Below are 72,089 nucleotides of genomic sequence, written 5' to 3' on the forward strand. Positions count from 1 at the left end.
CCTCTCCGCAGCAAAGCACTTTTTCCCCTTGATTGATCTGTATTATGTATCGTGGCCTTGAGTGGGATCCTGACTTAGTAGCCTGTGTGTGTGTGTGTGTGTGTGTGTGTATGAGTGAGAGAGTGGGATTCTGGCTCAACACTAGTATAAACGGTAAAGGGATCCATGAGCGGCTGTCTCCTCTTTCTTCTCCTCACAGACCTGTCGGCGAAACACGACTCCAGCTGGATTTGGGAATGAGACGAGACGGAGGGAGGGCAGCTTATCTGATACTTTCCAACTCCCCCCCCCCCCCACACAAACACACACACATACATACACGTGCAAACTCACACAAAAGACATTAACGTACACAAACACAGTTCAAACACACATGTGCACACACACATACACGTGCACTTTAATTTCTCCATGTGGAGTGTGTGAAGCAGCACATCTGGCTGCACTATAGGGGCTCTCTGTCTTCTCTGGACTCTGGGTAGAGGAGTCAAGTTCCTCACTGTTTCCTCAAATATCTGGTTACTCAGAGGGCAGAGAGAAAATGAGAGAAGGAAAGAGTGAGAAAAACAAAGTTTGAGAGAGAAAGTTTGGGGAATGGAGAGGAGTAACATAATATTGAATATGAGGAATAGCTGAGTGTCTAGAAGAAAGGCCTCCGCTAATCTAGTTCCCTAGAGATTCTGCCTGTGGTCTTATGATTCAACTGGCCGGCCTTTCGAGAAAGGAGGAAAAAGAATGACGAAGGGTGAAAAAGAGATGGAGAATTTAGGCTAAGGCGATAGATGCAAGGAATAGGAAAGCATGTGATTGAATGAAAGAAGGAGCTGTCAGTGACTCAGTCCTACTGACTGTTGTGGAGTACATGTAACGGTGTAGCGCTCCCCTCAGGAGCACTATAGTTACTACATGATCCAGAGGGCTTTAAAGAAAAAATTCACCAAACAAATTCAGTGGAACACAAAAGAAGTCATTTTGAAGAAATGAACTGAATAGAACTGTCTCTTTTTAATTATAATGTTTTTGGAATGATTTTAAGCTTTTACATATGGAAAAACACTATCAAACTATTTCATATAACTTTTGAATTCGTACAACTTAAATTTAAGTTGTTCACTAATAATCTTATTCAGCTGTTAATCTGGACTAGACTCAATAAGGCTTGTGCAGATGTCAGAGTCCTCGTTAAGGTCTGTATACTCTGGACATTGCACTGTTTTGACTGGCCATCTGTTTAATAACTGAAGGGCTGGTTACTCTATCTGTGCGTCCCTCTGATGCTCTTTTAGACTGGACTGGAAAAACGTCTTCATTCCCAAACAGCTCATGTCCTAAGAAATACTAACTTCAGTACAGATGGGGCTGATCTGTTATTAACACTCTTATTCAGAGAGGCCTGATTTATGTGGAAAATATTTTGCTAGTCTGAGTGTTATAATGTTTGTTATAGGTGGTGGAGCTGATCTCCAGTGCAATCGGAGATGTGGTGCAAGGAATCTATTACAAGAGCTCCAGTTCTGCAGAGGTATGACGATCACCAAATCAGCATATTAGAATGATTTCTCAAAGATCACGTGACACTGAAGACTGGTGAAAATTCAGCTTTGCCATCACAGGAATAAATACAATTTAAAAAATTTACTCAAACAGACAAAAGTTATATTTCATACATTTGTAATTAATTTAATGAATTAAATATTTTATCATATTTAATATTTTACTGTATTTTAATCAAATAAATGCAACATTGGTTTGTATAAGAGTCTTCTTTCAAAAACATAAAAAAGTAAACTTTTGAACAAAATTGTGTCTGTTTATGAAATATTGTCTTTTGTTATATTCCTGTTGTGTCACCTGTTTTATAGAAGCAACCACTCAAAGCCAAATGTAAATTACCGTAGGCAAAGACCTCTCTGGTTTAATGCTTTAATAAACCTGAGCCATCTATGAAATGTGCAATATTATAATAAATAAGATTAAGCTTGATTTTCCTCATAAATTAATTAAAATCGAGTACCAGAGGAATCTTTTTAGCATTTAATGTTTCATATTCAAAGCTTTCAAAACAGAGCTAAGACTGGACAAGTGAAACATCTCCAAACAGAGCGAAACACAGACTGACTAAAACATCTGCAAACTGCTCACAGTAAATAATGAATGACAAAGTTCCCTGTTCGAGGCGAGCAGAAGGGAAAAATGTGATGAAGCAGGCCATGTTTATGTGAGCGAAATGCGACAAGGAGGGAGAGAGATTTTTTTTTTTAACCCTTTTTAGAGGAGATGTTTCCAAGCAGACGTTTGCATCACCTTCCCTCCTCCAGTTACCCACCGCTGCCATACAAACATTTTGTAGTTTACTCTCTTTTGTTCAATGTGGCATTCTTAAAGTTTCATACAACATTCTGCTTGTTTAGAAATTGAACTCAGTGTTTCTAAATGTTTTCTTATGGAAGTGTTTTGGAGATTTGTTTTATGATCAATCTGAGTTCCCCAAATCTTGTTAAACAATACTGTTCAAAAAATTGAAGTAGGTAAGCTTTTTTTTTATTTTTTCGGGAGTAGTCTCTTATGCTCACTGAGACCACATTTATTTGATAGAAATACAGTAAAAACAGCGAATTAGATTATTTAAAATAATCTGATAACATTTATGTTTTACTTTATAATTTATTTCTATGATGGCAAAGCTGAATTTTCATTGCTGAAGAAACATTTCTTATTATTGATTAATATCTTACAATATTGGTTGATACCAGTTATATTTATATTTACATTATACATGTCTAAACTTTCACTTTTGATCAATTTATTGCATCTTTAGTTATTTAAAAAATATATATTTCAAAGAAAGAAATGTTACTGACTAATACATAAATGCTTATTTGATTGAGTTTTACTGTATTCTGAAGGAGGGTAGTCTAACAGTTGCATCCTGGGAAGAACAAACATTCCTGTCTCATGGTGCTTTGCTTGCCAAGAGTTGTCAAGCAGTGATGAAGCTGGCCAGACATGGTACTGAGGCTCAGAATTTGGCTTTTCAGTACGGAAAACACCTCGCTCTGGGACACAAGGTGAGTTCGCACAGTCACACACGTGCATTGCAGGCACAAACTGTTTCTCTTGAGTTACATTCTCCCGTTTTCTCTTTGTGAAGAAAGCTCATTTCATAAAACTCATGGATATATGTGTGTGTCTTTGTAGCTAAACTCTGACCTACAGCTGTTCGTGAAGAGTGATTCAGAACTGGCTGTGTTTAGTTTGGACTCGGCTCCTGTAGTCTTGCACAGACAGATCATAGGACCTGAGAGATGGCGGCACCAGTTAAAACAGGTACCAGACAATCAAATCTGAACACTTGCAGCTGTGCGATATTTCATTCCAAAAAATAAAAATAAAAATAAAAATCTATTAAAATGAAAAATCAGCATTGACTATACAACATATACTAATTGTTAGTACTTTTATTTGTTTTAGTAAATTGATAATTTTATTCAGAAAGGACGCATTAAATTGATGCTGAAAATAGAATTCCTCTTCAGGAACTCGAGCTGCGTCGAACAACGCTTTGGGGAATGCGCTTAGCGTGAGCGACTCTGATTATCGTGTGTAATCAGTCCAACGGAAGAGCGTGACATCACAGGCAGGGTGACGTAAGTGACCAGGAAGCTATAAAAGCACGTGCCGCGCAAGCGCTCTGGGTGTGAATGTCACTTGTTTGTCTTGTGAGTCTTATTTACTGTTGTCTGTCCAGTTAGAGCTCCAAGTCATGCCGAAGAGCAAGGCGAAATCTAAGCATTGTGATGGTGATTCCAAATCACGTTATAGGTTGTGTGTTCCTCCCTGCCGGCGATATATAACGGGTGGGGATACACACAGCTTGTGCGTGGTTTGCCTGGGAGCGAAGCACACTGAGTCGGCTCTCGAGGGGGCCGACTGTCTGCACTGTGAGCGTATGCCGGTGCGGCTGCTTCGTTCCCGGAGGGCCCTCTTTGAGGAAGCACGCTCTGCGGAAGCACGCTCTGCGGTTCCTTCCACCCAGGAAGAGGGATCGATGCTCCGCCTCTCTTCCTCCGAGGAGGTCGATGTGGAGTCGGTCGACAGGGATTCGCCACCCCATTCGCCGCAATATGAGGAGCTCTTGGAGGTGGTTACTCGCGCTGTGGCCAAATTAAGCATTGAGTGGCCCGCCGAAAAAACGACCGAACCGCAGCGAAGCAAGCTCGATGAACGCTTCCTGCACGCGAGTCAGCCACCTCCCAGGCGGGGCCTTCCATTCTTTCCCGACCTGCATGATGAGAGCGCCAGGTCGTGGAAATGCTCATTCTCAGCCTCTACATCCACTCGTCTGACTACTGTACATGAGACCCCTACAGTGGTGGCTCAAGACCAAGGGATTTTCCCCGAGGGGCAATCCACTTCGCACTATCAAGGTCAAGCGGCGCTGCCTCCGTGCCTTAGACATGTGGAAGAAACCTTGGTTCTTGAATCAGGGCCCGGTGCTGGGAGCTCCTTGTCGCCGTGTAATACTAGCGACGGATGCATCTCTCACCGGTTGGGCTGCAGTCATGAGTGGCCACCCTGCCCATGGTCTGTGGAGCGGTCGCCATCTAACATGGCATATCAATTGTCTAGAAATGCTAGCAGTTTATCGTGCACTGAAGCACTTCCTCCCAGACCTAAGGGGTCACCATGTGTTGGTGCGCAGCGACAACACAGCGGTGGTCTCTTACATCAACCACCAGGGAGGTCTGCGTTCGCGCCCCTTGTACAAGCTGGCGCACCAGATCCTTGTGTGGTCCCAGAGAAAACTCCTCTCATTAATAGCAGTATTTATTCCTGAGAAACTAAATATGGGAGCAGACATACTGTCGAGGCAGGGGCCGGGGCCCGGGGAATGGAAGCTTTACCCCAAGGTGGTGAAGCAGATATGGAGAGTTTTTGGCAGAGCTCAAGTAGACCTCTTTGCGACTCAAGAGACATCACAATGTACCCTTTGGTTCTCTCTAGTTCATCCAGCTCCTCTGGAACTGGACGCTATGGTACAGACCTGGCCGAGGCTTCATCTGTGTGCCTTTCCCCCTATTGCTCTGCTCCCGGGAGTTCTGGCGAGAGTACGCCGGGACGGGGTTCGTCTGTTATTAGTAGCCCCGTTCTGGCCGGGCCGAGTATGGTTCGCAGACCTGGTCTCGCTCCTCGACGGCTCTCCATGGGAGATACCGATCAGGACAGACCTACTCTCACAGGCGCAGGGCACGATAATTCACCCTCGCTTGGAGTTGTGGAAGCTGTGGGTGTGGCCCCTGAGGGGGCACAACTATTAGCAGGTGGTCTCTCAACCGAGGTTGTTGAGACTCTCCTCCAATCCAGAGCTCCCTCAACGAGGAAACTGTACGCCCTGAGGTGGAAACTCTTCACCTCATGGTGCAGAGACCGCCAGCTAGACCCAGCAAACTGCCCAGTTGGTACAGTTCTGGAGTTCCTACAGGCCAGGCTCTCTGCAGGGTTGACCCACTCCACGCTGAAGGTTTACGTGGCGGCCATTGCGGCCTACCACACCCTTCTCGATGGCCAGTCTTTGGGAAGACACCCCCTAGTTACACGTTTCCTCCGCGGTGGATGAGACCTCCAGTACGGTCCCGTATTCCCCCGTGGGACTTGGTTGTGGTGTTAGAGGCAATGTGCAAACCCCCGTTTGAACCCATTCAAGATATTTCAGACAGTCATCTTACACTTAAAACCTCCTTTCTGTTGGCTATCACCTCTCTGCGGAGAGTAGGAGATCTTCAGGCCCTCGCTGTGGCCCCCACTTATCTTGAGTTTGCACCTGGCATGACCAAAGTGTTCATATACCCTCGAGCGGGATATGTTCCTAAGGTTCCCTCTGTTACACCACGACCTGTAGTGCTGCAGGCCTTCTGTCCTCCTCCCTTTCGGGAGCCTGACCAAGCGAAGCTAAATTGTATGTGTCCAGTTCGAGCGCTGGACGCATACGTCCACAGAGCTGCCCTGTGGAGAAAAACTGACCAATTGCTTGTATGCTACGGTCCCCCCAAGAGGGGTTCTCCTGCTTCTAAGCAGACTATTAGTTGTTGGATAGTCGCGGCTATCAACGCCACCTATGAGTCCTCTGGTCGTCCCCCGCTGTCGGGAGCCAAGGCTCACTCTACTCGGGGTATGGCGGCCTCCAAGGCCTTCCTAGCAGGTGTATCCATGCTGGACATCTGCAATGCTGCGGGGTGGTCCACGCCTTCTACGTTTGTTAAATTCTATGGCCTAGACATGCCAGTCACTCAAGGCACTTCTGTCCTCTCGTCCTAAGCTGTGCTCTTCGGATACACACTAGGCAGGGGTTTGGCACCCCACCCCTGCCGGCGCTTGCTGGTACTCGAAACTGACGCCAGCTGCGCGGCATGTGCTTTTATAGCTTCCTGGTCGCTTACGTCACCCGCCTGTGATGTCACGCTCTTCCATTGGACTGATTACACACGATATTCAGAGTCGCTCACACTAAGCTCGTTCCCCAAAGCGTTGTTCGACGCAGAGTCTCGTTCCCTCGAGGAACTAGGGTTACATACGTAACCTAGAGACATTTTGTCAACAAAAGAATACATTATAAAATATATTAAAATACAGTATATTAAATAGAAAAGAGGTATTTTAAAATGTTACAATATTTCATGAAATGACAAAATACAGCCTCTCAACACAGACTGACTTTTGAATGGTAGTGTATACAACCACAATGCATAAATATTTTCAAATTTTTATATATTTATTCACATTACAATGATGCTAAAAATCAAATGAGCCATTTGATGTCTCAAGGTAGCTTTTTTTTGTTTTATGACATTCTAACTGAGCAGACAGTATTTATCATTAATTGAAGTGATTCAATCAAATTTTAGCCTCTAGACTGATGGCAAAACACCATTACGCTTCAGGTTTGATTGTGTCAGCATGATGTTCTCTGGATTCACATTTTTCTCTCTTCATTTCATGTCCAGAATATGACTAGACAGATTGATTACCCATAGGCAAGTGACTTCTGTTTTTTTGATTAACGGAGAGGGAAAATAAAATAATAGGAGAGGGAAAATAAAATAATGTGTGCCTCATTTTAGTGTCGTCTTATTCAGAGAACTTGTGTTCATGGGTTTCACTGTAAAAGCGACTAAATCGACTGATTATTTTCACTCAGCCAATGAATAAGTGAGATTGTGTATTGAATTCAAGAGAAATCAATTCACCTGCTCAAACCACTAATCAATGATTTCAGCCACAACCTTTCTGATGAAACATTCATAGAGTTATGATACAAATCGATTCCCCAGGAGTCACTCATCAAATAATTCCCAGGCTCCCAGCATGTGTTTGAATGTTTACAAACAAACAAAAAGAGAAGTTAATTAATATGATTAATAAAAAAAGATCAAAGTTAAAGATATTCATGCTTAAGTATATATTTTTGTAAGATGGTAAAACCTAAAATTACCTTTTATTGTGACAACCAACAGTCCCCAAGAAAAGAACTTAATAAACATACTAAATTATATCTTAATGAAAGTCAAAAAGTAAAGTAAAAGTTTAAGAATCGGTCATTGAAAAACCTACACTGATCATCCAGTGCTGTGAATATTGGTGGTTACAGCCCTCAGTGAGCCGATAGGAGGTGTTTGTTCTGTAACTGATAGCAAGTTCAGACATTTGATTTCCAAAGTCAGAAGGTGAAGAAAGACAGAATGAAAGAAGGGGAGACACATAGAGGTGATGGGGAGGGGGCAGGAAGAGGAGGAAGGCACAAGCAGCTCGGGTCGCCGTTGAAACAGGATATCAGGGGATAGAGTTGCAGGTTTATTTGTAGAGACAGAGAGACGGTTTGACAGCAACATCACACAAGATTCTCCTTCAACGGGACACAGACAGACACCTCACACCCACATCACATATCTCTGCTATCAGCACATAAATATGACATTAATCTCTCCAGTATTCACGGTCTGGTTTGTTTTTGGTGTACATGTGTCTCCGGGTTTTTTTTTTTTTTTGTATATTGAAGTCACAGAAAACTGTGGCTATGCAAACATCAGTGAGAAATCAGAGGAACCAGTTAATGTAATCATCATCTACCTTCCCACATTCACGTCTCTCTCTGTCTCCCTCTCTTTGGCTTTCTCTCGCTCACATTAGTGAAACAGGTCTCTTCTGCTGTTTTTAACTCGAGGCCCCCAAGGGCTTCTTAGCACAACACATCCCAGAATTCATTCGGCAAAATGGCCTCCAGCAAAACATGTTTGTATGTGACAGTGGAGGACTATAAGACCATTTAAGTGAGGGTGAGTGTGGAGCATTCTGGGTTTTCATTTAATTTATATGTTTAATAATTAATTATTCTGGTATGTTATTTATGACTGTTGATCATATCTTTTAATAATAGATTGATAATATACACTACTATTCAAAAGTTTACTGTCCATAAGTTTTTAATGAAAGAAATGAATACTTTTTTTCTCAGTAAGGATGCATTAAATTGATCAAACATGACGTTGAAGACTTAACTTACATTACTTACATTGTTCAAAACAAAAATCATAACAAATCTGTTATTTTAAACTTTCTATTCATAATAGAATCTTGAAAAAATGCATAACCATTTTCAAAAAAATAAGAAGCAACAGTAAAATATCTTTTTGTCCCCAATTTGTTTTTATATTAGTGTATTCTTTTTAATAAAATATTAGATTTGTTAACTTTAGTCAGCATTATGGATCATGAACTAACACTGAACAACATTTTTACACCACTTATTAATGTTAATTTATGAATGTACTATTGCTCAGTTAATTTGTTCATACATACTACGTTATCATTAATTTGTTTTGAAATATTAAAAATGTATCACTGTATGTAGAAATTACCATTTAGCCAAGATTAACAAATGCTGTAAAAGTATTTGTTATTTTGTGATACCAAACACATTAGCTAATGTTTACATTTGTACCTTTTTATAAAGTGTCACTATCATTTGTTTTGCAAGCAAATCCTGTGAACCTGTAGAAATTGCTTGTTTCGAATAATTCCTTGCCTCTACATTTGGTTAAAAGAATATTGTTTCCTATATCAGTTTCATCAGTTTGATGGAGTGATATTAAAAGTTCTCCTCATTCTTGCATGCTCTGCAGCTCCAGTGCCTGATAAATATAGAAGAGGCCATGAAGTGTTTCCCACCATCAGAAGCTTGGTTGGCACTGGAAAACATGGCCTGCACGGTCACCAAGTTATGAAGGTGGATTCAATCTGGATGTGTATTTATGAATCCAGTTCCGTTTGATGCAGTTGATTCATGCTGAACGAACTTTGGAGTGTTTGTGGTTCTGAATCTGACCTGCTCTACAGATGATGATTTTTATATGGAACTGATGAGTGTCGCACACAGTCGAGTTTACCGGACTCATACACTCTCTATGCATTTAGTCACCAAATCAGCTTTTATCTTAAAAAAAAAATCAATGTCTCTCTTTATTCTAAAATTTCTGTGATTCTCTGGGATATTTCAGTCAGTAGAAATATCAAAGAAGACAAACAAACATTGTGACAATAGAGAAACTCATTGTTATTATAGGGGGCGGCATTTACCAAAATGTTTGTCTGAAAACCGATGACTTTGTGTGTGTGTGTGTGTGTGTGTGTGTGTGTGTGTTGTGGGTGCCCGGGGTGCTCCAGCAGCAGTGTTGGCAGTAATAATTAATGAGGTGAGTGTGTGACCTGAGTGAATGGGCAGGAAATGCTGCAGTATTGATCAGCTCAGCGAGAGGACTGGCGCCAGCCTGGGCATCCTGCGGTTTCCTGGGTGACCACGGGAGGACGATCATGGTGTGAAGTGGGGCGTAGGGGAGTGATGGTCACCACCGACAGCCATCGGGACACACACACACACACACTTGAATTGCCTGAAAGACAGAAAGGGAAGAACATGCATGCGGGAACAACAGTAACTCAGAGTTCCTTCCATGTCTCTCTCTGGCCTCAGATATGTTGGCAGGATATTACACTATGTTTGTTCAATAAGACTGGGACAGCCCTCTGGACATGCATGAAAAATTCATTTTGGCCTCAAGGAGAACTGAAAAAAACTCCCGGTGAAAACCTATGAAGATTGAAACAAAGAGAAAGCAGCTCTTCCTGACACAACATCTCCTGTCAGAGGCCAACTCTTGCGCTGTCTTTCCCTGATCAGAGTTTGTTCAGACTATACTATTAGCGTCAATGTGATCTGAATTCTTTATCACAGATTTAAATTTCATACTAAGTCATGAGAGGTATTTTGATCTTTTGTTGTTTTATGGGTTTTGGGTCTCTATGGCTAAATGAGATTGTTCAAATCACAGTAATTAAGACTTTCTGGACCTGCAGATTTGCTTTATTCAACATCAAGAAGATAAGACCCTTTCTTTCAGAACATGCTGCACAACTCATTGTTCAAGCTCTTGTTCTGTCCTGGCTGGACTATTGCAATGATCTCTTGGCAGGTCTTCCAACCAGTTCTATCAAACCTTTACAATTAATACAGAACACAGCAGCAATATACATTTTTAATGAGCCGAAAAGAATGCACATAGCACCTTTGTTTATCAATTTTCACTGGCTTCCAATAGCTGCTCGCATAAAATTCAAGACATTGATGTTTGCCTACAAAACCACCACTGGCTCTGCACCCATTTACCTAAATGTATTACTTCAGACTTATGTGCCCTCTAGAAGCTTGCGTTCTGCAAGTGAACATCGCTTAATTGTGCCATCCCAAAGAAGCACAAAGTCACTTTTACGGGGTTTTAAATTAAATGTTCCCTCCTGGTGGAATGACCTGCCCAAACTAAGCCCAAAACATAAGACAACTATATATATAAATAATTATTGTATTATTTAAGAAAACTCTTACTGTTGCATCAAAAGCAACTTGTAATGGCATAAAGATGCTGCAATCAAATTACTAAAGATGTCAAAATAGACTAATAAATAAAAATTGTAGTCAGTTTGAGGGAACAGACAGAAACACCGTTGCACAAAAAATTACGAATAAGTCATCATATGTTCTATGAGAGGCAATCACTTATAAGCCCAAATAAGCAAATGTATTATGAAAATATGCCCACCCCCAAAAAAGCACAGCCAAAGACTGTCAAAGCATCTTCTGGGGGAAAAACAAGCCCTAATCACTTACACAGACCTGGGAACACTGCTGTACTTGTTTTGCTGAATTGGTAGACACCTCTCAGATTCCTCAAAAGTATTTTTTATGTTTTTTTTTTTTTTTAAACTGAGGTGAAATTTGTACTCCACTAGCAGGGTTGCTAGATCTGCATAGTCTGCTGTTAAGCATTACACACAAATTTCAACTTCACTGTACTGTATAGTAGTGATATATAAACGGTCTATTTTTTATAAATAAAAATCATCTTACCCAAAGATTGACATCTATTTAGAGTTTTAAGCTCTTGTTCAAATACATCTGTTCTTCTTGGTCCTCGTCATACAGTCATGGCCAAAAGTTTTGAGAATTACATAAATATTAGTTTTCAAAAAGTTTGCTGCTAAACTGCTTTTAGATCTTTGTTTCAGCTGTTTCTGTGATGTACTGAAATATAATTACAAGCACTTCATAGGTTTCAAAGGCTTTCATCGACAATTACATGACATTTATGCAAAGAGTCAGTATTTGCAGTGTTGGCCCTTGTTTTTCAGGACCTCTGCAATTCGACTGGGCATGCTCTCAATCAACTTCTGGGCCAAATCCTGACTGATAGCAACCCATTCTTTCATAATCACTTCTTGGAGTTTGTCAGAATTAGTGGGTTTTTGTTTGTCCACCCGCCTCTTGACGATTGACCACAAATTCTCAATGGGATTAAGATCTGGGGAGTTTCCAGGCCATGGACCCAAAATTTCAACATTCTGGTCCCCGAGCCACTTAGTTATCACTTTTGCCTTATGGCACGGTGCTCCATCGTGCTGGAAAATGCATTGTTCTTCACCAAACTGTTGTTGGATTGTTGGAAGAAGTTGCTGTTGGAGGGTGTTTTGGTACCATTCTTTATTCATGGCTGTGTTTTTGGGCAGAATTGTGAGCGAGCCCACTCCCTTGAGAAGCAACCCCACACATGAATGGTGTCAGGATGCTTTACTGTTGGAATGACACAGGACTGATGGTAGCGCTCACCTTTTCTTCTCCGGACAAGCCTTTTTCCAGATGCCTCCAAACAATCGGAAAGGGGCTTCATCAGAGAATATGACTTTGCCCTAGTCCTCAGCAGTCCATTCACTATACTTTCTGTAGAAGATCAATCTGTCCCTGATGTTTTTTTTGGAGAGAAGTGGCTTCTTTGCTGCCCTTCTTGACACCAGGCCATTTCCCAAAAGTCTTCGTCTCACTGTGCGTTCAGATGTGCTCACACCTGCCTGCTGCCATTCCTGAGCAAGCTCTGCACTGGTGGCACTCCGATCCCGCAGCTGAATTCTCTTTAGGAGACGATCCTGGCACTTGCTGTACTTTCTTGGACGCCCTGAAGCCTTCTTTACAAGAATTGAACCTCTTTCCTTGAAGTTCTTGATGATCCTATAAATTGTTGATTTAGGTGCAATCTTAGTAGCCACAATATCCTTGCCTGTGAAGCCATTTTTATGCAGCGCAATGATGGTTGCACGCGTTTCTTTGCAGGTCACCATGGTTAACAATGGAAGAACAATGATTTCAAGCATCACCCTCCTTTTAACATGTCAAGTCTGTCATTCTAACCCAATCAGCCTGACATAATGATCTCCAGCCTTGTGCTCGTCAACATTCTCACCTGAGTTAACAAGACGATTACTGAAATGATCTCAGCAGGTCCTTTAATGACAGCAATGAAATGCAGTGGAAAGGTTTTTTTGGGATTAAGTTAATTTTCATGGCAAAGAAGGACTATGCAATTCATCTGATCACTCTTCATAACATTCTGGAGTATATGCAAATTGCTATTATAAAAACTTAAGCAGCAACTTTTCCAATTTCCAGTATTTATGTAATTCTCAAAACTTTTGGCCACAACTGTACAGACTGTGGCAGACTTGACATGTTAAAAGGAGGGTGATGCTTGAAATCAATGTTCTTCCATTGTTAACCATGGTGACCTGCAAAGAAACGCGTGCAACCATCATTGCGTTGCATAAAAATGGCTTCACAGGCAAGGATATTGTGGCTACTAAGATTGCACCTAAATCAACAATTTATAGGATCATCAAGAACTTCAAGGAAAGAGGCTCAATTCTTGTAAAGAAGGCTTCAGGGCGTCTAAGAAAGTCCAGCAAGCGCTAGGATCGTCTCCTAAAGAGGATTCTGCTGCGTGATCGGAGTGCCACCAGTGCAGAGCTTGCTCAGGAATGGCAGCAGGCAGGTGTGAGCACATCTGCACGCACAGTGAGGCGAAGAATTTTGGGAAATGGCCTGGTGTCAAGAAGGGCAGCAAAGAAGCCACTTCTCTCCAAAAAAAACATCAGGGACAGATTGATCTTCTACAGAAAGTATAGTGAATGGACTGCTGAGGACTGGGGCAAAGTCATATTCTCAGATGAAGCCCCTTTCCGATTGTTTGGGGCATCTGGAAAAAGGCTTGTCCGGAAAAGAAAAGGTGAGCGCTACCATCAGTCCTGTGTCATGCCAACAGTAAAGCATCCTGACACCATTCATGTGTGGGGTTGCTTCTCATCCAAGGGAGTGGGCTCACTCACAATTCTGCCCAAAAACACAGCCATGAATAAAGAATGGTACCAAAACACCCTCCAACAGCAACTTCTTCCAACAAACCAACAACAGTTTGGTGAAGAACAATGCATTTTCCAGCACGATGGAGCACCGTGCCATAAGGCAAAAGTGATAACTAAGTGGCTCGGGGACCAGAATGTTGAAATTTTGGGTCCATGGCCTGGAAACTCCCCAGATCTAATCCCATTGAGAACTTGTGGTCAATCCTCAAGAGGTGGGTGGACAAACAAAAACCCACTAATTCTGACAAACTCCCAGAAGTGATTATGAAAGAATGGGTTGCTATCAGTCAGGATTTGGCCCAGAAGTTGATTGAGAGCATGCCCAGTCGAATTGCAGAGGTCCTGAAAAAGAAGGGCCAACACTGCAAATATTGACTCTTTGCATAAATGTCATGTAATTGTCGATAAAAGCCTTTGAAACGTATGAAGTGCTTGTAATTATATTTCAGTACGTCACAGAAACAACTGAAACAAAGATCTAAAAGCAGTTCAGCAGCAAACTTTTTGAAAACTAATATTTATGTAATTCTCAAAACTTTTGGCCACGACTGTACATTTCTGCACACAAGCTCTCTACTAGTTATACCCGTTTTATCACTATAGTAGAATATAAACTAGTGAGATCAAAATAATTTAAAAAAGTATTCCACCAAATATAATTTATGCAATATGTCAAACCTTTAACCCGCTGTAACATTGTAGCCCAATTCCGCGGGAAAACAACAGACTTGGCAAAGCTGTGCATAAAAACTGTTTCCAAGCAGGTTTCCCCAAACTCTTTCCATCTGCCATTGGTCGCACAAACCAATAGTCCCGCCCCGAAAACACGCTATTGGTTCAGCAAGTGTTACTGGTTGGAATGCTCAATCAAACAGTTTTGATAGCGCCAGTGTTTACTTTTTAAGTCAGCCTTTACTTAGAAAATCTACTAAAATGTACTATTAATCTATGGCCGGCAGACATATCACCCTGTAGCCCAAGACCGGTTGTCCACTGAAGCTAAGCAGGGCTGAGCCTTGTCACTACTTGGATGGGAGACCTCCTTGGAAAACTAGTGCCCCGTTTCCACCGCAGGAACTTTACCCAGGAACTAGGGACTTTGGCCTGGTACTCTGTGTGTTTCCACCACAGGAACCAGGAACTAAATAAAGTTCCGGGTAAAAAAATGCCCCTCAGAAAGTCCCTGCTGGCGAGGTGGTACTTTTTCAAAGTTCCTGAACTTTTGGGGGCGGGACTTGGCCGCTAAACATCCTGATTGGTTGAGTTCACGCAGCATTGGTTGAGTTCAACCACCATTTATTCGGATCAACATTTTCAAAATATTAGTTATTGTGTCATGAAATGTAATTTTAAAAGTATTTCAGGCAAGAATGTAGTTGTTTAAAACTCAAATCTGTGGTTTATTTATAAAGACACCGCCATTTTAAAATGTGTTTCGCCGATCTGAGACGGTGAACTCCACGCGATCAGCGAGAGCTCAGTGCACATGTATCCGCCGAGAAGCAGCCTCTCCTCGGCTAGACCTTCTGATGTGTGCCGCTGGTTCTGATGTCTCTTTAGTAGTTAAACATAAAATATAATTCGTTTTGGGTAAATCTAACAGGTTATCTTTGGTCTGTATTCAATTTATCTATATGTTAAAATGAAAATAAAAAAGGCAAATCTATATAATATTTCGTTTCATTGTAATGGCTGTATATATACACATATCCCTGAACTAAGTACATTTCTGCAGCTGTTATTATGCTTAAATGAAAACGAAAGGAGGCAGTGGTATTTGATATCCTATTTCGTTTTATTGTAAATATACAGAGAGGAAAATAGTAGGCATGGTCAGCTGACTGAAGTTATCAAGTATATGCTGCTGTTTGCAGATTTCCCGTTTTTGCATCGTCGCGGACATCACACTCCCGAGTCGAATGCACAAAGTCCGCACTACCGAGAATGCACGTCCAAAATCAAAGTACTTTGTATTGAGAAACGCGCGCAGAGCTACGTCACCAGTCTATTTGCCTAATCTTCCCGGTACTTTACACCGCGGTGGAAACGCAGAAAGCAACAGGTCTGGGGGAAAAAAAAGTTCCTGGTACAAATGTTCCGGGTAATTTCGGTGGAAACGCGGCATAGGTTGCTGCTGGAAGAGGTGCTAGTGAGGCCAGCAGGGGGTGCTCACCCCGTGGTCTGTGTGGGTCCTAGCGCCCCAGCGTAGTGATGGGGACACTACACTGTCAACAAGCACCGTCCTTCGGATGAGACGTTATCTGTGCTCATTAAAAATCCCAGGATGTCTTTCGAAAAAGAGTAGAGGTGTGACCATCATGGTCTCCTATCAATCCCCATATCCGCTGATTGGCTGAATCACTCCGTCTCCCACCAGTAAGCTGGTGTGTGGTGGGCGTTCTGGCGCAATATGGCTGCCATCGCATCATGCAGGTGGATGCTGCACACTGGTGGTGGATGAGGAGGAGATACCCCCTGACAATGTAAAGTGCTTTGAGAAAAGTGCTATAGGACTTACAGTATTATGGACATTCATAAAAAAAAAATTTTCGTGTGTGTGTGTGTGTGTGTTGGTTATAGGGGTCAGACAGCAGCTTATCGATAGGCCTACACACAAACACGAGTGTGAGTTTATGGCCGTCAGTATAAACACCCTGGTAACCTGATGCTGTCTGTTTTTGCGCATGGAAATGATTTTTGCGGTTTGGCTGTTCGTGGCAATCCGATCGTCTGATGACATGGTTACTGGATTTGCACAGGTAGAGCAAGCGAGACCGTGTGTAGCAGCTCCACTTCAGCAAAGCTCAAAGATATTAGCCTACAACACTCATTTATTCCATACAGACAGGCGAATCTCCAGCACCTTTATGTAGGGTTTTTGTATTATCTATTTAGGCCAATATAAAGCGCTCTTGTTTTGCATCTGACACATGCATTTTGTCACGTGTGCTTATAGACTTAGCCTAAATATTTTTATAGCATGTTTAGCGGATATGAAAAGCAAAACAATTAACTGCACAGCAGTTAAATTAAGTGGAGGTCAGAATACATGAAAATGGAAAATGGAAAAGAGTCTTTTTAAGTACCGAAAGCGTTTTAAATGTTTTATTGCAATACAATGCAATAAAATATGCACTATATTGGACGGATGCAATTATTTTCTCTCATGAGATAAAAAATGAGATGAGCGCATGTTGAAATTAGTCTTTAACGAGCAGAACGAGACTCCCACGTTCACTGCGGGCGCGTCCCATAGAACAGCGGCTCGAGCGTCATCGCATGAGCGCGTGATGGATCGAACAGCCCACATTACCTGAATAATGACCGGCGCTTCATCATACCCACCCACCTCTCAAAGTGCCACGGTGCTCCGTGAATAAATGCAGACATTACTAATGCGCGTTACGGGACATTGGCCACATAGCAACAGTGGACTTATTTCACCTATTTGCTGTAGTACTGGGTTCTAAAACCTCTCCATGAAGTACCCCCAGCAGTGCACGTTTTGTATGTCTCTGTTAAGTTGTGCTACACTCATAGTTTCAGTTAGCGTTGCATTCGGGGGAAAAAGTGAACGATAGAGATGGATTATCTTTAGCCGTTCTTGGCATATTTATTTTTCTAGCTGCCGACACATCAGTCTCACGGTCATACAGCAATCAGTAAGAGAGAACCGTAAATCAAATGGGACAAAAATAATAAAGCAAACGCGTCTTCTGTATCTTACACTTTAGTGCCGCCTTGTGGCATACACATATGTATAACACAGAAATCAGTACAGCATTACACAACTGAGGACATAATGAACATATTTTAACACCCCCACTTGTACTAAGGTTGCTATACAAACAAAATAAAATGTAGAATGAATGTGGACCCTTGTCATACACATATTAATCCCCAAAAAGAGCACCTGCAAACCTATCCAGTTTCAACTTATTTACAGGTTTGGTCATTACATCAGCAATCATGTTATCAGTAGAACAATACATCAAGGTTACTCTTCCCTCACTCACAATAGACCTGATAAAGTGATACCTTATGTCTATGTGTTTGCATCTCCGTCTGTTTATAGGGTTTTTAGCAAGAGCAATTGTTCCCTGATTGTCTTCATGTACTACAGTTTGTGTGTACTTGTAGTCATCTATACCTCCCAGTAACTGTTCTAGGTATAAGCACTCTTGTATGGTTGAAGCCAGTGCCATATATTCAGCCTCGCATGTAGACAGAGCCACAGTTGGCTGCTTTCTAGTCTTCCATGAGACTAGAGAGCTGTTTTGGCTTAGACTCACACAGTACCCCGTAGTGCTGCGTCTGTCACAGGTATCAGCTGCCCAGTCAGCATCACTGTAGGCCTGTATACCTAGTTTCTTCACAGTGACTCACTGTTCCTCTGTAGGTTCAGCAAAATACTGTGATAACCAGCTAACTACGAAACTCAAATCTGGTCTGGTACAAGTAGTCAGGTATATAAGGCTTCCCACAGCTTCTGTGTACATTCTGACATCTTTCAACTTTACTGCATTCTCAGTATACACTAACTTTTGCTCGCAGGGTGTTTCTCTGATCCTACAGTCTTGCATATTAAAACGCTGAAGTATCTTGTTAATGTACTTTTCCTGTGTCATTTTTACACACCCATCTGACTGATTGAATTCGATACCCAGAAAATTGTTCAGTTTGCCCAGATCTTTCATTTTAAATTTTTCTGCAAGCATCACTTCTCTTTCACTTCTTTTAATTTCTCTTGATTGCTTGCTGCAATAATTAAATCATCGACCCATGTAATTATGATCACTTTGTCTCCTTTTGACTCTTTGGCATAAACACAGTGGTCGGCTGGGTTTTGAGTGAATTCATTCTGTTAGACAATCGTGTAAAACCTTATTCCAATTTCGCCCAGATTGTTTTAAGCCGTAAAGTGATTTCTCTAGCTTGTAAACTATACCCTCTTTCTCTTTGTAACCCTCTGGTGGATTGATGTAGATCTCATAGTCTATGGGAGCGTGCAGATACGCTGTTTTCACATCCATTTGATGCAGGAGTAAATTTTCCTGTGCTGCTTCTTGTAGCACCACCCTTACACTCGTCAAGTCTGCAGTGGGTGAAAATGTCTCCCCATAGTTTATTCCCATTCTCTGGTTGTAACCCTTAGCCACAAACCACGCTTTGAATTTATCTCTTCCATCTACATCAGTCTTGATAGAGTAAACCCATCTACCCCCCACTGTTTTCTTGCCTATTGGCAGTGTCGTCGGGGTAAACGTTTTGTTCTCATTTAGTGACTTGATTTCCTCATCCATGGCTTTTACCCATTCTTTTGAGTTAGCTGACCTCATTGCTTCCTCAAAAGTCTGTGGAATGCCACACACCGCTCTGCAGCAGTAGTCTACCGTGATATTAACCCCATCACTATCACTGTCTTCTGTTACAAAGTCATCCAAGTAACTTGGTGTTCTTCTCTCTCTAGTTGGATACCTCCTACTCTCTGGTTTACCACTTGTCACACTCTGCTGTGTCTGATTGTGGTCACTAGATCTCGTTACTTCTAGAATATCACTATGTGTACTTCCACTCTGTATACTTGGCTCTGGAGCATTTTCTGTACTCCTACTCTGTGTGGTTTCACCAGTCTTGGGTTTCACTCTGCCATAACCAGTGCTTAGATCTGGCTCACCTGTCTGTGTCTGTTTTTCCAGTACTGACTTGCTCACAAACTTCACTAGCCTGTATTTTTGCACTTTGTTTGCATCTGGATGATAAACCAAATACGCCGGGCTGTTCTTGTCAAAACCTACAAAACGACCCTGGTCACACCTGGAATCAAATTTTACCTTGTCTTGTTTGTAAGTGTAGCACACAGATCCAAACTTTTGCATTTTTGACACGTTTGGCTTCTTGTCTGTCAGTGACTCATAAGGAGTCTGCCCTGTACGCCTGTTAAAACACCTGTTGCGTACCATTGCTGCTGTTTGTACTGCGTAGTGCCATAGTTGCTTTGGTAATGCACTTTCAACTATCATGCACCTGCCCATCTCAAAAAGAGTACGCCAACCCCTCTCTGCAGTTCCGTTCTGGTGTGGGGAATACGGAGCTGATGTTTCATGTCTGATTTTGTTTTTCCTCAAAAGTGTTTGAAAATCACTGCATGTAAACTCTGTTCCGTTGTCGGATCTGATGCATCTCACTTTCCCATAGGGAGATACATCTACTAGGAACTTTTCAGTAGCCTGTATGGCGTCACTTTTTCTCTTTAGAAAATATACGAACACTGCGCTTGAGTAATCGTCAGTGAATGACTGCACATATTTGTAACCGTCTATGGATTCTGTGGCTACTGGACCTGCAAGGTCTGTGTGTACCATCTGTGGGGGAGCCTTTGCTCTGGTATCAGGGTCCCTATTTCTGGTTTGGGCAAACTTTCCCTGAATACACACCTCACACTCGTGTTCGGGCCTGCCTGTTTTACCCCTTATCTGCATACCTTCAACAACACCCTGCAACTTAAGAACATCGTCATAGTTACAGTGACCTAAAATCTCGTGCCATGTTTGTATGTCGTGACATGCATTACACTTATCATTAGATTCAGCTCCAGTATGCAAATAATACAACTTGCCATATACGTGCATGTTAAACCTGGTACCGTCTCTGGTTATCAGGGTGTCTTTATCTTCTTTAAAGACAACCGTAGCCCCGCTTGTGGTCGCTGCCTTCACTGAGAAAATGCTTTGGGGGTATGACGGTACAAACAAAGCGTCTTTCAGCACCGCCTTGCGTTGCTGTCCTTTGCTGTCGATGAGCGAAACCTCAGCATTTCCCCTCCGCTGAGCGACCCCATTGCACCGAGTGCCGTCTGCTAGCTCGACACTGTGCGTTTCTGGCCTGAATGTGCTGTCGAAACTTTTGAACATGGTTATATCCGTGATGATATGAGAGGTAGCCCCCGTGTCCACCATTAGCCCCTTCTCCTGGATGCTGCATGTCGGCTGCCGCTGAGCACTGGTCCTTCCGTCTCTCATCTTGAACACGTAGTCCTCAACATCTTCTGAGGTTTTACTTTCACCGTCCTTTTTGTCTTTAATGTCCTTGTCCTTACGCCTACAAGTTGCGTCTTTGTGTGTGTTACTTCTGCAGATACTGCACCACGTTTTCTGTCGACATCCTCTAGCTCGATGGCCTTTGGTACCACACTTGAAGCAGACTATCTCTGTCTCATCTTTGACCCAGCCACGTGCGCTTGTCTTTGCAGGCCACCGTCCGGCTTTCCCTTGAGTCTTCATCACACTGTCGCTCGACTCAGCTGTTTTTATCTTTTCTGTTTCTTCAAAACTACGTAGTTTAGTCTTGAACTATGCAAACGTGATTTTATCGTCTGTATGTGCCACATGTATTGCGAATGGCTTAAAACTTTCAGGCAGTCCCTTTAAGACCATAGCCACTAGCAGTCCGTCTCCTAACGTTTCACCTGCGTTTCGCAGTGCTGTGATGGCGGTCTCTGCTCTAATTATATAGTCCATTACACTTTCATCGTTTGCCTTTTGAAGTGATGTCAGCGTGGTGTACAAGCTGATTATGCGGGGCTTTCCCCTCCCTGCATAATATCCTCTCAATATTTCCAGAGCTTTTCTTCCGTTGTTGGGCGCATCCCTCATAACTAATGAGAGGCTTTTGTCATCTAACAATAAAATCAATTCAGAATATGCGTCAGCATTTTTCTTTGCATCCGCTGTTATCTCAGCTTCCGACTGCGGTTCTCTTAGCATTGTGTCCTTTAGCCCTGATAAATGAAAATGTCCCAACATTTTGGTTTCCCAAAGCTCATACTTAGTCTCATCTCCGAACATAAGAGAACCGTAAATCAAATGGGACAAAAATAATAAAGCAAACGCGTCTTCTGTATCTTACACTTTAGTGCCGCCTTGTGGCATACACATATGCATAACACAGAAATCAGTACAGCATTACACAACTGAGGACATAATGAACATATTTTAACAGTCTCCCTATATCTGACACACTCGCTTCAGGTCTTGCTGTCTCCACTAATGAGCTGATGAGTTGAATCAGGTGGGATAGATGAGGGACACATACAAAATGTACAGGGCTGGGGTTACTATAGGACAGGTTTGAGAAGTGCCAGATGCTGCAGTATATTGTGTAAAGCAGGGGTTTCAAACTCAGTTCCTGGAGGGTTGGAGCCCTGCAGTGTTTAACTTCAACCCTAATTAGGGAAGTCGTGGCCTAATGGTTAGAGAGTCGGACTCCCAATCGAAAGGTTGTGAGTTCAAGTCCTGGGCTGGCAGGAATTGTGGGTGGGGGGAGTGCATGTACAGTTCTCTCTCCACCTGCAATACCACGACTTAGGTGCCCTTGAGCAAGGCATTGAACCCCCAACTGCTCCCCGGGCGCCGCAGCATAAATGGCTGCCCACTGCTCCGGGTGTGTGCTCACAGTGTGTGTGTGTGTGTGTTCACTGCTCTGTGTGTGTGCACTTTGGATGGGTTAAATGCAGAGCACAAATTCTGAGTATGGGTCACCATACTTGGCTGAATGTCACTTCACTTTTTTCCTAATTAAATACACCTGATCCAACTAATCAAGTACGTCAGACTTATTTGATAACTACATGTGTGCTGGAGCAGGGTTGGAACAAAAGTCTGTAGGTCTCCAGTCCTACAGGAATTGAGTTTGACACCCCTGGTGTAGAGGTTTGGGTTTGTAACAGACAATATACGTCTCTCATAAATAGATCATGAATTAGACCTATTTAGACCTCCTTGTAGTCTATATAAATATGTATGAGTTTTATTTTTCAATTTCAAATTACTTTATTTGGGTGATTTACCTTCAACAATAAATGATAATTATAAATTTTGTTAATAAAAAAGTGTTAATAAAATAACATTTAAATACAATAACAGTATTAATTTGACAGCAAACCGTTTCACAATAGAGTACCGCATCTTTGCCCTGCAGTACTTTGTCATATCCACTAGACGGCAGTCATTAAACATAAAAGCGCTGACACTTTTGCAGTTAGGTAAATATTTTGATGGTTAGATCATGCACAATACGAAGTTTAGCCTATTTATGTGCTGATAAAATTTTATGATGACTTTTATATATATCATGATCATTTGTGAAGAGAACCGAAAGTAATTTAGACCTATACATAAATTAAAAGTGAGCACACGTAGCCTATATTATCCCAAAATATTACCTTAAAAAAGCGCCAACCTTAATCCAGGTTAATATTTTAGCTGGTGGGAAACCATACAGAACCATGCATTAGGCTAAATATAATGCTTTGGCGATTAGTATGGAAAATGCATAGCCTACTACTACTTTGCTTCATTTCATGTTAAAACAGCATTTGAAATCTACAATTTGATAATGAGACGTATATTTTTGGCCTTAAATGTTACAGATAAATAATTTTTTGGCCATTTGGTGTAATAAAGAAAAAAAAAGAAAAAACAACAACAACAACAATAGGCTACTTGTAATTCGAGTCACTGATCCACGAAGACTTAGTTAATTACTATTTTTAACCAAATATTATTAAATGCAAAACCTTCTGTGAGAACAAAGTACAAACAAACAATTCGTGGTAGCCTATCGTTTGGTTTTCTTGGTGTTGCTTACATTTCCAATCTCATGACTCAGAATTTACCGAACGTCATTTATTTAACCGTTTATTTATTTATCTAACCCTAACCTTCAAATCAATATAGTTTTAGAATAAAAAAACAATACACTATAAAACGTAAAATAATGAAAATAAATAATACATTGAATATCTCATATTTATGCATTATATATATATATATATATATATATATATATATATATGTGTGTGTGTGTGTGTGTGTGTGTGTGTGTGTGTGTGTGTGTGTGTTTGTGACATATCAGGACACAACTTTGTATAATGACATGGGTATGACACAGGTATTACAAGGAGAGGGTGACTTATGAGGACATAACCCATGTCCCAATTTTCAAAACGCTTATAATATAATATACAGTTTGTACAGTATAAAAACCATTACGCCTATGGGATGTTCCCACTTTTCAAAAAAACAAACGTGTGTGTGTGGTTATTACAAGTTTTCTATAACCAATTCAACTGTACACTTTATGTAGGTTTGCATTGTCACGAGCATCTATGACGCGGTGATTTTACCCTCGTGGAACTCAGGCGCGCGACTCGAGGGGCCTCTTGAAATGACTAGTGTGTCACGAGAAGTCCCACGCCACAGCGCGCGTTTCTCTGCCACGGCCCAGCAGCTCATGTATTCACGTGGGGTGGGCTGGCAAAATCCCACAGCAAACACACAGCCGTGCGGAAATGACACAGTACCGTCACGTCACGCGAGAGGGCACTGACTAGAGAGAGAGAGAGAGAAAAAAAAGCAGCAGAGAGAAACACGGACAACAGTTACCCGTGGACAAATCCACTGGATTTAAAGACGTGACCATGGCTATCGCCTGCTAACCTGCACACGGCTTCCCGGAGTCGAAAAGGTGAGTTTGATTTCCGCCGCGCAGGTAGTTTATGCGCGCCGTGTCACGGGAGACGGAGCGAAAACTCATCGGTGGATGTTTTTCTTGCCGTGTCACGCAAGAGGGAGAGTTGCGCACGGGGGAGGGAGGGAGGGGAAACACGAAAGAAGGGCAGCACTCCGTATTACACCAAAAAACATAAAGAGTAAATTTTTTCTTATAAAATATGCAGTCCACAGAAGGAAAGCAGTAGGGAGCTGCTTGTCCGTCTGTCTCCCCGGTTGTACCGATCCGTGGGGTTTACACTGGAAGAATGAGGAAGTGGAGCCGGTGGACGGGGGTCGGTACGGTGAAGCAGCGCCTCTCCGGTGCTCTGGCGAGACTTCACGGTGCAAGACATGAAAAACAAATAGAAAAACAATCTCACAGAACTTGACCGAAGAGAGAATTCACTCCGAGAATACAGTTTTACGCGCATTATAATCTTCACACGCTTACCATGATATTGTGACCAGTCATTTGTAATACTGAATTCACTGTGTGTCAGCAGGTCAAGTGCTTTCTCTTAAAAAAAACAAATCATTATACATATATATTTTGTAAATTTAGCAGAAAGATATTTCTAAGCTTTCATTCCCTAGGACTGACAAGTGTTAGGGAGAAGTGCATAAGAAATGTATGTGGTCAGATTAGATGTGTGACAATCAGATAATATCATTAATCAGTCATGGGTCTTGTGTGTCTCTTCCCAGGACATGAGCTCTTCTGTGTGCATGGTTAATGCAGACGGACAAGTGCCTGATAAAAGTATGTAAATAACGATTCACACTAAAATCATTCTCATTTTTCTTTGCCTTTTACTATAACATCACAATATCTCTGTCTAGTAACATGCATCACATCAAAATAAACACAGTCCAGATCAAACTATCCTGTGAAATGAACTGACTAACCTTAGCATCAAATGGAGATGTTGTTTTGAACTTGCTATTAGGATCCTCGGTGACTAAATCACCTGGAATGGAAATAAGCACTAAGTACAGGTATAAACAAAAACACGTGAGAGAGGTAGAACATCAGATGTTGTCAAAAAGGCATGGCATTGCATTTGTAGTGTAAATGCTTAGCTGTAAAATCAACCACTGCCCTAAAACAAACATTCCAAACTTGCTGGCAGGTTACATGCAACTTTAAAGTCACCATTAAATCAACCATTCTTATTTTAATAAAAATGTTTCAGTGTTTATTATAAATGATTCATCTGTGCATGTCATAACCAAGAACCGCCCTACATGTTTCTTGTTTGAGAAGCCGTTTCACTCTATTAAGTAGATATGATGATTGCAATTGCCATTTCTTGCCAATAATAGTAAAAAAGCATGAAAAGTGCATACAGTGCATATACATTCACAGCACCTCAAGGAACTTGTTCAGTATGCCTGCTATCAATATGAAATAACAAAGGTCTTGTAAAACACTTTCTGTTTAACAGTATATAGAGATTCTTCAACTAAAATAACTGCTTGAATTCTTGTCAAAACATCACATTTGTGTAAAAAAAAAAAAAGAAAAAAACAGGAGATGCATGTTAATGCCAGCTGTAAATGTCTCAGCTGATCTTTTGTGATCAGATCAAGTGAGACAGATCTTAATACCAGATGTAAGTTAGGCTAATAGGTTCTGTCTCAAAGTTGTACAGAGTTGTGAGATGATGTCTGTCAGCATGTCTCAGCATTCTTGAATGGTTATGAACAATTGCCTTTTTCTCCAGAAGTTAAAGTTGAGAAAGATGCAGAGGATGTTATTAAAAACACGGAGGGAAAGATGGAGAGCTTCTTTAAGCGCATTACAAAACGATCAGCAACAGACACAGGCCCTGAGGTGGAACAGCCCACTAGCGGAAAGAGGGTCAAGGTGTCAACACAGGTAAGATGAAATGCCTGTAATGAAAAGAAACATTTGTTACAATCACAGCATTCATTCTTCTATTGATTACGCATTGTATTTGGGATATAATTTGCTAAAGTACATCCTACATCTGGCCTGACTTAACTTTTGGTACAAACTATTAACAGCAACATCTCACACTTACTTTTCAGGCAGGAGAACATCTCCTTGACAACAATTCAGATAATGGAAGCAGGTCATGTTCTCACAGCCACAGATTATCTCCACTGGAGCAGATTCCCATCTCTTCATACAGGAAACCACTCTACAGCATCACACATCGCATTTCTGAGCGTAAAGCTGCATCCAATCTGGACCAGCACGGAGCCCACAATGGAGACAGAGAAAGCCATAATGGTGTGCACTTCCAAAAACTGGGCAACTCTAGAAAGCATCACATGTTTAAGGCCTCGCCTAATGTGGGGGTCACAGGTTCTCCTGCTGCCTTGGATTCTCACCTCTACCCACTCATCGAGAAGATGTTCTTCCTCCTCAACACGCTGAATTCCAGCATGACCCAGCTGCACAGTAAGGTGGATTTGCTCTCGCTTGAAGTGACGCGCATCAAAAAGCAGATGAAACCCTCTGAGATGGTCATGGAATTTCAACCTCCTCCTGAATACCAGCTGACCAGTGAAGAACTAACCCAGCTGATGGAGCAAACATCCACTGCGGGAGATCTTGGCTGCAGACTCCTTGTTCAACTGTTCCCAGAACTTTTCACAGCAAAGGAATGCACGCATGGCTACAACACATGCAGCCTTACAACCAAACGGACTTTAGATTCATTGCACCTTCAGCTAATACGTAACTATGTGGAAGTCTGCTACCCATTGGTGAAAAATGAAAATGTCTGGCAGACGGAGTGCTTGCTGCAGATCAATGATTTCTTGAATCGTTTCTGGGCTCAGAAGGACATGGAGAGTGGTCAGATGTGTGACAAAGAGCCTCCAGTAGTTTCTGTGTTTGACATGGAACCAAATCATGCTTGCCATTTCATCAGTGAAGATGCCCAGGATGAGAATATTTCCCTCAACTCTGGTGAGAACAATTATGTTCATCCCAACAATGTCAGTTCAGATGTAGTATATGACCAACACGAGGCCACTGGTGACGACTCTGAAGACTTAACGTCACCGGAGGAGCTGGTTGTGTTTTTGCTCAACAGACTCTTTCCAGAGGTGTTTGAGGAGGGCAAGTTGCCGGAGGGCCACAACAGCATTGGACAGCTGATCATTGACTCAGACCGACTAGAAATTTTACGAAAATACATGGAGGCCAATTTCCCTGATATTCCGGAAGAAATATGGCTGCAGTTGTGCATACAACGAATGGAGGAAGCACTGGAGAATGCTTCAGTCAATGGCAGCAGTCGTGACAACCGAGAGATGTACGACACCACCCGTCTTCCTAACAGCATCTCCATTGTTAAGATCAGTGACCTGTGCGATTACGAGAAACCAAATCGCAGGTCGAAGAAATTATGGTTGGAGCCTGTGGATTTTGACAAACTGGAAATTCCTCCTCCAGACTTTGATGTCCCTCAGGAGTATTTACTTACTAAGGAACAGCTAAAGAATAACTATGAAAGCAGTTTATCAATTGGGAACTTTGCATCTCGACTCCTGGTTCTCATGTTCCCGGAGCTCTTTACTTACGAGAATGCACGAAAATACTATAACTGCAGTGGCTCTCTAGGAAAGAAACAGCTGGATCCCCTACGAATCAATCTCATCCGACATTATGTCCAGCTGCTTTACCCACAAGCTAAGAACGACCGTGTGTGGACCCTTGAGTTTGTTGGCAAACTTGATGAGCGCTGTAGGCGACGGGATAACGACCAACGGCGTTCATACCAGCAGCAACGTAAGGCCTGTTCACCTGACCAAGAGCCTGACCCAAAAGACTTGCTGCTAACTGCTGGCCAAATCAATGTTCTCACTTCAGATCGTCTGAAAGAGGACTTTGAAGTCCTGTCTTCACCCCTGGAGAAAAGCAGCAAGGACTTCTGCAAAATTCCTCTCGAGGACCTTTCGGTGTCAACCCCAGACTTCCCAGTGCCTTCTGAGTACCTGCTCACGGATGCTGAAGTAAGGGAAATTGTCCAACAGAGTCTGTCTGTGGGAAATTTTGCTGCTCGCCTTCTCGTCCGTCTCTTCCCAGAACTTTTCACGCAGGAAAATTTAAGGCTGCAGTACAACCACTCTGGGGCCTGCAACAAGAAACAGCTGGACCCTGTGCGTCTCCGACTAATTCGTCATTTTGTGGAGGCTGTCTACCCAGTTGACAAAATGGAGGAAGTGTGGCACTATGAATGTGTGCCAAGCATTGACGAGCGCTGCAGACGCCCCAATCGCAAGAAATGTGACATTCTAAAGAAGGCAAAGAGATCAAACAACACTGTGACTTATTCTTAGACAACAATCCTGCAAAGTGCAGACCTGTTCTCCTATATTTTACACAACATAGCTGTTATTTGCACAAGTCCATAAGCTGAAGCATACTAAAACGTTCTTGTTCAAGGTCTAGTTTGGCTGGTCGAGTTCACGTCCATGGCCTTTAAATGGTTTAGTAAGTGACAGAAAGTTGGTGTTTGAAGCCACTATCACATGACAGTGAAATATTAGTGTTACTATTTATATGCCAAAATATGATTGATGTTATTCTAATGTCTAATTATTAGATAAACTAAAGTTAGCCTTAATTAACTTAAATGTAAACTTTTAGTTCTTTAAAATAATAGGTCACTTTAGTTTGGGGTGAGGGCAGAGAAGATACAGTATATAAAAATGTTTTATTTTATTTTAGCAATGTTGCAGCACTGGCTTTTTCTAATTATCAACATATTGAAGTACGTCCTGCCTTACAGGAAATAAATCTTATTAATCTGTACTTAACTATAGCACCAGGTTATATGTTATATATTTTTCAATAAAAATTCACTTCCTAGCCAAGATGGGTTTCATGTTCCTTTTTATTTTACTTCAGATACACAAGTTAGGGTCATTAGGAGCCTTTTGTCGTCAGAGGAAAAAAAAATACCCAAGGGAAGTGTTTATCAAGATTAAATTTGTGGTCTTGGTATATTCCACCCTTGACCATTACAATGAAAAAAAAAGAATGAAATACAGTTTAAAAACTGTATCTGTGTGGGTCTGACTCATTAATCTTTTGCATAAATGCTGTATAAAAACCTTTTAAAATTCCTTTTTTTTGTCTGGTTCTCTTAGTGCAGCTGTATGCAAAGGCACTCTGTACCCTTCCTGAAAACTGCTCATTGAAAATCTACCAATGTCATGAAGACAATTGTAAAAAAAATAAAAATAAAAAATAAATAAAAAATAAGATATCATAAACAAGGGATCAGAAAAAAACTGATATCCTAAATTCTATTTGATTCGCAATCAGTGAATGTTATTTTGTGAATCTAGGTAACATAAATATAAGAAATTGCATATAACAAAAACCGCCTCTAAACAATAAGATGTGTTTGTGTTTCACTTGTACCTGTAAAGTTAATAAAAGTAATCTTCAAGTAGTATGAAACAGTTATGAGAACTACTGGTAAGTGAATAAATGTAAGAAGGACATTCAGTTTTTGTTGGGCATTGAAAACCACTCATTAAATCCTCAATCTACAGTTTTAGAATCAAATGGTTGGAGAGTGGAACAGGAAATATCAGTTTTGTCCCACTTGCTGATCTTTCACCTCCCAAAAACATCACAGAACTGGTCTTTACTGCTTGTACACATGCTTTCTGGGAAGTTGTAGGTGTTTCCAGCTTCTGAGAATGACTCTCTGCTTTTCTGTGTCTTTTGTCTCTCCAACCACCTTTTTTAAGATCACTCTCTTCAGCAAGACTGTGTCCACTTCCTTGTCCTCATTTAGGATCAGATCCAGTGTATCCCCCACTTTAACCTGTAGGAGAGAGCAGACAATGGACTGTTAAATGAAGGTGCAATTTCTGCTCATACTAATCGGTACCTAAGATGAATTAAGTGATGGGACGACTACCACAAACAGAGTAGGTTTTTTAATATATATATATATATATATATATATATATATATATATATATATATATATATATATATTGCATCCATAATTTGTTCAGTTAGTTTTGCATATTTTCGAGGAAAGTTATTTTTGATTATACCACTAGAGGGTGGTGACTCACCATTTTGCTCTTCTTGGTGAGTTTCTGACCATTCAGTCTCAATTTGAGGTTATAGAAAGCATCTTCCACACCACTAAAAAACAGATACATGTGTTAATCACTGCCACTGGTCGAAACACCACAAACTAAATGTAAAGCCTTAGATAAAGGAGAGCAATATAAGCAAATATTATATATGAACACCATCAGTCCATTCTCTAATTGGGTTCTAAGAGGTAAAACATGGAGTTACATCAGCAATTGGAACTGAAAACACTTACTTGCAACTCACCAGTGTGGCAGAATTAATCTCTGAACATCATGAACAGTTTCTCTGACTTACTTTCGTGCAATTTCCAATCCGGTCTTCAAAACCAAATCGAAACGTAGAGATTGGACAGTTTTCTCATGGTCTTTATAGTCTTTTGGCAGGCCTGGGTCATCTGGAAACTCATCCTCATAATCACTATCCTCTACATCTTCCTCCTCCTCCTGCTGCTGCGTCACTTTTTGTTTCCCTTTTTTTCTCGTGCTCTTCAGCCGGGTGTGATGGAGCAACCAACTCTGGCGAGTGTCCCATGATCTTGGCCACATAGCTGTACGGTGTGTTTGAGGAGTGGCTGAACCCCACAACTGACGAGCGTGTAATGTTCGTGGGCACCACATGCTGAGACCAGAGGCATGGCATGGTGTGAGCAGCTGGAGGGAGTTCAGTCTGCCTAGCTGCCGCAGGGCTAACGCCTGCACTGGCAGATTCTGCATACTGTGATACTGAACACAAGAGAAAAAGAGCAGAGAAAAGGGGTAACATGCATCCATACTTTACAACAAGTGCCAAGATTGATCTCTAAACTGTTTGTAAATCTATGTGTGTCCTGGAATGCTTAAAAAAAGTATTAAAGGAGCTCCAATGTATGTTGGCCATTTGTTGTATTTTACTTCACTATTCATTTCAACTCATCTTTTAAAAAAATAATTAAAATCTTTTATATATATATATATATATATATATATATATATATATATATATATATATATATATATATATATATATATATATATATATATATATTTGTTTCTATCTTCATATTAACATATACATGACTATACATATATACAGTTCTTAAATTTTTTAGACCATCTGTCATAAGGAGAAAACACATATATTAGGAATCTGTCAAAAACTTAAAACTATTTTTTTTTAATTGTTATTAGGCAAATAACAAGCCGAAACAGCTAAATAGTCTTTATTCACACATAATAACTAAAATATTGTATATTTTATTTTTTATTTTGTATGGCATCCTTTGTCTTTGATAAAAGCTTGCATTCTTGCTGGCATTGTTTTTATGTACTGAATTATATTTTAGCATTAGAAACACCACTGTGACGAAAAAGCTTACACATAATACATAAAAAATGAATTTTATAATCCCCAATACTGTTAGTTTAAGGCAGCTTTGCCACAAACCTTACATCAGGTGGTGATCTAATAATAAATATGTTAAGCACGGTGTACATTCAACAGAATGCACTACAATACACAGAAAACGTCTTTTTGAAATAATTCTCAGCTGAATTTGCAAGACATTCAGCTCAACAGCGCTGTAAACTTCACACAGTATAGTGCTAAAGGACTTGTCTGTCTGTCCACTTATCCAAATAACTAATATGAGGAGGGAAATGTAAATTATATTTAAGTACAGACATTAAGAAGAGCACGATCTGTAAAAATCTGACATATTATCATGACGATAATATCATCAGAATTTGCCTAGACAGCATCTCATAATGTGCTTGTAACCCAAACTAATGCTCACGATAATTCTTAAGTATACTTCACATTCAACAAATGCAAAAACAACTCTTGTTGTTTGTTTAACAACGATTTAAAATTTTACCTAACTGAGTTGAGTGATCTCCTCTTGACTCTCTAATCTCGAGTTTACCAACGAGCACATTAAAAACAAACCAGCAGTCGCTGCTACTGTAGTAGTGCACATACTACAGCGCCCTCTGGAGTCGGGATGAATTACTATACACAATTCACAATCATTAGGTTGTTAGAGATATCGTTAAGTATACTTACATATATAGAATACGAGACTTCTATCTATAATATTGCAGATTTTGTTTTAATTATATATAATATTGTCACTATCCATCATTCATGTTGAATTTTTTACTGCAATATATTGTTACACCCCTAGTCATATAACATTAAACAAGCAGGACAAATTCATTAATGAGGCATTTTTTGCTAGTGCAAAGGTTATTGTCTAATGCAAGTTTAACTTTGTTTAGCACAAATGGGATTAACTGACTCAGTTTCTTTCCATTTTTTTCATTCACAATGCTGCATTGCTAATCGAAGAGCCTCTCGTTTCATAAACTAACACATTTTTATACATATTATTCTCTTTCAGCATCACATTTTGCACTTTTTAATGAATCATTTCTCTCTTACAGCTCCAGTAGAGCTCTGCAAGAGCCATCCTCTAGATCTGGTTTTCATCATTGACAGCTCTCATAGCATCCGTTCTGCAGAGTTTGAAAAAGTCAAAATCTTCCTCTCTGGGTCACTCTCTTGATATCGAATCTGTTGCCTCACGAGTCGCCCTGGTCAATTACGCCTGCACCATCAACATTGAGTTTCTTCTGTAAAAATACTTTAGCAGGGTTGCCAACATCAATCAGCATCAATCTCACACTGAAGTCCAAGCATGAGTGTCACGCCAGATACATGAGAGTTGGCAACCCTGACTTTAGTAAGGCCAAGGTCACGCAAGCCTTCTCTCATATTGATCCCCTCTCAACGGGAACCATGACTGGCCTGGCCATAAAAACCACCATGGAACAAGTTTTCACAGCGAATGCTAAGGCCTGGCCACTAAAAAAGAAGATTGATAAGGTGGCCATCATTGTGACTGATGGAAGGCCGCAAGATAAAGTTGAAGAGGTTGCAGCAGCAGCAAGGGCTTCTGGGATTGAAATATATGCTGTCGGAGTGGACAGAGCAGATATGCGGTCTCTTAAACTGGTGGCCAGTCAGTCTCTTGATGACCATGTGTTCAATGTGGAGACATACAGTGTGAAACTCACAGTTGCTCCCCGGGCGCTGGATCTATAGCTGCCCACTGCTCAGGGTGTGTGTTCACGGTGTGTTCACTTCTCACTGCTGTGTGTGTGCACTTGGATGGGTTAAATGCAGAGCACCAATTCTGAGTATGGGTAACCATACTTGTCAAATGTCACGACTTTCACTTTCTCATTCGACTACTTTTGGTTTACATAAGGCCTGAATTGTCTAATTAGCCTTAGACTTGAGGCTTATTTGACATATATTCAATTTAGAATGGTTTATTTGATGAAGCAAGCAGACTTGTGATTGTAATGATGAAACACTTGTTGTTTGACACAACACCAACATACGAACTGTGAAAGCTGTGGTGGGAATCCAGGCTCCTTTCCCCTCACTCTCATAGGCATTCCGCTGAATTCCTCCCCTGGTTGGGAGAGCAGATCCATTCCAGACGTTCACCCTGACCTCTCTGTGGACAGTTTCAATAGTTGGAACAGCAATGCACAACAGAATCTGTGACACTGACAAAATAACCCTATTTTGCACAACACACATGCAATAAATCCACAAGGCATTTTATTTTTGTGCTAAGTATGAATTGAGGGCATGGTAAAAGAACATTTTAGCGATCATCTCATCTAGTGATTATTTTCAGAATGGAAATATAGCTGCAGTTGAAGTTGTAGAACATGCTTTGTCCCATGTCTCTGACTGAATGAAAATAGCACATCTGTGTAATATGTAAGTGATATTCATTATTGAGGTGAGGCGTAAAGTCTGTGAGCAGTCAATGCCACTCTTGCTTATACTTCCTCACTTTACCTACACCCTGTGTCTTTTCACGCTGTCTTGCTGAATCTTTTCTCTAGGGTTTTTCACATCGATGAGAGTCCAAGCGGAACATCGGATGGGACACTGAACTTTGCCAAAGCCTTCACAGTGAGTCCACTCAGCACAGACACTCACCTGTGGCTCTCTCAACCCTTTGTGTGGGGATTAGTGGGAAAAGCTGTCACAGAACTCTGCTCAGCTCAGTCTATTCATGAATTATTTTGTATTTGTGCTATGTTTTCCTTGATCCACACATCTTTATGTGTCAAAGAAGTTTCTAAGGGATCCAAATGTCAGAAACAACATTACGTATGGAGGCTGCACCCAACCCTATTAATTTCATCCTGGCCCAATACATTCATATGATAGCCCTGAGAAAGAGTCATGAAAGTGAGACGTTCATGTTTCATTTGTTTCAGGCCACCACAGATCTGATCTTCTGCATCACAGCTTCAGACAGGATGCTTATAGTGGTATGTCTGATTTATACAAGGACACATGCTTTCTCATCTCAGTGGTTCTATACGATTGATGTGTAGTTGTGATGTCCACAGGGCTGTGAGTCTGATATCTTACAGAGATACAGTCAACATCAGCCTCCTGCAGAAATATTCCCTTACGTCCAGACTGTATCAGCTGTCCCTCAATTGTAACTCCAGGTCCGATTCTTCTCTCTCTCTTCCTTTCCTGTCCTTTCGTGTCCCGTTGTAATTCCAGGCCATATCGACACTAATTACTGATAGACTAATCACTTCTGCTTTCTCACTTTCCTGTTTGTATAGTAGGAGTTTGTATTAAATTAATCTTATTTTTCTAGCCGGCTGACTATTATAGACATCACGGGTGTGTTGACATTTTTGGACGTAGAGACGCGGGCTTCGTCAGGGGATGCAAAGGGTGGGTCGACAGCTGGAGACCCATCTACATTTGAGCGCAAGGATGTCTGGGATAAGAAGTGGGCTAATGACAACCCAGATCTTTTCTCTGTGATATGAAAACAAGAATGTATGTCTTCAGAAACCTGGACCCTGTGTTGAGACATAGAGAAAGAGTTTTTTTTTTTTATCTCTGCATATATGTTGAGTGTTTTTGTGGCTTGAGGAAACGGGATGAATGGAAAAAAAAAACATTTTTGTTATAAAACAGTTTTGGCAGAGCTATTGCACTCTTAAGTATACAGGGTTCAGGAAGTGCTGTCATATTCAAATAAATGCATACACACTCCAGCCTCCACACACTCCTTCAATTTCATAATCAGTTTGAACATTGAATTTGTTCATGACTATAAAGTTTATTTTTTTTATTTTTTTGTTATCTTAATTTGTCAAAAGTTGTGATCCTGACTTACAGTCTGACAGCATCAGAGGGGCAGGAAATCAGTTGTGATGAATGGCTCATTTGCAGCCTAGTGGTGGGTAATTTGTGTGTGTGGTTTATTTCAGGCTACCAGTGCATTAGCATTATTATTATTATGATAATGTATCTTTTTTTTTCCTCATTGAAGCTGTCTATTATCATTCATTCTGCAAACCCCCAAAAGGATATATACACATCACACACATTTATGGGTTAAAGTTTTTCGTTTCATTTTTTCTGAATTCATTGAATGACAATCATATTCCATCTGTTTGTTCGCATTCCTGTTCTTATTCAGAATCTGAGTTAAGGGATTTTAAGGGCCAGGATCTGGCCCAGATAATTAACCACAATATTTACACCAGTAATTAGCACAAAACGTAAATGTGAGTCAGCAAAAACAACTGTCCCAATTATGTCTGTAAAACAATGTTAAACTGGTTAACCTAGTATGTGTGATGATTCATTAGGACTTGATGAATGAATCTTTATCTCTTTGTCTTTCTTTCTTAGGCCGGGAGGCAAGTTACCCACCAGTACAGTGACTGGAAGAGTGATATCAGAGTTCCAGTTCTGAATGTGCAGTGTGTGTAAGCACTCTGCTGTGGAGCAAGAGATCACACAACACAACTTCTGTCCTGTCACTCCCCAGTAGGATAGATTTATTCCCATCTCTTTTCTAAACTCAGCTCATGCTCCATCAAATGTCAGTCTTTTTGATGTAACATGGGACACAAACTCTGCCATAGGGATAGGCTGAAAATATATATAATATATCATATTTGGATGTTCAAGCAAATTAGCTTCAGAGCCGCAAACACCAGGACAGCAGGCAAAAGAACATTTTCTTCCCCCAGGCAATTTACCTCATGAACAGTTAAATGTTCCCCACTTATGCAATAAAAACATGCAATATCCTTATATTTATTTGTTACCCCTCCATCCTAGTACATCCCTGCATCTTACTCAATCTTATTCTATTCTTATGTATAGCACAATTGTTTATACACTTATTTATTTGCAATTTTTTGTGTTGTCTCTGTGTACTGGAAGCTTATGTCACTAAAACAAATTCCTCGTATGCGCAAGCAAACTTGGCAATAAAGCTGTTCTGATTCTGATTATCATATATATTTATACATTTAATTTCTTTAATATGGCATTTTCATGTATTTATGTATATAGTTACATTATATATATAGTTTTACTTTACCTAACAATATTCTATACAAATTTCTCTGTAAATCCTCTGAAAAGGCATTCTTATGGAATCAAAACATTTCACACAATTTGACAATTTATATAAAAATGAGTTAAAACATTGTTTAACTGTTTGCAAAAGTAGGAATGAATCCTCTTGCTAATAACTGTATGTGCGTATTTGTTACGTTTTTTTGTAAAAAAAACTAAACAAAATATTGAACCAGATTCAGTGTGTCCTGTTATTTTAGCATTGATCGAACAATAGAACATCAATTTGCCTTGATGTAATCTTCAAAAAAAAAAAAAACTTAATAAAATGTCTAAAAAAAAAGACAGTTTCTCAAACTTTGCTGTTCACTTTTGTCAGTTCTTATTTGAATTGAGAATTTACACATTTAATTTTAGGCACCTGTCCAGTGAAACTTTTACAGACGATATTAGTCTTGTCGTATGTCACGCAATGCTGCCCTCTACAGTCGTTCTCGAGTACTGATGCTTCTGACAGAATGCATTATTTTACTTGTTGCAAATGCTTGATACAATTAGAGTTTTTTTTTTGAGAATAAGTGACGGCGTTTTTTTTAAATAGTTGATCTTTATTTGTTTATTTATTTTTATTACAGAGTAACATTAAAACGGCGTTCTCTTGACGGCCTCTAGGGGGCATCATCTATCAGTTCCTCACTGCACGTGCGACAGGTGCTGCGCGAGGGAAAATAACTTTAAATGAAGAAAGTGAACGTGTTCAAAGACCACTTGCTGTTTACATGGATTAATAACTTAACACCCTTTAACGTAACTATAGTATGTCGATATCCTTCAGTTTTTACACACTTGATGCTCATAAAAGCAGCGAGAAAACTATTCTTTTTACCCTCAAACTTTCCAGTATACTAGTTCTTTCTTTTCTTTTCTTTTCTTTTCTTTTCTTTTCTTTTCTTTTCTTTTCTTTTCTTTTCTTTTCTTTTCTTTTCTTTTCTTTTCTTTTTTTCCACAATATCCATTCGACCTCTGTCTTCAGCAGTTACTCAAGGGATCTTTAATCTCACTCTTTTATTAGTTTTCTAATCCTTTATCTAGTCTTCACGGGGGTAAAAGTGTCTCTCTCTTGCACTGATTTCACCTCTCTGCCCTCCGATTATTTTTCACTTAATCATCGCTCCTCAGTGGAGCTTGTGGAGGCGCGTCCTGAAACCCAAAGCGCAAGCGCGTTCCAGTTGCAACGGGCCAGTGACGCACGGACGCGCAGCTGCCCCGAGGCAGCACGAGTGCGTGTGCTGTACAGTATGTGCCAAGTGTCCCACCCGCCACAGTCAGCTGCGGGACATGGGACAAATACTGCGAACGAGCGCACACCGGGCTCGACTTTACCAAGAAAGGCACTGGAAGATGGAAACGTCTTTGCTGTGCACTGATGTCGTCGGAAAAGAAAGGAAAACAGGTGAACTGATTTTTGCTTTTGTGTAGTTTGGGTTACGCATTGTTGTTTTTGAACATAACTTTGGTGCTGTCCTTGCTGCTGGAGTTCGACCAGGCAGAGCGCGCGGACTTATTCCAGAAACTTATCAACGATTGTTTATAGGCCTATATGTAATTTAGAAATTCAGTGTTCTACACAAATTTAACACATTGGTGTTTTGAGGTCTATTGTGGGAATGGTGTTTTTCTATAGTTATTTCTGTTGCTATCAAATGTTATTACATTTTTTTGTAGTGCAAAATAAATTATTACTACATACAGTGAGGTCTAAAATAAACCTTTATTGGAAATCTGGAGTTTAAAATCTTATTTAAAGCTAGAAATAATATATTTTAAAAAAGAAATGTTATGACATTTAGTTAAGAAGAAATATATGTTCTTGCACTATTTACAGGTCACTGATCAGATAAGTACATCTGTGACGTTCATAATGTCATTCTCTACAGACAGGTTCCATTAAAGCACAAGATGCTCTTTGGATGTTTCCCAAATCATGCTGGAGAATGCGATCTTCAGGTTTTACACAAACTTGTGGAGTTCATCATGTTACCATTAAAGCAAAAGAGGAATAAACCAAATACTTTTTGAAATCAAAGACATTTTGAAACTTGTCACTCAAATTTATATTCTGAGTATTTAATATTGAATTATTTTTTGGTACAAAAATGTTTTACATTTACTAATTTATTTTTTATTATGATTTATTATTATTTATTTAGTGGTAGAAATTTTTCAAACTTTACAAAAGCACTGCACATCAGAACTGTCAAGTGTTCACTGAATATCCTGAAATCTTGATGTGATTTTGTGCCCAGCAATACTGCTGGGAGAGAAAGTCAGAGTTAGTGTTGAAATGCTCATAATGATCACTGAGGTTTTGTTTATGACACTGTACAAAATCAATATCCATTAGCAGCTATGAAGGCTGATTTGGGCTCCAGAATGCTTTTATCCCATCACAGTTGTTACAGTTAGAAGCAGTCTATAATAGATTAGCTCTCTGTCTCTCTGTGTATTTAAATCTGATTATGTTTTTGTCTTGTCATATATTTGAGTACAGAACAGTGAACTATTGCAAGAAATAAAAAAGATTATATTTTTGATGAGCAGGAATATTGTTTTGATGGCAACAAATCAACTTTTTCTTCTGAAAGTGCTAATTAGACTTTTATTTTCCTCTATTATAGGCATTCAGCCATAGCTGAGTCTCTCCAAAACTGCTTAGCCCAACAGCCCCACTTACTCCTTCATGTTCTGGCATCCATCATGGTGTATGGGCAGGTCCTGCACCGCCAAGGCCCCGAGGACAGCTTCATCAACCTCAACGTCGGTGGCTTTAAGCAGCAAGTGGAACGAGTGGTCCTCCAACGCTTCCCCCACACACGACTCGCCCAACTTCTCTACTGCAGTTCAGAGGCTGCTATTCTCCAGCTTTGTGATGACTATGCAGCTGCTGAACGTGAGTATTATTTCGACAGAAACCCATGGTTTTTCCGCTACGTGCTAAATTTCTACCATACCGGAAAGATCCACCTGATGGAAGAGCTGTGCGTGTTTAGCTTCAGCCAGGAGCTGGAGTACTGGGGCATCAAGGAGCTTCACCTGGACACTTGCTGCAGCAACAGATTTCAAGAACAGAAAGAGTATGCAGGAGATCACGACTGGGGAAACGAGGATGACCCACAAAACCAGCTGCAAGACAGCTTAGATTCATCTATGGAGGAACTATCTGCGTTTGACAAAGACCTTGAAAAGTTTGAGGGCACCTGGTGCTCCGAGAAGCGTAAGGAACTCTGGCTGCGACTGGAAAACCCGGGATACTCGTGCTCTGCGAAAGTAACGGCAGTGTTTTCGCTGAGTGTGGTACTGATGAGTATCATAGCCATGTGCGTTCACAGCATGCCCGAGTTCCACCAGGTGGACATTAATGACAAAGAAGTAGAGAACCTTGTGTTGAAAAAATTCGAGACCTTTTGCGTCCTCTGGTTCTCTTTCGAGTTCATCCTACGATTAGCAGTCACACCATGTTTGCGCAAATTCCTGAGCAATGCGCTAAACATCATTGATTTCGCCTCTATTATTCCATTTTATGCCACTTTGGCATTTGAAACTGTGGATGAGGAAAGCGAGGAGCTTGTGAACGTGGGAAGGGTCGTGCAAATCCTTCGCCTCATGCGTATCTTTCGCATCCTCAAACTGGCACGGCATTCGGTCGGGCTGCGTTCGCTTGGTGCGACTCTCCGTCACAGCTACCATGAGGTCGGACTCCTCATCCTCTTCCTTTCCGTGGGAATCTCCATTTTCTCAGCACTCATCTATTTTGTGGAGAGAGAGAACGCTGAGTCAGAACTGCAGACCATACCGGTGGGCTGGTGGTGGGCGACGATCACCATGACCACGGTGGGATACGGCGACACGTATCCCATCACGCTGGCTGGGAAACTAATCGCCACCTTGTGCATCATTTGTGGCCTGCTTGTAGTCGCCCTTCCAATCTCTATTATCTTCAACAAGTTCTCCAAGTACTACCAGAGACAAAAAGCCCTGGTGGAGTCCGACCAGCTCCATCCAGAAGACGAAAAACTGCCAAATCTCAGCATGCCTTTACTTTACATAGGAGACCTCTACGGACAAAAGATAACTACTCTGGTGTGCAGTGAGTCCTCAGTAGGGAGCACAGGGAGCGAGGAAGATGTCACTGATGCTTCCAGCATTCAGGATGTTGAAATTGACTGCCCTACTCGGATGCCACAGGCCCACAAAGCCACATAGATCAGGGTACCTCAAATCCGGTCCTGGAGGGCCACTGCCCTGCAGAGTTTAGCTCCAACCTTGATTAAACTTACTTACCTGTGATTTTCTATGGATCTTGAAGACCTTGATGAGCTTTCTCAGTTGTATTTGATCAGGGTTGGAGCTAAACTATGCAGGGCATTGGCCCCCCCAGGGCAAGATTTGAGGAACCCTGGCACAAATGCTAATATGCACAACCTTATACCTCGATTAGGGATCTGAAGAAACAAAAATAAACTTCCTTGCTTAGATCTGCAGAACATGTTGAGGAAACACTAGAGGACCCTATGACTCAAAGCTCTCAATCCTTACTGAATGACTCCTGGACCTTAAGTTCTCAGGGTGAAAATGTCTCAAGCTTTCCATTATTTATGGATCAGAACCTGTTATGGAAACTAATCCAAACAACAGGCTAGCATTAACGTTGATGCTTTATACCCAATTAACAGCACTGATTGACTGTTTTTTTTTTAATCCTTTGGACAAGCTGTTCATTTAATTACAAGTCTTTCTGCAGTGCCTGTGGGAAAAGAACTATGCTTAAATGTTTTATAGGCAATGACAGCATCTAAAACGCTGGACTTCAGATGGCATGTTAGTGTACACCATCCTCCCTACCTAATGTGTCCACCAGAGAGGGAAGGATGGAAAGAGTGCATGCATATTTCAACAAGAGAGAGGAGAGGCCTCAAGAGAAAGGAGAGAAAAAAGAACGAAAGAGATGTTACAGTTGAATAAAGTGTTGATGTACAGTAGATTTAAGTCTCTTCTCTTTGTTCTGAAATCACTGCATGGGTCCATAGAGAGATTAAGGATCTTAAAAGAAATGGTTCCTCTCAAGGTGAAAAGTATGTTATTTACAAAACCCCACATCTTTTAAAACCCATATTCTGTTGTTGTGATGTGAAGCACAAATGATACAGCTCTTTTCAATATAATGCAGTTTATAGTGACCACTATGAACACGTCTGGCTCCATAAATTACTCAAAGACATGTAAAAAAAACAACAACAACAACAGCAACAATATAAGAGTATTGTACATATGACTTGTGCACTATTCTCCAAATCTTCTGAAGCTGTACTATGTCAGCAGGCAGAAAACAAAAAGGCATGATTTGTACAAGTTCAATGGAAATAACGACTCATAGAAATGATTTGTTTATTGATCCAACTCTAGGGTTCAGTTCACTGCCTCAGCGATTATAAAAAGACCTGCATGATCTTTTTTTTTCTAATTATCTTTTTTTTTTGTTCCATAGAATAAATAAATTAATGCGCAATTTGAATAACCCGAGTAAATGTAAGTAAAATAATTTTTTTTTAAAGTGAACTTTCACTTAAATCCTAACAATTTAAATTTTAATGAACTGTTTCTTTGCAGTGAGTTTGTCCCACCTTCTTATATGTCTTGAGTAATGCCTTATGCATTATTGCATTATTAATAATACCTTGTTGAGCATCAAATTCACCTATCCTCTGTTCTCTGCACGGAGGGAACACATTCTCCCTCCATCTTGCTGTCTCTCTCATTTTTTTTAGAGTGACTTATGTCAGTAGACTGTATTAGCAGCAGGAAGCGAGGTCCAAATGTTAGGGCTGTCTGCCACAAGGGATATATTACTGCTGAAACAGCATCCGTTTGGCAAGTGGCTTTAACTTAGATAGATCGGTCTCTGTTTGAGACGTGCCCATTGATCAGTGTGTCACACTTGTGTGCTGAAGTGTTTAAGGGCAGACCTGAATGTTTCACGAGTTACATGAATGGTGCAACTGAACCTTTTCAACTTCAGCAAAACTCAGAGATTTGGTAAAGTTTCAAGGGGAATGTGACTGGGAATAGACAAATATCCTATATTACACTTCCATTGCACATACACATTCTTACATTTCTACTACGGCTTTTCATTATCGTTAGTGATTTTGCAATCAGACTGCTTGAAAAGTACAGTGAGAAATGTGGTTATTATAGTATATAGGAAAAGGTTTGAAAAATAATTTCCTTTTAGAGATGGATTACATGCCGTGTACTGTGGCAGGGTGACTCCTCTCCCTCCTCTAAGCCAGAAATATGAGGCCACCACAAAGAGTCACATTTCTTGTTCAAACCATTGGTTTGTACAACTCACACAAATCTGAGCATGTTGTTTGCAAAAATATATATGCAATCACAGCACTGTTCCTCTGACGTTATCTTTCTTCTGTTCTGTTACAATATGAGCTGGTGGTTTAGGATGTGGGTTTTCACCCAGGGGAAAGCAAAACCCACAAACCAACTAGTTCCCACATCTCTATGAAAATGGCACTTAAGCCTGAAGTACTTCAAAAGTGAGATGTGCATCACTACTGGCACCAAACAGTCTTTTAGTCTTGTGCCAGAAATACACTACCATTTATGATTAATGAGATTATTATTATTATTTTTTTAAAGAAATTCATATTTTTATTCAGCAAATATTTGATAACTGACAGTAAAGACATTTACATATATTTATGTATATATAAGAGGTGTGCTGTTAATACAGTAATTTAGCAGTTATTTCCCTTGCCATGTTTCATCAACATTCAAAATTGTTACATATCATCATGAAGTTTTTCCAGATTTAAAGTTTAATCAGAAAACCCTACATCAATGAACATTTTTTAATTTAGTTGACAATATTAACACATCCAAGAGCTTCTGCTTAAACAGACTGCAGAAATTACACATTTTACCTTTAAGATGCTTATGCTAATGGCCACCTAACCAAATTACTGGTCACATAACCTAATCAACTTTATTTGAACCTCAACAGGGTCTTCAAACATATCAAACAAGCATTTTCTATTAGTGGTCAGTCCCAGTGGTGCAGACTATGAAATAAGATGCATATGAGTTGTTTTTATTTGTTTGTTAGGTTAGGGTGATAAACCATCTTAACAGCGCCTATAAATGTCCAGTTAAATTGCTTTTTAACAGATGATTAATCCAACTGGTGCATAAACCATCAGCCGAATGACAGTATAACAGGTGAGTTTGTAAGAATAGCATCATAAGTGCTGAATCAAGTCTTGTCTCAAGCAATTTGCCACTTCCTCTACATGGGTCAGTACACATTCACAAACAAATATTCTCTCTCTCTCTCTCTCTCTCTCTCTCTCTCTCTCTCTCTCTCTCTCTCTCGTCTCTCGCTTTCCCTTCTTTTGTTTCTTACCTCACACAGGAAATTGGATGGAATCATCTGTCAGCGGCTGAAAACGAGTAAAAAAGGCTGTGAAAAGAAGTGTCTGATGAAAACAAAGGTGATTTTTTATTTTATTTTTTTTTTTTACGTTTTGAGGTACAATAAATATAGTGAACAAGCCAACAGTTTCTATATGGTGACTCGATCCACATTTTGTAAAAGTAATGTCACTTTTACAATGATTCACAAAAGACAGCATGTTTATTTAAACATGAGCATGATAATACTGATCAAAAAAAGGTATGTAATAGATTATAAACATTACTGATTCATTTTATATTTTGCACTGATAAGCTAAACTGAATGATAAATCTCTGATGTGACACAATCAAAAAGCTACCATTGTCAGTCTTCTTGTTGATCAGTGAAACTGGTCCAGTGATGGCATTCTATCTCTTGCCGAAGCTGTACTTACTGTACAGCTCAAAACAGTCCTGTTTCTCACTATCTGACGATTGCCTGTCAGCCATCAGACCTCTAAAGCCAACCCCATCTGTTTCGCAGGGATGATATGGATGTTATGGATCTCTGGCTGAACTGGTTTGATGCCGTTCAATCACCCGGAGTCCTAGAATTGAATTTCGAATGTTGAAGAGGTCACATATTTAGCCGGTGTTTAATCTCCCCCTTTGGCCTTCAGCTGCTTTCATCAACAGGATGTCACCTTTCTGCACAGTATGTATACAAGTATTGATTTTTATTTCCTTGTTTGAAAACTTAACCAAATAATTCACTCAGAAATGATGAATCATTTACCCATCTTAGTTTCATTCAGACCTGTATTATTTCTTTTTTGTGAAGATGTTACACAAAATGTTTGAGATTTTTTTTTCTATATAACAAACTGCCAAGCAAGACTGAATACATAACTCTAAATTACATGAGTAAATGATGATACAAATATTAATTTTAGGGCTCTATTTCCCCTTAATAGGAAAAAGCCAAAGAAAAGTGTGATTTTGCCAGTTTTATATATTAAATTAAATTAATCAGACAGTTTTATCCAAAGCGACTTACAGTGCATTCAGGCTGTCAATTTTTACCTATCTATATGTTCCCGGGGAATCGAACCCCCAACCTTGCGCTTTATAGTGCAATGCTCTACCAATTGAGCTACAGACATTATACACTATACATATATTACGAAAAAGTTTGAAGTATGATTTTTTAAAATGTCTCTTATGCTCACCAAGGCTGCATTTATTTGATGAAATACAGTAAAAATATTGAGACTGTTCTATATTATTAAAATTTAAAATAGCTTTTTTCTATTTTAATATGTTTTAAAATGTTATTATACGTGTGATGTAAAGCTGATGCAAAACGTCTGTAATGTCACTTTAAAAAAAAATATTCAATTCAATTAAGTTGTTATATATTTATAAATATATATATCATTTAATTACAAGTCTGTATATGTGAACATTAAATAAAAGCATCGTAAAGAAAATTAGATTAGATTAGATTCAACTTTATTGTCATTGCACATGTAAGGTACAAGGTAGCGAAATGCAGTTAGCATCTAACCAGAAGTGCAATAAGCAGTAAGTACAGGATATACAGTGTCTTGTCTACAAGAAGTTGATAAATTAATTATACATTTCAAACTATAGTGTCATTTAGTAGGAGGTTAATGCTGTTTCTTTGCTGCTGTTTCAGTGAAGGTGAGGAAGATGATGGCATCAGAATCCAGTATTTGCTTAATCAGCAGCTTGTGGTTGTTTATCTGAGTCAAAGATCAGAGAACGGCCAATCACAGCCAAACATCAACAATGTCAGCCAATATCTGATAAGAAGAACATGGTAGAGGACACAGCAAAGAACTTACACAAACACCCAAAAGCAGGCGTAGGTGTGTGTATCAAATCAATGGCAGAACAGGAGTTCCTGAAGAGATTCACACTCTGAAAAGTGAGACCTGGGTAACTGTGTTATCCGCACCTTGTTTTACAGAGTGAGAATTAAGAAACGTGTGTCTGTGAGGCACCAGGTTGCACACGTTCACATTTTAACTATCAGTCTCCTTCAAAGAAATATCATGGAGTTTCCTTAATATCCTTCATAGAATGATCAGGAATGATGTTGAGATCTGGCCAGAAAAAAAAGAGGGAGGGAAAACCAGGCGGTCCCAGCAGATGGAGGTTAGGTTCTCCAGATTATTCCATTTCAAATAGGTAATGGGCTGTGAAATGATGTGAAATGAAATACACAGTAAGCATTTTTCTTGAATGTGAGGGCAGTTTCATTCAACATATGGACATGGAAGTGAGTGTGTACGTGTGTGGGTCTCGCTTGCATCTCTCAGTTTGTGTATGTCAGCTATATTATTAGTTATCTGTCATTTTCCTAATGAGCCTATGCAATTTAAACTATGGAAGGTTTGGGGAACTTCAACTCAAAAAGTCAAACAAATCATTTCAAATCATAAAATTGTGCTACAAACAATCCTTATCTGCCAATTCTGAAAGGCCTGAAAATTATGTATTGTTTTAATGGTGCACATTAAATGTCATCTGTTTGATATAATTATACTAGTATGGGAGTTAGGACAAAAGGTCATTGGTTCTCATGAATGTTAAACTCAGACTCACACTGTCCCATTTCGGCGCATACAGTATGCATCTCACAGCTCTCTTTCTCTTCCCTTGCACTCCTGAGATCAATTCCCATTTAATTAAGGTCTGAAAGTTATTAGCGCTCACTGTGAAGTGCATACACATGTGAAATGGTTACTGATGACTAACACTTTCTTTTTCTTTAAGGCCGTCACTCCTGCAGCTGCTGGCATTATTGCAGACTGTGCGATCTGCAGTGTGTGTGAGGTGTTTCATAATGCTGCGCTGCTCGGATGACTTGACTCTAATTAAGAGCACAAATCATGTCTCTAGAGGGGAAATGCTCTATGGTTCTCATAGATCTTTTCTCGTGTTGCTTTTTATACATGTGAATGTTTCAGGAAAGATGTTTGTCTTTCCTGATTGAATATTCCTCGTTGTGTGAAATCACACTGTGATGCTCCAAAAACAATAAAACCAGGAACCTTAGACCACTTATGGTCCAAGCAGTTTCCTTGCTGAAGATTTCTTAGCATGGAATCCAATACAATTTGCAGTATAAGTATTGATCTTCTCTTTGACAGACTTCTGATCTTTAGGGGACGAATGCCACAAAGATTCTTAAATGGCTCTATTTGTCTTTCTGAGTGCTCTGTGTAATTAAATGCTTGATTTCCGCAAAGTCAGAGAGAAAGAGAGAGAGATGCTTTAATGGAATGTTTATTGCTTTAATGGAGAAATCAGGGTAGGCCTTTAGTTTTTATCCATTTGATAGTGTGTTCAGGACAGCAGCAACACAATCAAATGAAAAATCTAATGAAATTGTAACAGTGATAATGGACAAATTGTTTTAGTGAGCAAAGCTCTCATTCAGCCCCAGGAGTTTTCCAAAATCATTTCATAAGTACATTATATTTTAAATGTTAGATATTTTCAGCCTTTCAAAGTTATTGAAAGAAGCCTTTTATGTTCACAAAGGCTGTATTTTTTGTGAGGTGAAAAAAGTAACTGTAAAGTAAAAACAATAAGACAGAAATATTGAAATAGAAAAATCCTTCACTGTATTCACTGTCACTTTTAATTAATGTCATGTGTCCTTGCTGAATAAAATAATTGTTCTCTTTCCACCAAAAAATAAAAAAAATAAAATTATATGAACAAAAAAAGTTCAAACTATCTGCTCGGAAAAGCATAAAGGTGAGTAAATAATGCCTCTAGAATATTTTTTTAATAAAATATCTATAGGTCAGTAGTCATATTCCACAGAATTAGCAAACTGTCAGATTGAATTATTTTTTATAAATTTGATTTGAACTGAAATTTTCCCTCCTTAGTTTCTGGTGCATATTTGCAGCAGGACACGCTCTTCCTCTTGTCCCATGAGAATACAGCATTTGGCAGCCAAACTTATTTTGCAGAAACTGTTCAGGCAAGCAGGTGAGTGTAACAGCGGTCAGCACGACTCAATGCGGGATGAATTGAAAGGTTATGCCACTTCAGTCTCACATAATTGTGACATCACTTTATCTGCATGTTTTGTCTCTGCCTTCCCTGGTAGTGAATATGAGTCACGGGTAAATGATGGCCAGGTCAATCCAGACGCATCCTGGCTATGTTGAGTTCAATCTTGCACAGCTACGATAAGGATATGAGAAGGTTAGTTGAGAGTTTTTTTCACTGTGCACAAATTCAACTGGACTTTAGGTCTTATGCATGCATACACTCAAGCAAAATGGATATATTGTACAAATTAGACATGAAGCTAAATTACCTTCTGACAGCACACAAAACAGCTGCCCTGCATTTGCTTTTTGCATGTTATCTGCATAAGCAGCCCTGATAGAGATATGGGTGCATCTGCGATTCAATTATTTGGTAAATTTAGATGGCAATGATGTGCAGTAGCTGTATGCAAGTTTTGCTGCTGTTTGTGTGGATGATGTGTTGCTGCTATCAGTTTGTGGTCATTAGAAGTGATGTATTCTGATCAATAATTATGAATATTGGAGGCTGGTGAAGCTGTCGGTCATAACCACAGTTCAGGGTCAGAGGACACATTCAATAAAAATTTACTGAGTTAACCTAGCAGTCGATACACTGATACATCACTGTGACAATGCCAATGCCAGTGCATTGTTGTTGTTGGAATGTGTTTAGGGAAGAAGAGTATTTGGTTTACTGGATGGTTTACTGATGGTTAATGTGTGTGTGTGTTGTGATCTGTTGCCTGTCCAGGGTGTAATGTTCAGATAAAACATAACAGCAAGATTCTTCTAAAGGACCTGCGACAGAATCTTTCTCTCATATACACTTTCTTATGCAGGGGTGATGAGCACAGGTGACATGGTCATCAGGAATTAATTTTAAAACCCTCAAGAGATCTGAAAACACACTCTGAAATTAGCATTTTCTGTTTAAATACACTAACACAGCATTCACTCAACGCCATTAAGATTCTGTCTCTGAAACACTCACCGTCAAACTGTCAACCTTATTACCACACAATGCATGTGCATTAGTGTCCTGACAAATACACTTGCCAGCACAGCATCTAAAATATGACCAAACTTTCAGGGACTGGATTAACACATACAATTGGAGTGAACCAAAATCCGGAAGTGATCAGGCTCATCCGTGTAAATAGTTTCTTCTCAGGCTTCAGATTAAGGCCTTGGTAATAGAGTGAATGTGGAAGATGAATTGACAGGACTCTTACACAAACACACACACACACACACACACACACACACACACACACACACACACACACACACACACACACACACACACACACCTTTCAAAGGTAGAAAAAAGATTTCTTGTCTAAGCTTTGCAAGGAATTTAAGAGAAGTTTGTTTCAAGATATATGAATGCCTGAGTTGATTAAAATCGAGTGGTTTGATGGTTAGCCAGTGAGCAATGTCCAAGATATTTTGTAAAGACAGAGTAATCTGCTTTATCAGCTGAATGAAGGTCTTGCCAAATCATTGTGCCGCAAATGTTGACAATTTCCTATCAATCTTCCTCAAGGGGGGGGGCAATTTTTCTTTTGGCTGCAAGTTTTACGAAAAAATATGCTTGTTTAGATCTATTGATTCAAATGACTGAAACTTGAGATACAGATGGCAATTTGCCTCTCAAGAAAATAATTAAATAAAATGCTGTATCCTGTAATCACAAACAAAAGTGATTGCTTCATTGCATCTAAATCAATTATACTGCTGAAAAGGGAAAAGGACCATTGTCTCTCTCTCTCTCTCTCTCTCTCTCTCTCTTTCTAAGTATGCAGTATATTGTTATAATGCCTTTGGCCACATGCCAGTGTCTCCTCAGCGCTTTATACACACATTAGTGTCACTTCCTCTTACTGTAGAGTCATAACTCTGATACCATTTAGATATGATCTATCTATATACCATATAATATTTCAGATATTTGTTTGTAGTGCTTCTAGCAGGGACATCACAAAAATGCACAGAACCAAATTTTTATTAATGTGGCACAATGAGGACTATAGCTCAAAAGTTTGGTATCAGTAAGTAAGATTTTTTTTTAAAGTGTCATACTCACCAAGGCTGAATTTTATTGATTAATTATACATTAAAAACTGCAATATTGTGAAATATGTATACATGTTTAAAAAAATATATTTAATAATCCAACATTTTTGAATTTTAAAACGTAATCTATTTCTGTGATGGCAAAGTTGAACTTCCAGCATCATGACTCAGTGTCTCAGTGTCTATAACTTAGTGTCACATGATCCTTTAAAAAATCATTTTGAAATGCTGATCTGGTGCTCAAGAAACATTTATTATTATCAATTGAAAACAGTTGTGCTGCCTAATACTTTTGTTGAAACTTTCAAACATTTATATATATAATTTTTTTGTTTATGTTTTCGTAACTTTACTGTCAATTTTAATCACTTTAGTTTGTCCTTACTGAATATAAATTGTGACTTAAAAATAAAATAAAATAAACTTACTGACCCAAAGCAGTTGTTTATTTCTAATCTACCATTACCAAGTAGATACTGATAGCTTATTTTTTGAACATATTTTGATTAAATAATATATATAAAATATTTGTAAGGTTGGTCGCAAGTGATGCCCAGTCAAGTACAAGTTGAACATTATCACTGGGATTGATTAAATTACCTTGCCATGCCTCCCAGTTCTACACAGGCTGGGGACTGGATAGTGAATTCAGTTAATTGTGGTACAACTATTTAGACTGAAATGCAATGCAAAGGATGTGATCACTCAAAACAATAATTTGTGCTTAATATATAGCATGCCAAGTGCAAATCGTCACACAGTAGAGTGCAATATATCTGAGTGCTTTACATTTCAAGATGCATTGCATTTTATTTTGGAATTAATTCAGCATGGGATTGTATAAATGCAAATCCTGCACATTGTTTGTCACTGACAAGATAAACAACATTAAATATAAAAGAAATAATAAATTATGACATTTTGGCCTGCTTTTCACAAATTGAAAATGATAATATCAGTGTTGCACAAATTCTGTTTGATAGTGGCCGGTTCACAGTATTGCAGAATCATGCAGATTGTACAAGTTACAACGATCTCGGATCAGCAATCTGTGCTAAAATATGATTATTTGCCCACTGGGGAATGAGCCTGGTTCTGAGTCAGCAAGGCTGTAGAGAGACATGCCCATTGTAATTAGCAGCTACTCATGTAATGTGCTCCCATGAAGTTTAATGATGTTTCTCAGCGTTTCAGCAGTACAGATGGACTGCACTTTCTCAGTAAAAGCTTTAGATCGTGACTGGTCATTTGGGTGTAGGCACTGCTGCAATGCAGTACTGTTAACAGCTAACACACACATATACGCTCACTATTCCCTCAGAGTGATCACTTTTAAGGTCATGTCTCTGAGCCTCTGGTTGCCTTGTAATGATGAAAGAATCCATTCTGATTCCACAGATAACTTTTAGATGTGGTTGTTTCATAATGTATTGTCCTAAGAGCTGTTTTATTCAATCAAGAGCAATTTTATTGCATTTTAGCAAAGTAGAAATGTTGTTAGCTATCATAATGCATCTCTAAAGACACATGCTTATTTCTTAAAAAAATTGCAATCCCAAATTTATTCCCATTTCTTCTTCATTTGACCATGAATGGCCAAGTCAGTTCATAACCATGAAGCACCAGCCACATAATTTTACATCTGTTACCTTCTACTTGATATAAAGTGCTTAAATTAAGACTGTGGACTGTGGACATGTGAATTAGAACGTCCATAAATTGGTCTCTGCTTTAATCTGCCAGGATTCTCTTAAAATTGTGTTTGCTCTTGGTTGACTGTGTTATGAGCTGAGAACAGAAGGATGTGTAAAACCAATGTAATTTGTATTGCACTACTGAACAATATTATAGCACTATTCCGATGGGATTTGTTTTCTAAAATGACTTTTTTATTTGGCTTAGTTATTACCAGAGGAATGGTGTGACTAGCTGGTTGGGATTCATGTGGGATTTAAGTCAAAAAGTATATCTTTGACCTCAGTAAAAATTAGTCCTCTCCCAATTTTTGGCAATTATGTTAAAGTCTTAATTCTTGGAGTGGGTGGTTCTTGAGGTTCATGTCCATTTTCGTCAGAATTTTGCTCTGAGAACTGATAATGGTTCAATGGATTTCTGAATGTCTTTCAGTTTTCAGTGTGTCCTCCTTTTGCTTTAATGACAACAGCACTTGAAATGCATTAACTCCACAAATTTGTGTAAAAGCTGACATTCACATTCTCCATCACGATTTGAAAATCATCCAAAATCATCCATCTTGTGCTTGAGTGGAAGCAAAAACATTGGTCGTTTGTTTTTGTTCACACAACAATTATTTGATTAATGGCCTTAAATGGTGTAGAATATTAAATTAATTTTATCACAATGTTTCTTTGTTTTAAATTGTAGAAATCCTAACAATTTTTTTTAAATATTACAATTAATACATTTGAATAAAATGTATTTTATTGACAAATCCCATACTTCTGAACCTCTAATGTTAAGGCTTGCGTAATATGTTTCTTTAGGAGATAATTTTATCAAATGTGCTCGGTGACATGGTTTCTGTTAAAACACTTAAGTCTGATGTGTGTCTGGTGTTAATTTAAAGTGACTGTCTCACTGTATTACAGGACAGCAGGACCATATAAAGAAAATGAGAGCCTGAGGCGGTGGGATTGGTCAGATGGAGAGTGGCCTGGGTTGCATGAAAGACTGCATAATATTGGAACAATGTGCTATAAATAAACCCAGTAAAACTGCAGAGCACTGGGGCCCGAGTCATCCGCAGTGCAGTGAATCCAACATCAGATTTTGTTAAAAAGTTAATATTTGCTTTTTAGGGCTTCGGAGTGGCTTTATTTGAAGATGAGGAATGCAAGACATATTAATTCTCTCCCTGAGGGCTGATAATAAGACTTGTTTGATCAGAGTTATGGATCTAATTTATGAGCAAAATCTGTGAATCAACGAAACAAACACTAATTAGTTGGATTACGGGATTTATGTTTCAGGTTGATTTGCACTAAAGATTCTTAAAGCATATTTTATAGCACATGAATGATAATGCATCAGTAGAATGGCTGCTGCAGACACTCATGAAAAGGGCTTTGATCACTCTAAATGCTGGATAACTCGCTAATATGGGGTAAAAGCATAACCACCGATAAAATCACTAAAAGCTTAATCAAAATAATAGATGCATAGAATAAATTGTCCAAACAGTCCAGGCCCCAACTCACACCACTGGTTCATCCTGTGTTGCTGTGTCGGGTTGAAGGGGTGAAAGTAATTTTTCAATACTTTAAGAAAGTATTTTAACATAGAAATAATTACATCAACTTTAAACACTTCTTAGCTGATTGTTACATTAGGACAGTGTCAAGAGATTAGATTGCATTAGCTTTTGTTTTGTTTTTTCAGGAAATACGAATCATAAATTCAGTCAGTAATTGAAGTAGAAATACAGCTCAGCAATCATGTCCTAATATCTCCTTCTGCATTCCTCATTACTCAGAGTGTAAACAGCAGCATGAATAGAAAATGTAATTCATTATTCAGAAGAAGCTTCTCTTTGCCAGTGATGCTGATGAATATGGTGACAGCATCAGCATAATTCATCACATCCAGTATTAAATTACTTTGACCAACATGTGCAACTTCTCCTGAAGATTTTAATGTTTGAAATGTTCCTTAAATGGACATTGTGGTACAAAATAGACATTAAAGATGTCTACCTGAGACCCAGCCATAGACTTTTTTCTTCTGTTGAAGAGGACATACCATAAAATATCAATTAAATAGATTTATTTCATTTTCTCCCATTTGTTTCTTAATTTCCAGTTTAGTAATGTAGAAAAACTTATTTTCTTAGGGGGATATAGAATTGAAAGTTATATTATAATTTATTCAAACTTGATTGTCTTTCTTCTGTGGATCACAAAAGGAGTCATCTTACTTGTAACTCTTTTAATTATGGTTACAATTGATGCGTAATGACATTTTCAAATTCGTAATGGAAGCTGATTACATTTTTAAGTCAAGTCACCTTTATTTATATAGCGCTTTAAACAATATAGATTGTGTCAAAGCAACTGCACAGCATTAATTAGGAAAATAGTGTGTCAATAATGCAAAATGACAATAGTAAACACTCATTTTTCAGTTAAAGGCAGTTCATCATTGAATTCAGTGATGTCCTCATCCAGCTCAGTTCAGTTAAAATAGTATCTGTGCAATCAAGTTGACAATATCGCTGGAAATGAAATGTCCCCAACTAAGCAATCCAGAGGTGACAGCGGCAATGAACCAAAACTCCATCGGTGACAGAATGGAGAAAAAACCTTGGGAGAAACCAGGCTCAGCTGGGGGCCAGACGAAACCAGAAGTTCAATTTCAGGCTGCAGCAAAGTAACATTGCGCAGAGGACTCAACTGGTTCCCGTGGTCTTGTCCCAGTGGCCGTCCAAGATAAAGTATTTAAAGGGTATCTGGGGCTCATCTAGTTGTCCTGGTCTCCGCTGACTTTTGGGGCTGTAGAGGTCCTCTCTAGGCACTGATCCACCATCTGGGCTGGATGCGTACTGGATCTGGTGGCTATGGTATAAGAGAGAAACAGACTAATATTAGCGTAGATGCAATTCTTCTAATGATGAAGCAAGTACATTGGGTGTTATGGGAAGTGTTCCCAGTTCTGGTTTAAATAGAAATCCTTTGATGGATTTATGTAATAGAAATGTGTTAGTGTGTTATGTGTAAGCCAGGTTAAAGAGATGGGTCTTTAATCTAGATTTAAACTGACAGATTGTGTCTATTCCCGAACAATGTTGGGTAGGTTATTCCAGACTTTGGGCGCTAAATGGGAAAAGGATCTGCCGCCCGCAGTTGATTTTGATATTTTAGGTATTATGAATTTTTTTTTGAGAATCATCACATGAAAATTACACCACTTTCACTGTTACACTAACACTACTAATCATCTTTACTTTAGCTGCAGATTTGCTGATACAGCAATTTGCGGTAAAGTTGCAGGACTTAAAAAACCTATTTTCTGGCTCGCTGATCATGGTTAGCAAGAGAAAAAGAGAGATTGCAGTTGTCTGTCTCCAACACTTGTGCACTGATAAAGAGCTACGGTGAACGACGGGAAGTCGTGGCCTAATGGTTAGAGAGTCGGACTCCCAATCGAAAGGTTGTGAGTTCGAGTCCCGGGCCGGCAGGAATTGTGGGTGGGGGGAGTGCATGTACAGTTCTCTCTCCACCTTCAATACCACGACTTAGGTGCCCTTGAGCAAGGCATCGAACCCCCAACTGCTCCCCGGGCGCCGCAGCATAAATGGCTGCCCACTGCTCTGGGTGTGTGCTCACAGTGTGTGTGTGTGTTCACTGCTCTGTGTGTGTGCATTTCGGATGGGTTAAATGCAGAGCACAAATTCTGAGTATGGGTCACTGTACTTGGCTGAATGTCACTTCACTTTCACTTTCACTTTCACGATTGTTTGAAAGTGAGATAAAGCTTTTACTAGAGTTGTTAAAAATGTGTGAGAGAGATGGAAAAAGAGATTAGTTGGCTACTGACATATTCTGAAAGGTTTGGTCTTTTCTACCTGAATGAGTTCAAATATATAGAGACAGTAATGGCTTTTGTGTCATGCCTAAATGTGTGCTGTGGCCTGATTCACACTGTAAATATAAACTTGGCATATTTATGTTTGGGGCAGTCATTCATTTTCTTCAATTATTCAAGATATATGTGAAAAATTTCTTAAACAGCCAGACTTTGTGAATTCCGATGCACATCAGCATATTTCGATGAAGCCATAACAAAAGTTAAGCGTGTAAGACCACAATAGTGCAGCAGTCTGAATGAAATGTTATACTGACAACACACTTGAAATTGAGTGTAATATCTATTTAACCTTTCTCAAATTGTGTTTTTAAAATGCTTTTGTGTTATATCAGTTGTACAATAAGCATCAGATTTAGAAACCTCTGCAGTTTAATAACACTTGACACAGAGGCTAACAATTAAAGCAGAGCTCATAGAAACATCAGCAAGTTCTGTCTGTAAATCTGAAACTGAAAACTGTAACCTGAGTTGACCATCTAGATAAAGGTGCATCTTTACTGGAAATCATATTGTGAGAGAAATAGGCATTTATACAGTTTTACAGGCTGTACATGTGTCAGTTAAGTCAGTCAACAGCTTAATAGACAGTGTTTTTGTATGATGGCACTTTGAAAACTGGCTTCAGAATGACTTTCAAGTCTTTATATGAATGTAAAGAGAACAGGGCCCGGTTCCCCAAAACGTTCTTATCGCTAAGTAGTTCTTAACCTATTCCTTAACCTCTCTCTTAACCTTATGGCACGGTTCCCGACACGTTCGTACGCTAAGTATATCTTCTGTAAGTCACACTTTCGTAAGGTTGGTCTGGACCATTCGTAGCTCTCTCTTAGCGTTATTTGAGCTCATGACGCTACTGTACAGCAGTCTTTAGAAACCAGCGCAGCGAAGTACAAGTCAAACTATGGTATGTTGACAATTTTGTGGCTCAACAATGATTTTCTGTTATTTTTTAAGACTCATAATAAATTATGTTCGCAATGGATACAGGCCTATTTATGAAGTTGACTTTATGTGGTTACAGAACTAATAAGGTGGTAATTAGCCTAGGCTTTTTCGTAATGTAATTAAAGCGAATTGGCAATCATTTTTTTGATAATTAAAATCTGGCAAACAATTTGGCTCTAAATGGCTAAGATCTTTAAATGGGTAAGTATGGTGGTGTACAGTAAGCGACCAACTATGGCAGCGATCCAACATGTCCTTGTATTGAATCAAAGACGGAGCCGGACTCGGAGCCGAGTTAAGGCTTAAGCCCTTTTGACATTTTGCCTGACGTGGCTATATTAAAAAAAAATCCCCTCCCAAGACAGCTCATTATGGAGCTGCTGGACCTTCTCAGACCTGCGCTGGCCAGGCTAACGCGGCGGAATTCTGCTTTAATCCCTGAAGCCCAGCGCTACGTTTTTTTTTAAATTATTATTATTATTTATTTATTTATTTTGCTACAGAGAGATTCATCGAGGTCGTGGGAGAGGGCTATGGCCTAATCAAGACCTGGGTGTGGAGGTGTGTCCACACAGTCACCAACGCCCTTCTGCCCCATGCCGGGGATTACATCCTGGTGGATGGCACACTCATCCCTATCGCTAATCCATCAGTGATTGATCGGGAGGAAATATTGCGAAAGGGATATGCGACCATAAACATGCAGGTTATAGTGGACCATAGGAGTGTGATCTTCGACTTGGTGGCAAGGTCCAGCAAAACTTCAAGTTCCCAGACGAGAAGCTTGGTGCCCTTGTTTACGTTGCTTCCCCAGCATATTTTGTATCTAATTCTCTCTCTCTCTGTTCATTGTAGATAGGTTGTTTTTTTATTAAAAACATAAACCAATTGCAATCAATACCGCATTAAACAGAAGTAACTGCAGCTGCTTGTCAATCAATTCTGATTGTAAAGTACCTTACCATTAATATAAAAGTGTATTATATAATTTTCATAAGTCGTGAAACCCATGTCAAAAAGTGGCACAACGGGATAAGGAGGGTGGATGATTAGCGAGGGATACCCGGTTCGTCTAACCGTCACAACATAGCCTATCGTGTGAACATAGTACTGACCATTTGATAATTTAATTTATAGTCTATATTCTACTGATAACTTAAACTATGTTAAAATAAATGTTACTGTAATAATTTGAGGAATGTTTAATTTGCATAGAACGTGTTGTCTTTCTTAACGCTGTAATGCACCTTCATGTGAAGTGGAAAATCGATTCATGAGCAATCGATGCCAACTAATTCAGCACCCTGACTTTGGACAGCGCTCTTGTAACGTCGGACGTAAGAGGCAGCGTGCTAAGAAGCTTCCTAAGGGACACTTCGGGGAACACACTTAGAAACATCAACAACTTTGGTAAGATATATCTTTCAATGTCTTCTTAGCGCGCTAAGAATGAACGTTATCGGGGAACCGGGCCCAGTCCATTTTATCATTTTGCAAACATTGCAAACATGGGAATGTTACTTCTGAATAACCTCTGAATGTTCTGAAATGAGCAGTAACATTTAAAAACATAAAAAAACTTTCATTTTAAATAATTTAACATTTAGAGAACAATTCTAATACCAATAACTCTGAACTATTTATAACTTGTTACAATGTTAGCCAAAGTTTTGAGAACATTCTCTGTTACCTTATGTAGAATTTAAGAATACTATAAAATTATTTTTGAATGGCAATTCACATTAGACTTACATAAGTTTACATGACAAAGATGTACTTTACATGAAAAATATGTACTAAAAACAAATGATTTTCCGATTAATCTTTTTAAGTTTCCTGTATAGACAACATTGTCAAAATGATCCCCGTTCACACATATATGTGAAAACAACTAAAAACGCTGTATTCAGGCCATTATTTAGCAATGTCACTTTGTAAAGAAACACTACCCACCTGTACATTTTATATACTAACAACATCACTGTTTTCAAAAATTCATGATTTCATAGTTTACACTGACGGAATGGTTTTCAGGCCTACAAAATGCCAGTGTTGTGTACTAGCCAAAATGCATAAAATGTTTTCAGTTTTTTAGTTCTTAATGTTGTTATGTAAAGTTGGTTTTTGGGATGTGCTTCAGCCTACTTTCAAATTAAGGTTTGTCCTGTAAAAATCTTTGTCTCGATCTTTCAAATTGCTTAATCTCACTATTGTTTTATTTGTGTTATGTTATTCTCTCTCTCTTTCTTTGCTCTCTCTGTGACAGCTGTATTGGTTGGTTCATTCTGAAGTCACAGCTGCTGTGCTGCTCTGTGTTGTAGTGCATCTCAGGTCAGGTCTCTAGCAGGCAATGTATCGACCAGTCAAAAAGCCCTGTCAGGGTAAACTCATCTTACCTTTGATGGCTAAATATTGCAATTCCGGCCACAGTGTCATATTATTAAAAATGGTGCAGTGTAACTTCTCTGATTTCCAGACAGAGAAGTTCACTCCCAAGCTTTATTGGACTTGGAGTTTGGAGCTAAACTATGCTGTTCCAATGTATGTTAGAGGACACAAAATTGTTCAAATGTGCTTGCAATGTTGCTAGTAATAAGGTTGGGTAATAAGGTAAGTTGGTTGGTGGACAGGTGTCCAGTGAAGCATTTAATGGAATGGCACATTTCTTCACTCTTCAGCAGGTTTACTCTTGGATGGGGGACATATTAGGAACTTATAGCTTTATTCTGACTCCTCAGGTTTTTGTTTAGGGGGAGTAACAAGAGTTAATTTTTTGAATCATCGTTGGTTTCATTTTTCTGTTCAAAAAATTCTCAGAAACCATTTACCCCCATGTACACAAATCCACATTTCTCATATACTGTAAATCTATACAGCTGATCAACTAAGTGGATATATTACACTTCAAAGGGTTTACAAGTATTAAAATCTGTTACTTTGTGACTTTCTCTCTTTCTGACTCTTTCTCCTTCTTTTCATTTTACATAACTTTCATTAAGGGAACTCCTGCCCTTTGAACATGTTGTTTCCCCCTTTCTCTTAACCTTAAGGGAAATGCTCTGACAGGTTATTACCTTCTTTTCATGGGAAAAAAATGTTCATAGCACTGTGTAGGTCACATTGTTCTAGAGGGCACTTGCTTTAGTTCAGAGCAGATTGTCTAACGAGTTTTACAGAAAAGTGCTGAACTAATGTAACCAATGACAGATCATTTCTCCTTAGTAAACCATCAAGTTAAATTGGCCATTAGTCTTTGTAAACGTACTTTTGTTCTATTATTTGCCTCATTAGTTAATAAAATTTTTAATATGTGCTTTGTGAATCTGCTAATAGTCTGAGTCCTGTCAGTTTAAAGTTTATGAGAAAGAAAGAATTGTGTTCCCTTTGCCACAAAAAAAAGTTTTTATGCATTATATTATATTATTTACAGTATTTGTGATGGCAGAACTGATATATTGATTTATTAGAATTTTTTGCCGATTTGGTGCTCAAGAAACATTTCTGTTAATAGTTCTGTTAAATATGTTAGTGTATTGTCCATTTTGCATGTAAGTGAGATTGGATTTGAGAATATGGAGAATAATATCATTTACATTTATCTGACGCTTTTATCCAAAGCGACTTACAATTGCTACTGTATATATGTCAGAGGTCGCACACCTCTGGAGCAACTAGGGATTAAGTGTCTTGCTCAGGGACACATTGGTGTCTCACAGTGGATTCGAACCCAGGTCTCTCACACCAAAGGCATGTGTCTTATCCACTGCGCTAACACCACCCCATCATATAATATATATGTTTCTGTTTCTCCTGAGGACTCACTAGCATTCAGGCTTTTCTCTGTAACTTTCCTCATTTGTTGCCTTTCACTTCTGAATATTTTCTGATACTGTAACATGTGCCTGAGGCTCTTTCTCTTTATCTCAATATCTCACCCCCTCTCTATCTCTCCCGCTCTCTCTATCTGTCTCACTATGTGTGTGATGGAGTGTAAGCTGTAAGACTTATGAGGTGGAGATAATGGCAGGTGAATCAGATGTGGTGAAGGTCTCTGGGTCATTGCTTTGAGAGGTGTAAGCTCTTGCATATTGATACGAGTCCAGCTCTTAAACACACATTTCCCCCTGTATTGCTCTTTTGCTGTGTTTTAATGCATATTCTTTTGTATTCACATAACAGAGCATCCCAGCAATGATAGAAGCCATAAACAGAAATAAGATGGACCCAGCAAACCAGAATGAGACAGAAAATTCTTGTTTTACTAAGGCTGTTTGACTCCATAGCCATTTCGGGTGTGAAAACAGAGTGTAAATGGTATGAGATATTCTGGTGTTGGGGAAAAAGGACATTAACAATCCATATACACCCTCTTCATAGTGTCGTTATTGGAAGGAGTGGTCTGGGAAATCCCCCCTCAGTTTATTAAACTATACCTGTATATCAAAGAATATTACTACTTACACAGCATATATCTCAGCATCTCCCTCTGCACACATAACTGTTTAAAAATGGAATAAAATCACCTATGCGAGACCCTTTATTCACTTACACTAGCATTAGAAGTAATACCCTGTCCCCATTTTATACGTATTCCCATTCAAACATTATAGCTGCATTTATTTTCAGTGTCAATGAAAACACAACTGTATGTCATTTGGATGGTCTTTTTAAAAAGGCTGGGAATGAGAGGTGTGGGAGGGTTATTTGGGTCAGAAAGGTGATTTAGAGTTGCAATTACATAAACTCCGTTAAACCTGCTTTATTTGTTTTCTGCAGCCAGACATAATTAACACTGGTTTTTATGTAGTGCTGGCCCGACTGGAGAAGCATCTTCTGTGAGAGTGAATCATTATGTTATGGATCTGATCAAATAAGTGGCTTTGTTTTTGTTTTGTGTGTGTGTGTGTGTGTGTTAGTGTACTGAATGATGGATGTATTGAAATGTTCCCTTCATTAGCTCTGAACAAAAACGTCTTTCTGTACAATCTGAAGATAAGAGGCTGTCAATCTCCCTGCATGAAGGAATAAGTCTCAGTCAGCACAAAGCAAAATTCATTCCTATTCAAGTTAAACAGCCTCCCTGTTGGTGAAAACCACCAGATGTAGATTGATTCAGTGCTAATTGCTTGCATGTTTGATAAAGAACACAATATAATTCAGAATATTTTGAGTTATTAATTGTACAAATGTTCATGTTTTTCTTTTAGCAACATACCATAAGTACATATCCTCTTGGTACCTTTCTGAGACACAACCATAGGCTTTCTGCAAGTGGTCATTTAATAGGACAACGCTGAGGGTAAAACGATATTGTGAGGGAAAAGCCATTTCCATTGAATTCAGGGTGGATAATGAAAAGCAGTTTGCACAATCTAATTATAAGTGTAAAACAATGTGCCCGAAAACCACATTACACAAAGAGCACAAGTCCCTATGAATCAAGCTAGTGATAAATCTGCTTACCCACCGTCTCTTGTTCAAAGTAAATATTTATGCAACATTTATTGAGGTCACGTCCGTCTGATGTTTATCATCTTCATGATGTTCACCACTGTAATGAATGTAGGTTTTTAATAAGTAGGGGAAATTCCAGACATTTAAAAAAATAACCGTTTACATGCCTAAGGTAATTAAGGCATTGTAATAATGTACAGAGATCTTTCAGATTTATAAACACTGACTTATTAGGGGATGTTTTCTATTTAAAATCATACAGTTTTTTGACCTTGCATGCATGTAAACCTGTTTTAAGAGACTCATTAAACAATATTAGCCACCTTAAAATGGCATTATAGGGGAACTTTAATAAATTGCAATAATATTTTACAAGATATCTGTTTTTTTTCTGTATCTTGATCAAATAAATGCAGCACAAGATAAACATAAGAAATGTATATATATATATATACATATATATAAAAAAACAAAAAAAAAATTTTCTTTTTATCAAGCAGGTACAAAAAAGACAATCAGCAGTTTAGAAGAGCTGCTGATACTGAAAAATAATTCCTGTTCTGTGGAAAACTGCAGAATTGTTAAAGTGAAAGCCTTCTTTGATGACTAATTTAAACTATGGCCTGTTTTAAGAACAAACGTCATAGAAGAAGCTTAGAAACCGTGTGCCTGCAAAGTGTATTATGCCAATTAAGTCATTAACTTAAGCACAGATATGTTCTGAGATAACTCTAAATAAATTTGTATAGTTGTTATAAGGCAATTGACCTCACAATAGGTGCCACATGAATATTAGATTAGATTTAACAGAATTTCTGAACTCTTTAGTCCTGCAGGGTCAATTAGAATGGCTTTAAGTGGCGCAAGTGAACACTGGAGGCAGTAGGCTAAATATGACAGATATGGTACCTCTGTGCTACACAATATTAGAGAAGGTGCAGTATTTGCCACCCTCATTAAGATTAGAGACGTAATACATGACCAGAAGAGTTAAATCTGTGGGAAGTAGTCACATGCTCACATGCCCCGTAAATTAAAAATTCATTTTATCAGCTAACCAACTATTAATAGTCATAGATTTCAGCTCTCCTCACCAGTATTTGTGATGTGATTAAGGAATTTTTCATAATACTTTCTAATACAATGTATCCTAGATATATTTAATTTTATGTGTGATATTGTGCAAATTGCATTTAATGGAGATTTTAGTTGACACATTTGCATTTTATATTTACCTAATTAGAATAATTCCTTTAGTGAATTGGCTACTAAAACAATAGTGCATGCAAATAAAAAATGTGCTTCATTCTTTGTGAATTCTGCCATGAGTCTCCAGCTAAGGTTACCCAGAGGTCAATTATTCTTAGCCTGGTTTTGAACTGATGAATTCCTTTATGCTTACAATTTGACCTGTTTGTGCAACATTCTTTCATAAAGATTTGCTGATTCAGCTCTGTCAGAAGGGGCTTATGGAGTATCTGATGCAGGACGTCTATAGTTACAGAATTATTTGCAAGAACTCTAGGATGCAGAGCAGCAGGGTGGATTGATTAGCTCTGCACTGCTGTTAATGAAACATTATAGATTTTCAATGGTTCGCTTGAAAAGCGCTCAGAAAACAATGTTCAGAATTAAAAGCCAGTCTCATTCTATGTATGCTATATCCTGAGCTCTGGTGGTTATTACTATTTGTAGAACTGATGTAGGATGACCAATAGCCTCTGCACAGTATATATGTGCATATATATAATTCATAATAAATATAAATGCATTTTTAAATATTTATTATTATATAGAATTACTTTATTTATGATTAAGAAATCATATAATATAGTTTATTAGTAGTTACAATTTCTTCTAATTTGTTTAATTCCTTACGAGAGGAAAAGTATGCACTAAGAAATATATATAAATATAAATATATATATATATATATATATATATAAATATAAATATATATATATATATAAGGCAATATTTCAGCATAAACCACATTTTACAAAGTACAGGACTGCAAAAAATTACTTGCTTGATCGATTTTACAAAAGTAAACTAACTGGCCAAATTCTGTTGCAAGTTACTTAATATTAATTGTTATTAAAGTAATATTTAAGGCTGTAATATTTTAAAATCTGCAATTCTCATTACAACAGCACTGGTGCAATATAATATTGCTAAATTGGGTGATACCTTTTAGAGAAGGTGCTTTGAATTATTCAGAGTTTAATTTTGTGATTTATGACATACTTTATGGACCCTCAACAGGCTGAGAAACTGAGGTATAGTCTGTATATCTGCTGAAAGCAGCTGTTTCCTCCTCCTTGTCATTGTTTGGTAACCAAGGTAACAGAGCATGTGCAGATGCCCTTATTGTTTCTGTCTGGAAGTGCTTCAAGTGCTTGAAAGAAGAATGAACACAGTCAGTTCTCCTTCCAGTAAACAACTCAACTTTCTCGAAGTTGACTCAAGTTTGAATTCTAGTTCTACTTGTCATATGTGAACTAGGAACTGTATGAAGAGCTGGAACTAATGTGTGTACTGATGCAGTGTGCATCCAATATGGCATAATCCAGCATGTGTCAACCAGTCAACTGGCAATGTTTAAAAATCACCTCAACCATCACTTACTATGTCAATTATGTAAACAGTTATTTCAAGAGTAGTTTATTTCCTGTGTCGATATATTTTCTTATATGTAATGTTTGATTTGGAGAGATTATGCCGTTTCTTTAATAAATATCCAACAGGATTGATTTATGACAAAGATTTGCTACTTGCTAGTATGACAGGTGGTATTATGGAGAGCATTTGATTGAACAAAAATGTGTGTAGTGCAAGATCAGTCATCAATATGCTTATATAAAAAAAATCAAGTCATCATTTTTTTTCATAAAGCAAGAAGCCACAAACCTACAATTCTGGGGTCTTTCAGAGCAGGTTATTTTATGTTATTGTGAATATAGTTTAAATCTGCTTTAATCAAAGTTTTGTTTTTGTTCTGTTCTCTTCCTCCCTTTCGTGTCACTTTATTCACTGTCTTTCAAAAAGCAACTTGTAGATTCTCTGTACTAGCTGTCAGCTGTGACTTGATTGATTTTTCATGCACATCAAAAAACAGTTTGGCTGAGCTGCCAGTGTACTCTATGGACACAGTGTGGCATTCACAAACCCAACTGGCATCTGAAGTTTATGGAGTACAAAGGAGTTATAGAGTTTTTGGAGTAAAAAAGTTTATTGATCAATGTAGGTCCACACACATATTCTCAAGTGTAAAAGATCAAAATCCATCTGTCACTTAAAAAGATGGTCTAGATTAAAGCATACCTGATTGTGACGAGTGGGGCGGGGCCGGGGGATGTGGGAACGAGCAAGGCCGGTGGAGTGATTGGGAAATGAGCGACACCTGCGACCCACCACCGGTCTCGAGTCCCACAGAGGAGATGGAAGGATATAAAACTGGAGCGACGACAGTGACGGACGAGAGAGGACCAGGCCTGGGCTTTATTTTATGTTTTGGTTTTTATTTGTGCGCATCAGTCTTCCGATAGGGGCGACATTTTGTGTTTATTTTGTTATTAAAGTCTTTGTTTGATTGTCCGCCGGTTCCCGCCTCCTTCTTCCGGATGAATATGAAGGTTTTATTATTACACTGATGTAAAAAATTAAAATTAAAATAATAAAAGTCATGTGCAAAATCTAAGTATGAAACTTTTGTTTTCTCCTTGTTGAGGGTCAAATGGTGAACTGAACTAATACTGATTGATTTACAGTATATGTTGGTTTGAAAACAAGCATTGCTCTGTCATAAAAAAAATATGTATGTGTTAAGTTGATTTTACTGTTCTGGGCAACCCCAGTCCCTAAGTGCTTTAACTGAGCATTTAATGTAATTTCCCTGGGGTGACATGAGATGACATTTAACGTTATTTAAGACACATTTATGGCATGTCTTTGAAGGTCTTTTCCATGGTTGGGGGCATGTTGAGGGATTTGTCAAGTGACAACCCTATTTCACCTGTTAATGGTGCAATTTATTATGTTTTTGGCAAAATTAAGAGATTTAAGCTCTAATATAAGCTAAGGGGGTTGGGAGGGTTAGGGCATATAATCTCCATGAGTTTGATCAAATCGATGGATGGATGGATGGATCGAGAGTAGTGCCTGATTTTTTAACAAAAGGGCACAGCAACTCTTATCTGTCTTTTATAATCATCAGTGTCATTACACAGCAAAAAATGTCTATTCCATCCGTATCCAGTTCTTTGTATGCCTTAGGCTTCAGTCGTATGTCATAGTAGAAGCTCTCTGCCTTCTTGACACCAGCAACTGGTCACTTTTTGGCAAAGTGAACAAAAAAAAAATCTCCTTGTTTGATTGCTGTTGACAGGAATGGTGTCCAGTTTTGTAACAAATCAAAGTTCACTAAGATGCCTATCCAAGAAGAATAACACAATGAATAGAAACTAATATATCCAGCATGAACACTTCCTAATTAGGTGATGCCAGTTCCATCGAAAAGTGTATATATATAATATAATCTGCACTTTAAACACATTGTTAAAATGGTTAGGTATTTTCTTCTGTAGAAGAATCTTATTTTTGTACGTCCAGTCAAATTTTTTTTTTTCTTTTTTTTTCAATCAGCATTGAAACTAATGTAAGTAAGATGGTGGTAAATTAAGCATTGACTGCTATAGGGTTCCTGTTAGAGAACTGATGAGTCATGCATGTGATGTTGAACTCTTAGTGATTGTTCATCAAAAGGTTAGTGGATAAGAGCAGGATTTGCATTACATTTATATTTGGTCATTTAGGAGTACCATCTAGGGTGACTTGCAAATGAGGAACATCATGAATAACTTATCATACAAGAGCCAACAATGTTTACAATTTTTAAAGAGTAAAGCCCAATCCATACTACAGCTTTTAGAAGTGCTAGGGTTTGGGTGCAGCATAGAATGATATTAGATTTAGATTTTTCTAAAGCCCAAAGCATACTTAGGCCTTCCTTTTTCTGCACCAGTCTGCACACTGTCCGTGTGATGTAAATCAGCATTTATCTTCATTTCTTCTAACATTATGAGTGTCTTCAACTTTAACTTTTGATCAGTTTAAAGCATCCTTGCTAAATAAAAGTATAAATTTCTATAAACGCCTATTCTATTGGATCTTTCTTACTGTTCAAAATGTTTTGACTGGTAGTGTATGTATGTAGTCTATGTATGTAGGACTGCGGCTGTGTCCTGGCTACGTCCTCTGCTTGAACACCATTTGGTGTAGAGATTTCAGTTTATAAAAGTTTTAAATATGGATATTTTTATTACATTAAAACATCACTTAGTTTCAGAAGGCCTTTATTAACCCCCTGTAGCCTAGTGGAGTGTTTTTTTAGGATGGATGAATGCACTTTATTTTGCTTCAAAATCTCAACTCCCATTCACTGTCACTGTAAAGATGGAAAGAGCCAGGACATTTTTTTTATATGACTCTGATTGTATTCGTCTGAAAGTCATCTATACCTAAGATGGCTTGAGGGTGAGTAAATCATGGGGTAATTTTCATTTTTGTGTGAACTATCCCTTTAGCACGAAAAAAAACAGAGAAAAAGACTTCTGCACTGATGAGTGCTTGTGCGAGAAGATCAAAAGATACTAGAATCTAGTTTAAATAAGTACAAAAAAACAAAAAAACAAACAAAACAACAAAACCATTTTTATTAACATTTGGAGAGAAAATCACACTGGACAAAGATTAATCTTTCTAGTGCGCATGTCTCAGAGCCTGTGTTCATGCACACTTTTAAATAAGAGTATTCTTTGAAAAGCTGTGCTTTGGACGGTGCAAGTAGACGCCTTAGCTACACATAGGCTACAAAGTCGAGGTAGCCTATACTTTAAGCTTTAGCTAAAGTGAGTGACTTTGATGCACAATGCTACAGGTGAAACTTTTTAAAAGAGTTGCAAAAACAATGATTAGAGATCAGAAAATTAAAATATGCAGTCAAGCCTAACAAGATACATGAACACCATTGACTTTAAAAGATATATAGGCTATTACAAAAAAAAGACACATGGTGATATTGGTTATGGTAATTCCGCTATGGTAATAACCTAGAGAGAGAAAGAATGAGGGAGAGAGGGGGCGTATATGCCCTTGAAAGAGTTATGAGTTGATATATCCTTGCAGATCTCAGCAAAAAAGTCACTGAGATATGGTCAATCTCTAAAAATAATGACAGTGCATTATTCATCTGGAAACAAGCACGATCACCAAAATGCGCACACTGGGTTTACTTTACCTCCTGTGAAAAATAAAGTGATCTCCTTTACTATCCCTATATGAGAAGATGAAAAGATGATCGACTGCGCTTAATTTCCTTGCGCATATCATGTGCAACAGCCCGCGGTAAAGCAAGAGAGGAAATAACCGCACGTGTGCCAAATCAGCAATCAGCAAGCGACGATTATACTGTCACGACTCCATCGACCTCCCCGCTCAAACGAGTCCCCCTTGTCATATCCGTTTAGTGCACCAGGCTACAATGCAGTTTGTCTGAAGGGTCGCCGTGTATTTCATCATCTTAATAACATAAAAAACCTCTTACCCGTTCCCCCTGCTCGAGCTATAAACTATTATTTAGGCCTCTGTCTCGGCAGGTGACTCGAATCCAGGCATTCCCCTCACGTTCAAGATCTGAATTTAAACTTAAAGGTGATGCTAAAAACTCTCACATATACAGGTGCATCTCAATAAATTAGAATGTCGTGGAAAAGTTAATTTATTTCATTAATTCAACTCAAATTGTGAAACTCATGTATTAAATAAATTAAATGCAAACAGACTGAAGTAATTTAAGTCCTTTGGTTTTTTTAATTGTGAGGAATTTTCTCACATTGCCTCGCCTTGCCTCACATTTAACAAAAACTCACCTATTCTCAACAAATTAGAATACTTCATAAGACTAGTGAATTTTTTTTTTTTTTTTTGTGAATTGCTTGCCTTCTGGAAAGTATGTTAATTTAATGTACATGTACTTAATGCTTGGTAGGGGCTCCTTTTGCTTTAATTACTGCTTCAGTTCAGCGTGGCATGGAGGTGATCAGTTTGTGGCACTGCTGAGGTGGTATGGAAGCCCAGGTTTCTTTGACAGTGGCCTTCAGCTCATCTGCATTTTTTGGTCTCCTGTTTCTCATTTTCCTCTTGACAATACCCCATAGATTCTCTATGGGGTTCAGGTCTGGTGAGTTTGCTGGCACCGCAACACAATGGTCATGGTCAAACAAACTTTTGGTGTTTTTGGCAGTGTGGTCAGGTGCCAAATCCTGCTGGAAATTGAAATCATTATCTTCAAAAAAACTGGTCAGCAGAAAGAAGCATGAAGTGCTCCAAATTTCGTTCGCAAACGTGTTCAGTGACTTTGGTTTTCAAAAAACACAATGGACCAACATCAGCAGATGACATTGCACCCCAAATCATCACAGACTGTGGATACTTAACACTAGAATTCAAGCCACTTGGGCTATGAGCTTCTCCACCTTTCCTCCAGACTCTAGGACCTTGGTTTCCAAATAAAATGCAAAACTTGCTCTCATCTGAAAAAAGGACTTTGACCACTGGGCAACAGTCCTGTTCTTCTTCTTCTCCTTGGCCCAGGTAAGATGCCTCTAACGTTGCCTGTCATCTTTTTCTTCCATACTTTGTCCTTCCACTCAACTTTCTGTTAACATGCTTGGATACAGCACTCTGTGAACAGCCAGCTTATTTGGCAATGAATGTTTGTGGCTTACCCTCCTTGTGAAGGGTGTCAATGATTATCTTCTGGACAACTGTCGGATCAACAGTCTTCCCCATGATTGTGTAGCCTAGTGAACAAAATTGAGAGACTATTTTGAAGGCTCAGGAGCTGATTAACTGATTGGCATGTCACCATATTCTAATTTGTTGATATAGTGAATTGGTGTGGTTTTGTTAAATGTGAGCCAAACTCATCATAATTAAAAGAACCAAAGAAAACTCAACTACTTCAGTTGGTGTGCATTGAACTTATTTAATACACGTTTCACAATTTGAGTTGAATTACTGAAATAAAGGGGTTGCAGGAGGTGTGAATGGTGAATGGAAACATGCAATGAAACACGGTCAGTCGTCATCAACATCGTCTGCCAGTTATTGATTTCCACAATGCTGGGGGATGGTGTCTTGTAGTTGGTGATCTCTTTCAGACCTGTCCATACTGAAGCAGGATCACTGGAAAAGAATTGGTTCTTTAGCTCTCCAGTATAATTCCTCTTTGCCACTGATCTCATTTTCCAGTGTGTATTTGGCCTGTTTATAAAAGAATCTTTCCCCATTTCTGTGAGCATCTTCTTTGGCCTTACAGAGCTGATAGATCTATCGATTTGACTTCTTTTTCACCACAGAAAGAAATAAAATGCAGCATCTGATGAATGAAAGAGCCACTCTATCACTCAACCTGACTTATCTCAACCTTCCTCTCACTGTACAAACCTCTTAAAAAGAAAGCAACCCACAGTAATATTTTCTGTGTGTGTGTGTGTGTGTGTGAACTGACTAATGGTTTGTATCTTCCAGATCTACTGGCAAGATGTGCTTGTAAAGTACAAGTATCCAGTTGTATATACACATACATCTATAATATAGTATATCAAGTTTATTATTATTTTTTTATATTACTGCCTCCTTATAGGATGATTGATATTATAATATTAGGACTCTCGTTATCTTTTAATCATGCATCAAAGCATCATCAACACATCCCTCCACACTGGTGTTTTTCCCTCATCATTTAGACAGGCTCGTATAACTCCACTACTTAAGAAACCCACCCTCAACCCATTTCTTTTAGAAAACCACAGACCAGTTTCCCTTCTTCCTTTCATTGCAAAAACACTTGAACGAGCAGTGTTCAACCAAGTCTCTACATTTCTCAAACACAACATCCTCCTTGAGAGCAACCAATCTGGCTTCAGAAGTGGACATTGAACTGAGACTGCCTTGCTCTCAATTGTTGAAGCTCTAAGACTGGCAAGAGCGGAATCCAAATCTTCAGTACTTATCCTGCTTGATCTGTCCACTGCTTTTGACACGGTTAACCAACAGATCCTCCTATCAACCCTACTGGCAAAAGGCATCTCAGGAACCACACTTCAATGGTTCGAGTCTTACCTATCAGATAGGTCCTTCAAAGTATCTTGGAGAGGTTAGGTGTCCAAGTCACAACATCTAACTACTGGGGTGCCTCAGGGCTCAGTTCTTGGACCACTTCTCTTCTCTGTCTACATGGCATCATTAGGTTCTGTCATTCAGAAACATGGCTTTTCATACCACAGTTATGCTGATGACACTCAACTCTACCTCTCATTCCATCCTGATGATCCGACGGTAGCTACTCGCATCTCAGATTGTCTAACAGACATTTCTTGCTGGATGATGGACCATCACCTTCAACTCAACCTTGCCAAGACAGAACTGCTTATGATTCCAACAAACCCATCGTTTCATCACAATTTCACCATCAAGTTAGGCACATCAACCATAACTCCTTCAAAAACAGCCAGAAACCCTGGAGTTATGATTGAT

General features: G+C 39.1%; 3 protein-coding genes, 2 long non-coding RNA genes and 1 pseudogene across 7 annotated transcripts; 5 read left to right on the forward strand and 1 right to left on the reverse strand.

Annotated features, from left to right (window-relative positions):
- The first annotated feature begins 23,991 nt into the window (after window positions 1–23,991).
- Window positions 23,992–29,201, forward strand: LOC132110578 (BEN domain-containing protein 3-like). 2 transcript variants are annotated; one of them, XM_059517295.1, is made up of 4 exons: window positions 23,992–24,321; window positions 25,053–25,107; window positions 26,072–26,226; window positions 26,400–29,201. In XM_059517295.1, exons 2-4 carry the CDS (start codon window positions 25,056–25,058, stop codon window positions 28,662–28,664), a joined length of 2,472 nt encoding a protein of 823 aa, XP_059373278.1. In that variant the 5' UTR covers window positions 23,992–24,321; window positions 25,053–25,055; the 3' UTR covers window positions 28,665–29,201. The 2 variants fall into 2 exon arrangements, with proteins under 2 accessions (XP_059373278.1, XP_059373279.1); XM_059517296.1 differs by lacking the exon at window positions 25,053–25,107.
- A 2-nt stretch (window positions 29,202–29,203) lies between these two features.
- LOC132110579 (mitochondrial transcription rescue factor 1-like) lies at window positions 29,204–32,425 on the reverse strand. Its single transcript, XM_059517298.1, has 4 exons — window positions 32,306–32,425; window positions 30,748–31,167; window positions 30,426–30,498; window positions 29,204–30,166 (listed from the first exon to the last, which is right to left on the reverse strand). The coding sequence occupies exons 2-4, from the start codon at window positions 31,164–31,166 to the stop codon at window positions 29,984–29,986; spliced, it is 675 nt and encodes a 224-aa protein (XP_059373281.1). The 5' UTR covers window position 31,167; window positions 32,306–32,425; the 3' UTR covers window positions 29,204–29,983.
- A 426-nt stretch (window positions 32,426–32,851) lies between these two features.
- On the forward strand, window positions 32,852–33,901 carry LOC132110298 (matrilin-3-like; annotated as a pseudogene).
- A 452-nt stretch (window positions 33,902–34,353) lies between these two features.
- Window positions 34,354–35,342, forward strand: LOC132111113 (uncharacterized). Its single transcript, XR_009424733.1, has 4 exons — window positions 34,354–34,425; window positions 34,737–34,790; window positions 34,872–34,976; window positions 35,135–35,342. It is a non-coding gene; the product is annotated as an uncharacterized LOC132111113 (long non-coding RNA).
- A 2,841-nt stretch (window positions 35,343–38,183) lies between these two features.
- On the forward strand, window positions 38,184–41,887 carry LOC132111115 (potassium voltage-gated channel subfamily S member 3-like). Its single transcript, XM_059518284.1, has 2 exons — window positions 38,184–38,317; window positions 39,543–41,887. Exon 2 carries the CDS (start codon window positions 39,622–39,624, stop codon window positions 41,125–41,127), a length of 1,506 nt encoding a protein of 501 aa, XP_059374267.1. The 5' UTR covers window positions 38,184–38,317; window positions 39,543–39,621; the 3' UTR covers window positions 41,128–41,887.
- A 4,149-nt stretch (window positions 41,888–46,036) lies between these two features.
- LOC132111116 (uncharacterized) lies at window positions 46,037–48,363 on the forward strand. 2 transcript variants are annotated; one of them, XR_009424734.1, is made up of 3 exons: window positions 46,037–46,282; window positions 46,403–46,512; window positions 48,261–48,363. It is a non-coding gene; the product is annotated as an uncharacterized LOC132111116 (long non-coding RNA). The 2 variants fall into 2 exon arrangements; XR_009424735.1 differs by having other exon boundaries at window positions 46,037–46,223; window positions 46,325–46,512.
- Window positions 48,364–72,089: the final 23,726 nt, after the last annotated feature.

Source organism: Carassius carassius, chromosome 30 (genome assembly GCF_963082965.1).
Source record: "Carassius carassius chromosome 30, fCarCar2.1, whole genome shotgun sequence".
Classification (NCBI taxonomy): Eukaryota; Metazoa; Chordata; class Actinopteri; order Cypriniformes; family Cyprinidae; genus Carassius; species Carassius carassius.

What these genes read in the sequence shown, in the direction of transcription:
- LOC132110578 (XM_059517295.1), top strand. Translation starts at nt 25,056, where the DNA reads ATGAGCTCTTCTGTGTGCATGGTTAATGCAGACGGACAAGTGCCTGAT. An exon ending in CGGACAAGTGCCTGATAAAA is followed by an intron (nt 25,108 to 26,071) that starts GTATGTAAATAA and finishes CTTTTTCTCCAG; the next exon opens with AAGTTAAAGTTGAGAAAGAT. An exon ending in GGGTCAAGGTGTCAACACAG is followed by an intron (nt 26,227 to 26,399) that starts GTAAGATGAAAT and finishes CTTACTTTTCAG; the next exon opens with GCAGGAGAACATCTCCTTGA.
- LOC132110579 (XM_059517298.1), bottom strand. Translation starts at nt 31,166, where the DNA reads ATGCAGAATCTGCCAGTGCAGGCGTTAGCCCTGCGGCAGCTAGGCAGA. An exon ending in GGATTGGAAATTGCACGAAA is followed by an intron (nt 30,499 to 30,747) that starts GTAAGTCAGAGA and finishes TCTGTTTTTTAG; the next exon opens with TGGTGTGGAAGATGCTTTCT. An exon ending in TCACCAAGAAGAGCAAAATG is followed by an intron (nt 30,167 to 30,425) that starts GTGAGTCACCAC and finishes TCTCTCCTACAG; the next exon opens with GTTAAAGTGGGGGATACACT.
- LOC132111115 (XM_059518284.1), top strand. Translation starts at nt 39,622, where the DNA reads ATGGTGTATGGGCAGGTCCTGCACCGCCAAGGCCCCGAGGACAGCTTC.